Source organism: Notechis scutatus, chromosome Z (genome assembly GCF_049901735.1).
Source record: "Notechis scutatus isolate UNSWTSFEM ecotype Mainland chromosome Z, rNotScu1.2, whole genome shotgun sequence".
NCBI lineage: Eukaryota > Metazoa > Chordata > Lepidosauria > Squamata > Elapidae > Notechis > Notechis scutatus.
The window spans coordinates 12,271,655-12,343,743 of record NC_142025.1 but is presented as its reverse complement, the minus strand read 5'-3'; the positions used below and the strand labels follow the sequence as shown (position 1 = coordinate 12,343,743).

The 72,089-nt window shown below is 37.8% G+C and overlaps 1 protein-coding gene across 10 annotated transcripts; it reads right to left on the bottom strand.

The window, feature by feature from the left end:
- Window positions 1–18,057: 18,057 nt before the first annotated feature.
- On the bottom strand, window positions 18,058–69,431 carry WDR37 (WD repeat domain 37). Of its 10 annotated transcripts, none has more exons than XM_087946335.1 (16): window positions 69,160–69,419; window positions 60,794–60,870; window positions 57,802–57,979; window positions 55,927–56,023; window positions 54,367–54,462; window positions 54,155–54,219; window positions 53,160–53,243; window positions 47,825–47,960; window positions 47,459–47,530; window positions 46,602–46,646; window positions 46,179–46,255; window positions 45,142–45,379; window positions 41,575–41,716; window positions 27,571–27,705; window positions 26,371–26,485; window positions 18,058–23,661 (listed from the first exon to the last, which is right to left on the bottom strand). In XM_087946335.1, the coding sequence occupies exons 3-16, from the start codon at window positions 57,937–57,939 to the stop codon at window positions 23,530–23,532; spliced, it is 1,572 nt and encodes a 523-aa protein (XP_087802461.1). In that variant the 5' UTR covers window positions 57,940–57,979; window positions 60,794–60,870; window positions 69,160–69,419; the 3' UTR covers window positions 18,058–23,529. The 10 variants fall into 10 exon arrangements, 8 of the variants coding, with proteins under 8 accessions (XP_087802461.1, XP_087802460.1, XP_087802463.1 ...); XM_087946334.1 differs by lacking the exon at window positions 69,160–69,419 and adding an exon at window positions 64,925–65,048; XM_087946337.1 differs by lacking the exon at window positions 53,160–53,243 and adding an exon at window positions 64,925–65,057 and having other exon boundaries at window positions 18,488–23,661; window positions 69,160–69,431.
- Between the last annotated feature and the right edge of the window lie 2,658 nt (window positions 69,432–72,089).

The following is a 72,089-nucleotide window of genomic DNA, read 5'->3' as shown; positions in this document are numbered from 1 at the left end:
TGCAAAAATTATTTTAAGTCAAGATTCTACATCCCACACCTGGTGACCCCTGACCCATAGATTGCAATTGGATGTTTCTGGAACCACTATTCTGGAGACCTGACTGGGTTAGTGGTCGGTTAGGTTAATCATGCTGCAGAAACAGGATCTGAGAAGGCCGGCTCCACTGGTATGGACATGTCCTTAGAGCAGCATCTCCTACCATTGCCAAGACTGCCTATCAACTGGAATTCAATGGCCGACGACCTCATAGGTGCCCAAAATAGAGATGGCAAGACACCATCAACAATGATATGCAAGCCGCAGGCCTGAGCCCTGGAGATGCAGCTGAGTATGCAAAGTAGTGCTCAATGATCCAAAAAGCAGACCCTGCACTTATGGGAATATGCTAAGAAGAGGAGGAAGAAGACTAATCAACCAAGTGAAGTCAATTTAACTTGCAGCCTGCTTACCAGAGGTGGTATTCTGACCATTTTGAGTAGTTCGGAGAACCAGCAAATACCATCTCTGACTGGCCTCGCCCCCATCTATTCTTTGCCTCCCATGGCCCAGCTGATCGGCTGGGTCTTCTTTTGTTGTCCTGCACAGGAGAACAGAACTGGAAAGCAGGTTAGTGGGGTGGGGTGGGAATGGAGATTTTACAGTATCCTTCCCCTGCCACCTCCACCAAGCCATGCTCACAGAACCAGTAATAAAAAAAATTGAATCCCACCACTGCTGCTTACCCCTGCATGGCAGCCCTTTTTTTCCACATGTTCGGCTTCAGACATTTCTCACTATTCACACAAACCGAAGGCATCCTTTTAAGACCCACACGTCTTGCTTTTCCTACCTTTAGTTGAAATCAAGCCATTCCGCCATCTGATTTACTTCTGAGAACACTTCTAGGTTGGCATTGCTAAAGCGGTTTTGCAGCCTTTGTGTGTGTGTGTGTGCCTTAGATATACAGATGAAAGCCACTGGGTGAAAAAGTATAATTTCTAAAATCCTTTCACATCACATCATTGCCTCTTCAGGAGAATAGCCTGTTTGGGGTTTTTTTGTTTGTTTTTTTGTTTTAGCTTTTCTGTACATTTGCTCTTAATTGAAGCTTAGTGTTCTGAGACTTGGTCTTGTGTCATGGTCCAATTACTCACAGAAAGAATTAAACTGGAGGTGGCAGAAGATGGATGATAAAACTATTCCCTGGGAATCCTTAGGTTTTTATTAAAGCTTCCTTTATTGCTTGCATTATTGTGTTTGCCCAAACCACTCCTCAAGATGTCATTAACCCCAATTTACAAATGCTAGGCAATAAAATAGGATTAGAGGCCTGAGTTTAAAAAACACAATCTTCTTCCGAAATTTTCCAGATCATTTCTAGATGCAAATAGTTAGGGCTAAACATATAATCATTTGTCAAATGTCAGTTTGTTTTTCAAGCACAAATTTATGTAGAGGTTTCTTTGGGACAGCAGGCATTTAGCTGGTGAAAATCAACAATCATCGAATACAGAAAACGGTAGCTTAGATAAATAGAAAAGCAGTGGATATTTCTGCCTATGAAAGGGGCAACTCACTTGCACCCACATCTCCATCTTTATCCCCTAGATTTGGCAAACTTTACATTTTTTTAACACTTCAAAAGTGAATAGAAAGGTGGAATGAGTACTTCAAACCTGGCAAAGGTTTTAGAAATCCAATAGGCTGCTTAAAACTGTCAAGTCCTAATTGTTGTGGCCTGTCAGCCACTGGTCCCTCCAGCAACCAAATCAGAGGAGGAGGAGGAGGAGGTGAGGAAGTCAGGATCAGCATCAAGCAACTTGGGAGCTCCAAGGAGGAAGAATGAATGGAGCTGGCAGAGAGAGAGAGAGAGAGAGGTGGAGCCTGGGCCATCCTTCAGCCCTCAAACAGAGAGTCAAAAAGCCCCAGGTGGAGATGAATAGGTGGGGCAAACAACTATTTATCTTCCAGTCAGACGGACTTGTTAGCCTGTGAGGGAAACGTTTTGCCAGGATTCCTAATAAAGGAATCTATTGAGTTCATGTCAGAAGGTTTGTTGTGTTTAGGGATTTGGGCCAGAACAGAACTTTTTTTTTTTCACCAAAACACATGGTTAATGACCATGTCAGGGGACACGAAGTTGGGGACACTAAGTTAATGGCCATGTCAGGGGTATTCACACAAGTAGTCTTCAACTTACAACCATTCAAAATTACAACAGTGCTGGGAAAAAAATATTTGTGACCCATTCTTACACTTATGACCACTGCAGCATCCCCATAGTCACATGATTAAAATTCGGGCACTTGGCAACTGACCATTTACAATGGTCGCAGTGCCCCAGGATCATGTGATCCATCTTTGTGACCTTTCTAGCCAACTTCTGACCAGAAAAATCAATGGGAGAAGTTAAATTTCCTTAAGTGACTTAGGAATTGCAATGATTCACTTAACCACTGGGGCAAAAATAAAAAGTTTGTAAGATCAGACGCAACTTGCTTTACAACTGCCTTGCTTTGCAGTGAAAATTTTAGTCCCAACTGTGGTTTTAAATTGAGAACCACCTGTAAAAGGAATGCTAGTTTTGGTTAGTTATATGTTTGCCATTTTCAGCTTTGCCATTTGAACTTTGACTGTGTAGAAGTTTACTCCAACAATCGGATAAGCATTTCAGGGCCCTAGGCAATCTGGTTTTTTTTTTTTCCCCAGCTAATTTCATTTATTGTTCCACTTTTTCCCTTTTGGTAGGTCTTTAGACAATTTTGCTTGAATGAAATCTTACAAAAAATTCAGCTTCATTCCTCTTAAGATTTCATGAAGGCTTATTTTTATGTCAGCTATGTGCCCTGTGTCTTTTCTTCTAATGCCTGAAAGGTTAAAAAAAAAAAATCCCAAACTGGCTCATTTTATCCTATTAGTCAAATAATCTTGGTATTTAAAAAAAAATACACATACAGACATCCAAAGTTTTCTTTTTAATTTCCTTCTACATCCTGCCCTGCCCTCTAGTGGAAAGTAAAGCTATGAACGTATTTTACTGAGTTTTAGGAAAAAAATAGTGGAGGGAATTGACTCTAGGTTTTTGTTTCTGGTTTTGACACCAAAAAAATAAAGAAATAAACTGAGAGCAAAACGTACCTACAGTTCAAAACAAATGGTAACTCTTTGTCAACATTGGCTAATCCTGAAAAAAGCAAGCAAGTTCAGATCAAGTTAACACTTCAAAGGTAGACCCAAAGAAATCTGAGATATACAGAGACACAGAAGGGAACAATATCACTTCTTTCCATACAAAAACATTACATGAAGCTTGACTGATCCACCCAATTGAGTCAAGACCTCAACATAAGAGCCGTGGTGGTACAGTGGTTAGAATGCGGTATTATAAGCTAATTCTGCTGACTAAGCAACCCGTGGGCTGGATCCAGCCCACGGGCCTTGTGTTTGACACCCCTGACCCAGGAGAACAGGGCAGGTGGGAGCACCGGAGCCTTAAATAATAAAAGTTTGCCGTAAATCAATAAAAGTAGGGTGAGGTTCAAAAGCTGTTATTTCATACTTTATATTTTATTTATTTATTTATTTATTTTTATTTGTCAATTGCTTACAAGATAATAGGTATAAGTAAAAACATAGTTATAAATACATGGATACATATAAGAAAAATAAAAAAATATAAAAGAAACAATAGGACAGGGACGGTAGGCACATTGGTGCGCTTATGCACGCCCCCTACAGACCTCTTAGGAAAGGGGTAAGGTCAATAGTAGACAGTCTAAGGTTAAAGTTTTTGGGGTTTGGGGAAGAAACCACAGAGTCAGGTAGAGTATTCCAGACATTGACCACTCTGTTGCTGAAGTCGTATTTCCTGCAATCAAGTTTGGTGCGATTAACCTTGAGTTTGTGTCTATTGTTTGCTTTAGTGTTGTTATGGTTGAAGCTGAAGTATTCATTGACAGGTAGGACATTGCAATGTATGATTTTATATACTATATTTAGATCCGACCAAAGGCGGCGTAGTTCTAGGTTTTCTAGGTCTAGAATTTCAAATCTGGTGGCATTAGGTATTCTGCAACGAGTAGAGGAGTGGAGAACTCTTCTTGTGAAATATTTCTGGACTTTCTCAACTGTGTTAATATCAGATACGTAATGTGGGTTCCAGACTGATGAACTGTATTTGAGTATTAGTCTAGCAAATGTTTTGTATGCTCTAGTTATTAGTGTAATATTATCAGAGAAAAAGCTACGTAAGATTAGGTTAACAACTCTTAACGCCTTTTTGGCTATGTAGTTACAGTGGGCTCTAGCACTTAGGTCATTAGAGATGAGTACTCCAAGATCCTTGACAGAGTTTGGATCATCAACAAGGTCTTGACTATTCAGCCTGTATTTTATTGTCTGATTTTTTTTGCCAATATGTAGGACAAAGCATTTATTTGTTAAGATTCGAAGTTGCCATTTGTTTAACCTTTCTGATACATAGTCAAGGTCTTTTTGAAGGGTAGCAGTATCTTTTTGATATTTAGTGCAGGTAGTCCTTGACTGACAATTATTCATTTAGTGACCATTTGAAGCTCCAATTGAAGATTGCAAAAACTGACCTTCTAGTCATGGGATACTGAAACGGTCATAAATACAAACAGTTGCTAAGCAACCGAATTTTGATCATGTGACTGTTCAAAATTGACCTCAGGGTACTGCAACAATCATAAATACGAACTCTTTTTTCCTGAGAAAAGTGACCTGTGACTGTTTTCACACAACCATTGCAGCACCATCAGTCACATAATCAAAATTCGGATGCTTAGCAACTGTTCATATTTATGACTGTTTCAGTATGTGATGTATGAGGTCATGTATGAGGTATGTATGACATCAGAAGGTCAATTTTTGTGACCTTCTGACAAGAAAAGTCAAATGGGGAAGCCAGATTCACTTAACAACCATGTTTACTAACTCATCAATTGCAGTGATTCACATAACAACTATGACAAGAAAGGTCATTAAATGGGGCAAAACTCACTTAACAACTGTCTCACTTAGCAATGGGAGTTTTGAACTCAATTGTGGTCACAAGTTGAGGACTACCTGTAAATTTTAATTTTTTAAAAAAAATCTACACTAATCATATTCATTGATCCATTGCTCAGACTTAAAAAAACAAGACAACCTTGGTATATATATAGAGAGAGAGGGAGGGAGGGAGGGAGAGGGGGGGAGAGAGAAGAGGAAGTAATTTAGGTCACGTTTTTCTCCAAAAGTTTTTCACCAGAGCCATCTTATCCAATTTGGCATTCTCCAGAAGTTTGAAACAGCAACTCCCACAGTTCCTAATCAACATGGCATTAGGCAAAGGATTATGAAAGGTAAAATTCATATTCAGGAGACTGATGGGGGATACATGGTTCGAAATATAACAAGGAAGCCTGCAGAGAATGAGCAATAAAAAAGTCAAGATAGCAGCTATGATGGTGTGATTGAACTTTGTCTTGTTTTTATGTGTGTTGAACATGGACCCCACTGAGGTCTGGGTTTTATTTCCACCTTTAATTCAATCTCGGGCTGTAAGTCTATACATTATCAGCCTGTCAGTGCTGCTGGGTTTGTCGTAGAAATAGATGCTCTGGTAGTAATTTATAATGATATTATAAGGGACTTCATGGGCTCTATGATCAAACGTCTTGCAGGAAGAAAACATCCCTTAGAATTAATTGGAGGGAGGTGTCTGCTAGCAGGACAATCTCATTTTGGGGATAAGTTCAGTGGTGGGATTCAGCCAGTTCATACCACTTTGGGAGAACCAGTTGTTAAGTTTCTGAGCAGTTTGGTGAACTGGTTCTTGGAAGAAATCATTAGGGTAGAGAACCAGTTGTTAAATTATTTGAATCCCACCACTGGATAAAATCTATGAGGGGGTGAGGTTCCATCTCCAAAAATGCTGCTGATCTGGAGCCCAGGAGCAATATGTTCCAGAGGGGTTCAGTTACTCTTGTGATTGCATTTCCAAGGATGAATTTGTTGAAGAAAAACACAGGAAAGGGGGGGGGGGAAATACCCAGGACTGATGGTTGACTGATTCCATAGGCAGGCACAGCACAGACAGATGTTGTGTCAACTTTGCAGCATAGGCCTGCCAACAGATTTGTTATTCCAGAGGGGAGATGGCAGCCATGGTAGATTTCCCATGGTTTCATGATATGAACAGGTGGCATCAGCAAGAGATGGTTCTTCTAATTCATCCCACTGTGATGGAAATCAGGTTCAGAATTAGATGATGGGAGCAAAGACTCCTTTTAAATTCTTCCATGGCCTTATAATTGTTCTGTTTTCTGTTTAAGGTCAAAAAGTTAGTAATAAAAGCCAGGGTGTGTATGTAATGAACTTCTTAAAGTGTTGGGCTGTGAGCAGAGTTGCCCAAGTTAAAAAAAATAATCCAACTTACAACCTCTGGTGAATCACATAAACCAGAAGTTTCCAGCCTTTCTGGTCAGAGGAACCGGCAGAGCTAATGTTGGCGGCAGTGATAGAAGAGAGGGTGCGGTTTTGTGCAGGTGCGTACCTCTTTCACAAATGCAGTTTTGCACACACTGGTCTACTTCCCCAGTTCTCAACAGATACGGCACTGGGTTGAAACAATATTGGGCTGCGTTGCAAACATCTGTATGGCTGGGATTATGAATCATGTGAAGTCACGTGATCCAGGGAATCTGAAGAACTACTTTACCCAATGGGGGCCAATCCATCCTACTCATCCCAGTGGAAAGGGGCTATTTTGGATCTGGTTGGCTAAAGAATTTCAAATGGCAGAATTCAGGAGAAGAGCTTTTTCTGGTGTGACCACAACTCCTGAAATATTTTCCTGTCAGAGGTGAGATTCACCCAGGGGTGAACTGCTGAGGTTTCGCAAGGATTCGGGAGATCCCCTAGCTAAGATTCTGCACAGTTTGGGTGCAGAAATCCCATTCCTGGCTGGCTCCGCCCACCCCACCCCACCCAGGAGTCCCCACACGGCCCATTTTGGATGCAGGTAAGTGCAGGGCACATGCAGAAGCTTGGGGAGAATGAAAAACCGGCCTTCCAGAAGTTTGGGGAGGCCGGAAATGGGCCTGTTTCTGGCTTCCAGAGAGCCTCCGGAGCCCGGAGAGACCGTTTTCGCTTTCCCAGAGGCTCGAGAAAGCCTCTGGAGCCCAGGGAGGTAAAAAAAGGCCCCCTTGCAGAAGGCTGACTAGGCCACACTCATCATGGCCACGCCCACCCAGCAACCAGGCAGAGAACCCATTGTTAAAATTTTTGAAGCCCACTCCTGGATCTGCTCCCAAATTTCTGGCATTGTGGAAGATCCTAAAAACCTGGCTGGCCTCGGGCTCTGACAAGGGGCCACTACATTGGGAGTGGATGATGGGATAAAGACTGTATAAATAACAATCCAGTGATTGATGTGATGTAACTGAATGTTGTGTACAAACCTGAAATTAGTAAATCAGTGAATATGTGAATCTCCCCAAATCATGGTGAAGCAAGCAAGCACAGTATCATGTATTTGTCAGAAAGTGAGAGTAACCAACAATAGATAGAGAGGAAATGAGGCTATGAAAAAGGCTATACAGAGTCTAAGAACAGAATTAAGGATGGCCAGCTGTGAAGGAATTTGTCCTATGAAAGAAATGAAATTTGGGTGTCAGAAATGTATAAATGCAGTACACACACAGAGTGGGAAAAAGAAGATGAACAGGAAGGGCTTTGAAACAATTGGGGCTTTCTCTCTCTCCCTGAAACAAGAGGGGGAAAGAATTAATAAGGAAGGAAGAGATAAAAAGGGGGGGGGAAAGCAGAAGCTTTCCTTTCTACAACGTTCTGGTCAGCCCAGAAGTCCCGCTTGCAGCTAACCAGGACTAGGAGCAGTTGGGGTTGTGAGGCGATCAGGACTGCTCCCCACCCCGCCCTACTCCAGAGACGGAGACCAGCAGCTGATGTAGGATGGATGATGGGATGGCTCATCCAGGAATAACCAAAGAGGAGCAGTGAAAAAAAGGAAAAGTCTGGGACAGAAAGGTGGAATATCTCCCACTCTGTATTTTGGGACTCTGGCTTTGGGGCATTTTGCAAGGGGTGGGGAGCCAGGGGGGTTGTTTCATACATCCTGCATTTCTAAGACTGCCCATTCTTTTGGGGTATGTGAGAGAGGGAAAACTACTACATAAAATGCAGGATAGACGTGTCCTATTAGCTCAAGGAGCTGAGAATTATTCTTCTTGTACCTGGGGAATGCAATTTCCTTATCTCTGTGGTGGTTGTTTCTTTAATGACTATAGTAATTCATTGTTAACAATTAGGGTTTCTTACAAGCTGCCAAGGGAGAAAGATCATTTCCCTTAGAACGTTGCCCATGGAAATTGGGCCTGAGGTTCTGTTGAAAGTATCTTGCATATTCTAACCAAGGTCTAGCAAGATCCAGTGGATTCCTATCCTTTATTTACTTTTACCTAATGAGTAGAGCTTGTCGATCCTAAAGGTCGGCAGTTTGGTGGTTCAAATCCCTAGCACCGCGTAATGGAGTGAAGTCCCGTTACTTTTCCCAGTTTCTGCCAACCTGGCAGTTCAAAAGGATATACAAATGCAAGTAGAAAAATAGGGATCACTTTGTTGGGAAGGTAACAGCATTCCGTGAGCCTTCAGCATTTAATCATGCTGGCCACATGACCATGGAGATGTCTTCGGTCAATGCTGGCTCTTCGGCTTTGTAACAGAGATGAACACCGCCCCCTAGAGCCACAAACAACTAGCACACATGTGTGAGGGGAACCTTTACCTTTAATGAACAGAAACTTGCCAAGCTAAAGTTATAATTCTCTAAACTTTTCCCTGGGGCGGTGGGGGGGGGGGACAATATTATGGTTTTGTTTGGCACCTTCAGAAGCTCTACATCTCAATGGGAAACAACAGCATCATTTATCAAGATACAGGTTGTGATTGCATCAGTCGTTATTGGGAGAAGCATAATTTTGCACAGCTTTAGAATGGCAGATGAAGCAAAATCCGAGTGGATTAAAAACAAAGAATTCCACTTAATATAGTCAAATTAGTTTGGGCCAAGAAGGCAGTGGTGGGATGCTACCGGTGTAACAACCAGTTCGGTGATCACACACTTTGCTGCACGCACGTGAACTGCTTTCTGAAAAAGTTTACCTGTTACTACTGGGGAGTAACACTGCTGAGGAGCGGCAATCCATTTTGTCGCATGGATCAGCTGAACGGATACAGCGCAGGGGCAGGTGGGCAGGTGGGCTACGAGCAAACTGGTTTGCTGCCAGCTAATCTTCGGAGCTAGGGGTTCACCCGAACTAGTCCAAACCGGTAGAATCCCACCTCTGCAAGAAGGTCAGGATTTTGTAAAGAACAGGGATGGGGGTCCTGAAAACTTCAAAATGTATTTGAAGACATAGAAAAAAGTCACTAACCTGCAATGTATGAAGAGTAAACATTGAAAGATGCCAGGCAGCAAACCTTCTTATGCCATAAAACCATTACAAAAAGAATTATTGGGTAACACATTTAACCAGGCATAGCTCATATGCAAATATGGTTGACCCAATCCTGACATTTTCAATCTCTGTAGACCTTGCAACACCAATGGACTGAAATTCAGGAATTGCCTCTCCAAAACAGGTAAAGAAAGACAAAATGTTGGAAAAGTGAGATTGTGCTTATCTTCTATAGTATAGAACTGTACAAAGGCATGATTTGGAGAAATGAACCAATGCTCTGCTTAAATCTGATGCTCAGACCTAACAGGAAAAAGAAAGAAGGGAAATATTTGGGAGGGGGTGGGTTTCTTGGCATTTATGTAACTGGATTATACATAGAAGCAAGGGTGGGCTTCGAAAATTTTAGCAAGGGGTTTTCTGCCCAGTTGCTGGGTGGGCATGGCCACTGTGGGCACGGCCTAGTCGGCCTTCTGCACCATGGTGGGGAGGGCATTTTTGCCCTCCCTGGGCTCCAGAGGCTTTCCTCGAGCCTCTGGGAGGGTGAAAACAGTCTTCCTGGGCTCCGGAGGCTCTCCAGAAGCCAGAAACAGGGGCATTTCCAGCCTTCCCGAATTTCCAGGAGTCCCGCTTTTCGCCGTCCCCGAGCCTCTGTGCGCGCCCTGCACTTACCTGCATCCAAAACGGGCCACATGGGGACTCCTGGGAGGGATGGGTGGGACCAGCCAGGAGTGGGATTTTCACCAAACTGCACAGGATCTTAGCTAGGGGCTCTCCCGAACCCCTGTGAACCCCCAGCAGCCCACCCCTGCATAGAAGTTACATTAAGACCACTCTGCAATTATTGTATATGCAGAATATTTTGTGCATGGCAAGGTGTGATTCTCCCAGATCATTGTTGCTATGGGAGTCTTTCCCAACAGTCTCCAGATATATTTATATTAGAGATCCCATCACCCACAGCTGGCACGCCTAAAAGTCTCCTACCTCAGTTTGATTCCTTATATTTGCTGAAAAGAAGACCATCCTGAATTAAAATAGATACACTCATAAAGATGGAGAAAAAAAATCATATCTACTACTAGTTTAAGTACTCAACAAATCTAAAACAATACTGTTTTAAATAGTTGTTTTTAAAGTCTTTTTTCCTAGTAAAATAATAAATATAATACAGCCAACTTACCAAGACCACATGAGCCTTGAGCACCAAGTCTTACTTTCTGATCTTTGTGCTTCATTCAAGGAACAAAAATCAATTCTGCATGCCCTGATGAATGTTGATTTGGGACTGTCCTGACATATCTTTTATGCTCAGTACTCAGTTAACCTCTGTACTGAACACACAAAGAGAAACCAGACTATCACTGAGCTTCCTTGTGCAAATTTCTCCTCTTCCCTGCTGCTAAATTTCTTCAGGGTATCAACAGACCATAATATTCCCATCCATCAAAGAATCTTGCAGCTCCCTGAAAACAAATAGAATTCTAAATAAACCTTCGATCACCTTCTGGCTTTTCATCTTTGGGATTGTGAGTTTATTGGAGTTCATTTTCTCAAAACCCAGTTGAGCTACTATTAATTTCAGCATATTCCATAAATATAGTGTTTTGATTCTCCACCTGCAACAGATAAGTAAAGTATATTTTTCCAACAGGGATCTGGAGGAAACCCAACCCAACAAAGCCTACAATGTGTGCTTATATGCAAACAGAACCTAAGAGTCACCCTGCAATGTGTAAAACTTTCACAAGCCTTTTCTCTTGAGGAAAACAAATTCTTTGAGGAGTGATAGAATTTTAGCAAGATAGAAACATAGGAGTGTCTGCTAATTGGAACAATATTGAAAATTCTTGGTTCTCAATACACTTTGTCAAAACTTCTATGGAACTGATATGTTATCTTTATTAAGACAGTAACTCGTTCTTGAAGACATAAACAGTAGAAGGGCTGGGAAGTAATTATGAAATCTATGCATACACCCTCTGTTAATGTATATTCTTTTCTCTCCTCATTCCCTGAAATGTATAAATATAAATGCATCCTTTTGTCTATAAGAATACCTCCCATTGTTTTCTGAAAGGAATTTCTTCAATGTGAATGAATAAATATTGCATTGAGCCTTGAATATTTTTAGATCTTGCATTTGATTCCAATATTTGTTGGATTAAAAATTGTATAGTACTGGATTTCTGAGCTTAGAACCATGATAATTCTTTCCCTTTCTTGGGCTTGGATAAAGGGAAAACTGAAGGGGTGGGTAGCATGTGAATAAAACTTGTAAGATATTAGAATTTTTGTAGGATAAAACACATCATGTTATTGGGAACAGTACTTTTTTTTCATTGAAGGCCAAGCTATTGATTTCACATAGATAATTCCATATGCAAATAGCACCACTATGGATATTCCATATTAAAATGTAAATGTGTAGTTTTAAAATGTTGTTTTTAGCATCCGGTTAAAATATGCAAATAGTGTGCATCTGGATAAATTTATGCTGGTTTGGCCCCTCATGAAATACTATGTAGGAAGAAAACCGTGTTAGTCTACAGTTAACCAGAAACAGGAATCCAACAGCACTTTTTCCAACTAACACATTTTATTAGAAGGCATATGCTTTTTAAGCTGCAAAAAGTGATCCAAAGAGTGCTGCTTTCATATAAAAATGAAGAGTTAGGATTGCTATGGAAACCTACAGCATATGGCAAAGGAGCCTTAAAAACCTCCTGCCTTCTAATAAAATGTGTTAGTTAGAAAAGGTGCTACAAGATTTGTCCTAATTTTCATACTTCTCTAGAAATCATGGCAGCTAGTCCTGTATGCAAGTCTTTTCACTGTAACAAATTGAAGTCAATGTTTTTTCACAATTAAGTAGAAGTCTTAAATAGAAATGGAGAGGAACAATATGATATCATTTGTTCAGTTTCCAGCCCCATTTTTCTACTGGCAAGAAATCCACTGAAATGTTCCATTCAAGTAACTTGTTATGCCAGACCTCACTTGTGCTGCTTGAAAAACCCTAAGCATAAGGCCTCCAATATGTTACTGATGACAATTGTATCCCCTCCCTCAAAAAAAATCTCCACAAAAGGATGTTTAACTATGCAATATGTTTCCATAGCAATCCTAACATTTCATTTTTACATGAATGCGACAACTTTTGGATCAGTTGTCAGTCCTGGCTTCAGCTCATTGTAAGTGATATCCATAATTTAAGTGTTTTGTGATACTCTAAGGAATGTTGTATCAAAATAAATTGCACTGAATCTATGCTTTGACTCATTTCTTTACGTAAGAAAAATCAATTTCATGTAACACAGGGGAAACAAACCACATGGAAGATGTTCATAACCTGTGTAGCAAGATGCAATTAAAGATTTATTTGCACAGAATATAAGAGAGAAATGGAAGCATACAGAAGTACTTGTCAAAGGCAATTTTAACGTTTTACACTCCAGAGTATAAGAGTTTGGAACTCAAAGAGCACTTTCAACAGCTAGATTAGCCCTTTTCCCTGCTATCCATGGCTGAAGCTGTAATCAGATATTAAAAAGAACTAGGTTTCCAAAGACAGCATTCAATTACAAGTAGACCTTCCCTTGCAGCCATCACTTAGCATTACAACAGACTTCCCTGGGAGTAATTACAACCCAGATTCAAAGTTCGGATAGCTGCCATGACCACCATCCCATTGATCATGCGGTTGCACTTTGAGTGCTTGGCAACCAGGCAACATTTACAACTCACGGTTTATAGCATCCCACAGTTATTTGACTGCATTTTATGACAGTTTTGCCTAAACCAGGCATTTACTTCTGATTTTTTGGCAAAACAAGCTGTAATGAACCATTGGTTCACTTAATGTCCATCACATTTGCTTAATGATTGCTGGGGGGGGAGTCCTAAGATCATGTTGGTCATATGGGTGACCCAATTTACAATCATCACAAGTTACAGTCATAATGGAGATAGTCATACCTGAGGACTATCTATATTTCATTCTCCAATTCTTCTGTGTAATACCTAGATATGGAAATATGAGAGCTTCCAGGGAAGAAATGGTAGACTGAAGTGTTTTGTAGAGCTGATGATTGCAGCTAAATCACCATGAGCCACGGTGGTGCAGTGGTTAAAATGCAGTACTGCAGGTTACTTCTGCTGACTGCCGGCTGCCTGCAATCTGGCAGATCAAATCCCACCAGGCTCAGCCTTCCAGCCTTCCGAGGTGGATAAAATCAAGATCCAGACTGTTGGGGGCAATAGGCTGACTCTGAAAACCACTTAGAGAGGGCGTAAAGCATTGTAAAGCAGTATATAAGTCTAAGTGCTATTGCTATTGTAAAGAACAAGAAGCTGATAAGATCAGCTATTTTGACTTCTTCTGGAGAAAGAGGGGACAAGAGATTATTCGTGTTGCACTCCACATAGTTGCTTTTCACATGGTGACTGCAAGGCAGCAACTTCCAGAGGGTAGGAGAGTCCAGAGATGAGGGAGTTTGCTATTGTAGCTTCAGCAAATCAGAGTTTTCACTTGGTTCACACTTCTTTTGCTAACCACCTTTGGAAATTGTCTATTAATTGCTTTAGAGAACTTAAAAATGAAAACACTAGCTGAGTGTCATCAATCTTTAGCATAAACAAATGAAATTGTATCTTTGTAAACTTTAAGAATTCAAAATAAACAGCAAAAAGAAAAATGTTGGCTATAAAAAGTTTTAAGTGAATTAAGAGCTTAGAAAAAAATTGGAACATTTGATTTTAAATTAATTTGCAAAAATAAATTTTCAAGGAAAGATGGGGAAAGGATTTAATTTCCATATTGGTGACATTGCCAGATAAGCAACTAACAATATTCAGGGATATTGTTGAGGAATGGCAACAGGCCTCTGAACCAACAATGTCAGCTATGTTTTGTGCTTTTATGAACACCCTGTTTCCAGAGGCAGTAATTACACCAGAAGATGCTTTTACAAAAAAAAAAAAAAAACTAAACAAATTCCATCTGGCATGATTATGAAGAACATTAGAATAATTTATTTCTGGCTTTAGAAAAATATCAGATAAGGCTTTAAAAATTAAGAAGAAAATAAAAAATACCAATTCAAGAGAGTTATTGGAAAAATTTCCTCCTACTCGCCTTATAAAAAAGCTTGTTAATTCTGAAAACATTCAAGACAAGGATGATCATCCAAATGGAATTAAACAGCAAGATTGTTTAAAGTAAAAAGAAGGAACATAAAAGCTTATTTGATCAGTTAAAATGGGATGTGTTATTTGAGGGGCTTTCTGGACTTGTTGACAACTGAAAAACAATGTACCGTATATACTCGAGTATAAGTCGACCCGAATATAAGCCGAGGCACCTAATTTTACACAAAAAAACTGGGAAAACTTATTGACTCGAGTATAAGCCGAGGGTGGGAAATGCAGCAGCTACTGGTAAATTTCAAAAATAAAAATAATTAATTTGGGAAACGATCTCACTATCATGAAAGGTTTAATTGATTCACTAACCCAAAGAAGAAGATGATGATGACAGCGGAGGCAGGAGTCACTCTCTTCCCCTCCCTCAGAGGCCCCTGAGTCAGGAGTCGCTACCGCCCGGCCGCAGCCCCAGTCCCGGTCGCCTCGGGAAGGGAAAGGCAAAAGGAAGAGCCGGCAGCGCTTTGCAACAGCGGCAGCGGCACCGGAGAGCTCAGGCTCAGCGGCTCCTGGTTTTGCCCCACCTTCCCAAGGCAACGCTGGGACCGAGCCGCACTGGCGGCAGCAACTCCCGACAGCCCGATGTAGGGAGAAGGCAAAAGCGACGGAAGATCCTTCAGGGGAAACTGAGGGGAGACTCACCCTTGGTCCAGATGAGCCCCCTTCCCGCCCCTAAGGAAGCAGAGGCAGCCAGCAAGGGCAGGCAAGCCCGCTTCACAGACTCCGTCCGTTCGCTCCCACCCAAAGCCACGAAGTCCCCAAATCGCGCAGCCCAGAATCGCCCTCCCTCAGGGGGCAGCAATGACGCCCGGTTTTTCCCGAGACAAGAAGCTCCGCCGTGCAATGAAAGCGCCCTGGCTCTAGGCTCGCGGGCTCAGAAAACAACGCGAGCCGAGGTCGCCTGCTCCGCCGCTTCTCCAACATCCGGCACCGCCCTGTTCTATGTGCCGGGCCCGGCAAGTCCGAGCAGCCAGCGCGTGGAGCAGGGCGGCACCGGAGATCGTTGGCTGCCTCTTTCGCAGCACGGGAGGCCTCCCGGCTGGCCAGCTGCTCTCCTCCTTCTCTGCCTGTTTGTTCTGTGTGACCGAGGAGGAGGAGACCGGCCGGCTGGTTGGGGAGGCTTTCTGCGCCGAGGAGGCGGCTGTTGGTGTCCGGCTTTGCTCCGCTTCTCGGCGCGGCCTGTTCTTTACTTGTGCAGCCGGGCGCCCTGCAACGGGAAGGGAAAGGCAAAGCGCTTTCCCTTCCCGAGGCGACGGGAGGCCTCCCGGCTGGCCAGCTGCTCTCCTCCTTCTCTGCCTGTTTGTTCTGTGTGACCGAGGAGGAGGAGACCGGCCGGCTGGTTGGGGAGGCTTTCTGCGCCGAGGGAGGCGGCTGTTGGTGTCCGGCTTTGCTCCGCTTCTCGGCGCAGCCCTGTTCTTTACTTGGGCAGCCGGGCGCCGCAACGGGAAGGAAAGGCAAAAGCGCTTTCCCTTCCCGAGCGACGGAGGCCTCCCGGCTGGCCAGCTGCTCTCCTCCTTCTCCGCCTGTTTGTTCTGTGTGACCGAGGAGGAGGAGACCGCCGGCTGGTTGGGGAGGCTTTCTGCGCCGAGGAGGCGGCTGTTGGTGTCCGGCTTTGCTCCGCTTCTCCGGCGCGGCCCTGTTCTTTACTTGGGCAGCCGGGCGCCCGCAGGGAAGGGAAAGGCAAAAAGCGCTTTCCCTTCCCGAGGCGACGGGAGGCCTCCCCAGCTGGCCAGCTGCTCTCCTCCTTCTCTGCCTGTTTGTTCTGTGTGACCAAGGAGGAGGAGACCGGCCGGCTGGTTGGGGGAGGCTTTCTGCGCCGAGTGAGGTGGCTGTTGGTGTCCGGCTTTGCTCCGCTTCTCCGGCGTGGCCCTGTTCTTTACTTGGGCAGCCGGGCGTCCGCAACGGGAAGGGAAAGGCCTCCCCCAACCAGCCGGCCGGTCTCCTCCTCCTCGGTCACACAGAACAAAGCGCTTTTTGCCTTTCCCTTCCCGAGGCGACACGGGACTGGGGCCGCACCGGCGGCAGCAATTCCCGACAGCCCCAGCCGGAAACCTGAGTGGAGCCCGGGCGGAACTGCCTGTTTCCGCTGTGGGCGCCGTTGCGGCCGCCCGGCTGCCCAAGTAAAGAACAGGGCCGTGCCGGAGAAGCGGAGCAAAGCCGGCCACCAACAGCCGCCTCCTCGGCGCAGAAAGCCTCCCAGCCAGCCGGCCAGTCTCCTCCTCCTCGGTCACACAGAACAGGCAGAGAAGGAGGGAGAGCAGCTGGCCAGCCGGGTAGGCCTCCCGTGCTGCGAAAGAGGCAGCCAACGATCTCCGTGCCGCCCTGCTCCATGCGCTGGCTGCTCGGACTTGCCGGGCCCGGCACATAGAACAGGGCGGTGCCGGATGTTGGAGAAGCCGAGGCGGAGCCGGCGACCTCGGCTCGCGTTGTTTTCTGAGCCCGCGAGCCCAGAGCCAGGGCGCTTTCATTGCACGGCGGAGCTTCTTGTCTCGGGAAAAAACCGGGCGTCGTTGCTGCCCCTGAGGGAGGGCGATTCTGGGCTGCGCGATTGGGGACTTCGTGGCTTTGGGTGGGAGTGAGGAAGGACGGAGTCTGTGAAGCGGGGCTTGCCTGCCCTTGCTGGCTGCCTCTGCTTCCTTAGGGGCTGGGAAGGGGGCTCATCTGGACCAAGGGTGAGTCTCCCCCTCAGTTTCCCCTGAAGGATCTTCCGTCGCTTTTGCCTTCTCCCTACATCTTCCCTCTGTTAAAATTCCTCCCACACACACACACACACTTATTTTCGGGCGGATAGATTTCGTGTCTGAGCATTCTCACATGACGGTGGGTCTTCCCCCCCCCTAAAAACAGTTAAAAAAAGAGAAAACAATATATCCTCATGCAAGAACTTTTCTGCTTCCGATTACCCCCATGCTTAAAAGTTGCAAAGGAAACACAGAAGCAGGGAAGCGCCTGCCCAGCTCCGGAGCTCCACACCATTTTTTTTCAGAGGGAATCTGACTCGAGTATAAGCCGAGGGGGGGGTTTTTCAGCACAAAAAATGGGCTGAAAAACTCGGCTTATACTCGAGTATATACGGTATATTGGATTTACTTAAGAGTTAAGAGTCAAGATATGGAACAGTTAATTTTTTATTTGTTAAAAGAATGTATTATATTAGGGATCTGTTTGGATTTTTTGTTGACCCTGGATTGAAAAACATGTTATTTATTGGACTTGCCTGTACTTAAGAGTTGAGTTATGGGATGATGAGTTTTAAATTTGATAATTAAGAGAAGGTAAAGAGATAGTGAAACTGTTTAGTCTTGTGATGAAATAGGAATTGTTTTCTTAAGGGGCTTCTGTATTTTTTCTTTCTGTTTTTCTTTTTTATACCTTTTATTCCCTCTTTCAATTTTTCTTTTTTGTTTGACTTTTTAGTTTTAGTTGGTATTATCTTTTATTTTTGTAGTTAAACATTTTAATAAAAAATACTATTTTAAAATACATATAGAAATACGAGTGGCATGACACTGTTGTTTTTCCAGTCTTGAGCCAAAAGCCAATTAGTGAAGCCAATTAGTCAATTAGTCAAAATCAGGTTGATGACACCATACATTTCGTAGATACAGGTATTATAACATAGAAGGGATAATGATACCCATGGCTATTGCTTTCTGTAATATTCCTGTGACTCTCTATAATCTAGTTTTTCTTTTTAATAGCAGAAGAAAATCTAGTAAGATTGAAATAGAGAAAAGTCTTTTAAGGCAGAATATTAGGAGACCAAAACAGAACTTTTGTAAATCATGTCATTTGAAGCTAATTAAAAATGCAAATTCAGAAACTGCTGAATATTTTAATGGCATTTCAGATTGCAACAAGGACAAACACTGAACATCTGAAAAACACAATCACTAAATATCAGTAAACAAATATAAACAAAAACACACACAAATAAGTGGTTCTACATTGAGATACATACAGTTTTCCTTCGAGAAACTGGTTTTCAAAATCTTAAGCATCAAAATAAGATTCTTTAGATTCTGAAAATTACATTTTTTTATTTTCAAAAAAATAATGTGCACTCTTTAAAGAACATGTATACATAGAGAAAAAGACAGACAAACATTGCATTTTGTGATTTGCCCAGTATACAGCCATCTTCTCTAAAATGAGGTCTCCAATTTGAAAATATGCAACAATTACTTTCCCTCCTAGTAAAATATATGACATAATTAAAATACCCTCACACAATAGTTGCTAAAAACATTCGAGATGGAGATCATAAAATGTGAAATGTATGACCATTAACCACGTTTTTCAGTAATGCTTCAGCTCTTTGTGGCTCTTTTACCTCCATTAAAACCTTGAGATATTGCAGCAGCTGAGCAACTAACTTGCTCCTCAAAAACTAGCCATGTTGTGGCTTAGGAAAGAACAAGCTTTCTCCACTGTGAAAAGTCGGTCCTTTAGCCAATAGCAGCTAGTGATAATCTCATGCACCTCTATTTTATTTTAAAGTCTTATAAATCAGTGCCTAGTCCATGTCAATAAAAATCCATTCTTACCTTCCCAAACCAACTCTCAAATTAAATAAAACCATACATTAGCTAAGGACTGTAAGGAGTATGAGTACATATCATTTTTAAATGGAGTTATCACGTAGAACAGCAATCCTCAACCTTTATAGCTTGGCGGACTAGCGGAGGGGGTGAGGGAATGGTTCTATATGAGTGGCGGGCGTGCCCGCCGCTCACACAAATGGAGTTCTGAGCACCAGTGCCAGCGCCCACTACTTGCACAAATGGGGCTTCATATGCCACCGCTAGCACTTACTGCTCAGACAAATGGAAGCTTCACACACCATATGTAGGTTTTTAGAAAACTACATCATTGGGAATATTGATGTGAACTAAGCTCCAAATAATAAAAATGTAAGGAAGATTTCCTTATTCACCCAATTATCAATAAGTTCTATGTACTCTAACAATTCTGAGACAGGACAACTATTCGTTTGTGCTTCTTCAAGTTGTTGATCAGTTGTTTGCTGAATGTTCAATGCTGAATTTCACAAATTTCACAAAGCCAGGGAAATGAGCCATCCATAAACAAACTTGGTGGAGGAATGAAGAAGTGCAAATAGCTGTGAAGAAGCTATTAAAAATGTTGTTCCAGTCCCACATCAATAAAAATCTCCAGCATGACAAGGTGCAAAAATCGGTTGCCAGAGAGCTGTAGCAACAGCCAAGGTTGTTTATTACGACTACATATATGATAAGTTGGACATGCCCAAAATGAAAAAAGAAAATCTGCCTCTTGGCCAAGGCATGTCATCAAGCCATTTAAGATATTGGCCAAATCAAGTACATATGAGGACCATCGACTCCTTCAAGTCATCCTCCACCAATGGAGTGATTACTTCTCCATTACTGCAAACCAATGTGGCTTTGTGAAAGGGAACAATGGATCCCATTCTCACTGCTTGGTTCCTTTTAGAGCACTGTGAGAACTCCAAGTCCATCCACATGACATTCCTTGACCTGGAAAAGGCCTTTGATCGCATCCCACAGTATTCATCCTTTGCATGGGCACTGTGATGTTTGACCTCCAATCGTCCCATCCATGGTCGTTCTTCTATACCAATGATGTCTTCTTGGTGAATGAAAAGGAAGACTCCGAAGAGCAAACGTAGCAATTTTAAAGAACAGCTCAGCAAATTTGGATTTCAACTGAACATCAAGAAAATGGAATATATAGCAGTTGCTCCCAAACTGATGGAACCATCAGCATTGGTGGTGAAGACCTGAAGAATTTAAAGCTATTCCTTGGCTCCCTCATATGCAGTGACAGCAATAGCTTTCTGGATACCTGCACTCATGTCAATGCCGGATGGAGGAAGTGGCGCCAAGCAACTAGAATACTGTGTGATCATTGGATGCCCCTACACCTCAAGTCAAAAATTTACAGAACAGTAAATCAAAACACGGGACAAAAGCGTCATTGTCAACAGCTAACAATCAACAACCCCCCTTCTATCAATTACAGACCAAACAAAAGCATTTCTGGGTCAGGCAATAAGATGTTACAGCATTTCTGGAGGAAATGCAGATGTGACATCACTGAGTGGGCAGGATTATAACTCCATTAAAAATGATATGTACTCATACTATAGTGCTCTGTGACATCATGCTGGCCACGACTGCGGAAATGTCTTTGGACAGTGCTGGCTCAATAGCCTTGAAACAGAGATGAGGCCCATCCTCTCTAGTCAACAATGGCTAGCAGAGTAAAATCTGCAGGGACTCCTTTCCTTTTTTTTTTTTTTAAAGCTTTACTGTTTTACTCATACTACTGCCATAAAATGAAATCAGATTCCCCTGATGGGATTTCACAAGGCCAAGTAACTAAGGAAACTTGCTCTCAGAGTATATACGAGTTCAAGAAGCCATTGTCAACATACACCCATATGTATGCTTTGTTGTGGTGGTTTGTCCTAACATCAGTGCAAAAGCCAAAAACAGTCAGGAGGATGAAATGATATGGTTGCTCTCTCACTGCAGGTTTCCACTCCAGACACTCCATCTGGCAAAGCCGAGATTGCATTGCAAACACTGTAAAATAGTATTGTTATTACTACTACTACTAACAAAATGCACAACAAAGCTATTCATAGCTCATACAAGTTCTTGCTTTTGTAGATCATTATTTGGTTAACAATCTACATTTGATAACCATCATAAACCTCAATTATTAGCTCCTTACCTACAACGTTAAGATTCTATACACTTCATAATTAAAACCTCTTCTGAGATAGCCATTACCACATAGATATCCTATCATTTTATCTCATATGTTTCTAGGATTTCAGTTCCCTTATAAATAGTGTCCTTGTCTCTCATCCTATTTACTCTGTTCTCTAGGAACATTTGCCTCTGAAATTCATACTTTGCAGAACTACTGGAAGACAACTTTAGCTAAAGAAAAATGGGGTAATTGAAGCAATGATTATTCACAATACCCTACTGCAGGAATTGAAATGGAGAGCCACATATAGGTTAATATAGCACATCAAAGCCAACTTTTTAAAAATGGGTGGGGCCTGTAGCTTGAATGGGAGGTAGTTACAAAGCTTGGAGAGAGGGAATAAGTATTTTCACCATCTGAAGGATTAGATACCATTTTCTGCTTCAAACACTATTAAATGTGCATATTTGTTACCATTTACTTAAAAAAGAGCTCTGCTGGGCACAAAGCAGATCTTAGCAAGCTATATTAAGTCCCACAAGCCATACTTTCTACATCTCTGATTTATGGAAATTAATTTTAAACTCTTTGTTAAGTAATTTGCATGCCACTCTATATAATAATGGACAGTAAAGAGAATCGTTTTCTGCGTTCATCTGTGAAACTTCAAGTACAACTTTCAGACTTTTCTTCCAACTAGTGGCTACCAAATGCTCTTGCAAATATATGTAGGATAATGCTCACTTAGCATGTGCTGGTGTGAATTTAAGGAAGGCCTAGAGAATTGGATTGAACAGGGACTATATATATTTCTTAAGCTGATTTTTTTTAGCATGGTAAAATTTTATTAAACTTGTTCCAATTTTAGCTTAAAATGTGGTAATCTTTGGTAATTTAGCTTAAAATTTAGTTTAAAATTGGTAATGCAAGCAACCTATCCCATTAAAATTCTTCTTTTCAAGAATGGTCATTAAGTGAGAGAGAGGGAAGGGAGAGAAGCAACGCCCATTGTCCGGCAGAATGCTTGGACATGGCCTTGTGTTGTCCCTGGCTCAAAGAGAATTATGTCAATTTACATTAAAACATCGGTGTATTTTTAAAAAAATAAAAACAAGTATAATAACAAGATTTACTCACCAGCTTTAAAATATTCACAAAAACCTAGTAAGAAAAATCCTTCTTAGATACAAGTCTCACATTCTCCAGGAAATGTAACTGGATATTTGGGGTTTATATCTAAACTAAAGTGCTTTAAGAACTTATTCAGATTTGCATGATTGTAAAATATTGTCATTTGCCTTATGTGAGAATCTGACACAGAGAGTGGTTCCTCAGACCAGGAGTGTAATAATTTAAATAGATCTTGAAACCTACAGGAGTATTCCCAATATGGCAATCCAACATTTTATATCTGATGCATATATTTATAGTTTTCTTCCCTGACCCTTGTTTTTAATTCAGTAACTAAGCTATACTAGGAGTTGAAATTAATACTATATTTAAATCTTCAGATCATACTGTATATAGATGCAAGAAAAGCTCAGCTACCCATTATAGCAAACTGCTCCCTCCTTCATCTTAAAGAGTAACTTTATATTCTCTTTTTATCCACAGGGCAAATGTGTAATGTGATGTGGGAAAGGTGAACTATATATTTTTCATGAGAAGTACATAGAATTCATATTTAAGCTGCTTAATGCCCTAACATTCAACTAGAATGAGTAACCTGCGAACATATATGCTCCATAGTAAAGCTAAGTGTCCTTCTAGACACCGGTGGATATCAAGATAAAAAAAAGTTCATACACAAGAACCTAATTCAACGTCTCTTAACCTTGGCTACTTTAAAATGTGTGGACTTCAATTCCCAGAATTTCCCAGCTAGCTATGGTGGTTGGGGAATTCTAGTTGAAATTCACACGCCTTAATGTCGCTACGGTTCAGAAACATTGGCCTAACTTCTTTGAAAAGGTCACATTTTTTTCTGTACATTTCATGCAACTGTGCACAATGCAGTAACAATATTTGCAATTCCACCCACCGCCCTTTTCAAAGTGCGCCTTTTATACTGACTGCAGCTCACAAGAAAGTCTGCACAAAGTCTGTGGCAATAAAACTAGGGAAACATGAGGAGAACTTCTCATTTTTCCTGAAGCAAAGCAGGGATGTTGATGTTCCATCCAATAGCCTGACGATCAAATCCACAAGTGAAGAGGTTGCATATTGGATGATCTTCACTCCATGCTGAGCAGCAGACCATTCTTCTATGACCCTGGGGAAACAAAAAGGACAGTATTAGACTTTGCTTGGTTCTTTTTTCTGCCTTTCTTATTAGGCTATACAGATAGTTCTTTAGCAACAATTTGAAGCACTGAAAAAAGTGACCTGCAACTGGTACTCTACAGTCACAAAATAACAAAATTTGAGCATTTGGCAACTGGCATGCATTTACAATGGCAGGATCATGGAGTCTCGGTTTGTGACCTCTGCACCTGGCTTTCCAAAAGAAAGTTAATAGGGGAAGCTGGATTTGCTTAACAGCCATACGATTCACTTAATAACTGCACTGATTCACTCAACAACTGTGGTAAATAAGGTCATAATATTAGACACAATTCACTTAACAACCGCCTTGCTTAGGAATGGAAATTCTGGTCCCAACTGTGATTGTAAGTTGAGGATTGCTTGTTTACACTGCCAAAATCTGCTACTTTCCAAACATGTATCCCAAGACAGAATATTGACCATACAAAAAGGAATCAGTAAGCAAGCAAAATTATATTTTATTTTTTAGATAACTATCACCAAAACTATGGCTGAAATGAAATCAGGTACATAGATGTTTGGGAATCTGAGGAACAGAGATAGTCCCTCAGAAATTTTGAAAACATAGAAGTTGTTCAGTTTTTCTTTTTTAAAAAAATATAGCATTAAAACAAAGAAAAATAGAAAACACATTTTCTATTCAGTGAAAGTTAAGCTCTTTGAATATTTTTTTAAGTTCCAGTTATTTACTAAGTGAATCAAGACAATACAAGTAGCCCTCCATTTACAACAGTTCATTTAATGACCGTTTGAAGTTACAATGGGACTGTAAAAAATGATGGTGACCATTTTTCACCCTTTATGATGGTTGCAGCATCCCCATGGTCATGTGGTCAAAATTCAGAAGCATGGCAACTGATTCATGTGACATTTATGACAGTTGAAGTGTCCCAGGGTCATATGATCACTTTTCGAGACCTGACAAGCAAAGTCAATGGGGAAGCCAGATTCACCTAACAATCATGTCACTAATTTAACTGCAGCGATTTGCTCAACAACTATGGCAAGAAAGGTCACAAAATGGGGCAAAATTCATTTAACAACTGTCTTGCTTAGCAACACAGATGGTTGTAAGTCGAGGATTACCTGTATGTTGAAATAAATTTTTTATAGATCTTGTTTAAAAATTGGTTTGGGCTGAATTCTATGCATAGAGAACAGCATAATTAAAAATGTACAGCAGATTTAACAGATAATCAGAGTTGGAAGGGACCTGGTAGGTCATCTAGTCCAACCCCCCACTCAAGCAGGAGACCCTACACCATTTCTGACAAATGGCAGTCCAATCTCTTCTTGAAAGTCTCAAGTGATGGCGCTTCCACAACTTCCGAGGGCAACTTCTGTTCCATTGGTTGATTGTTCTCACTGTCAGAAAATTTCGCCTTATTTCCAGGTTAAATCTCTCCTTGTTCAGTTTCCATCCATTATTCCTTGTCTGGGCTACAGGCGCTTTAGAAAATAGCTTGACCCCTTCTTCTCTGTGGCAGCCCCTCAAATATTGGAAGACTGCTATCATGTCTCCCCTGGTCCTTCTCTTCACTAGACTCACCAAGCTCAGTTCCGTTCGTTGTATGTTTTAGCCTCCAGTCCCCTAATCATCCTGGTTGCTCTTCTCTGTACTTTTTCTAGAGCCTCAACATCTTTTTTATAATGTGGTGACCAAAACTGGATGCAGTACTCTAGGTGTGGTCTTACTAAGGCTTTATAGAGTGGTATTAGTACTTCCCTTGATCCTTCATCAATCTAGTGTAATGTAACCGCAGTTCTCAAAAGGAACAGTGTCTTATACACTGTGCTATTTAGATGTAAAAGCACATAAAGTAGTGATACATTCAAAAATCTATATATCGAGTTAAGTTTTTTGTTTTTTGCAAACCATTAAGTTAAATGTAGTATGTTAAAGAGCCTTGAAAAAAATACTTTTGTGAGAGAGAGTTTGGCTGTTACAATGACTTCACTCAATTGACCAACTTAGTCCTAATTCAATGTTTTAACAGTTTTATACAATCGCAAGCAGCTGAAATGTTAGACTAAGACTAGATTAATATATGCTATTAGTCCTTGACATATAACCAGTTGCCTAAAACCCATTTTAAGAGATGATGCCCGCCCACCCCTGCTGAGAACTACTTATGACCCATTTTTGAAGTTACAACTGCCACATGTACACTTGGGCGGTCACATGATCAAGATCACATTTTGGGCACCTAGCAACCAGCTCATCTTTACGACTGTTTGCAGTGTCTTGTGGTTATGTGACTGCACAATTGCAATTATTATTATTTTTTGCGTGTTCTCAGTGTTTACTTCCAGTTTCTGGCAAAATTGCCCACTGGGGAAAATGGATTCACTTAAATGCAGTATTTGCATAATGATTGTAGCATTCACTTAATGACCATTGTAAAAAAATGGTTGTAACTGATGCCTCAACTTATGACGGCAATAACTTCAACAACAATTCTGGGCTCAATTAGGGTTGTAAGTCAAGGTCTATCTGTACAGGAAAGGAGGATAAGTGTTTTTAGTTTAATGACAACTGGTTTTCTGCAACAACATGCTATGCTTCAACTAAATAATATATATTTTGTAACATGCAGAAAAACAACTTAAGGGGAGAATGAGAGAGATGTTAAAGAAATAGCTAAAGTTCTGCTACCTGTCTGTTGCTGCGAGGAAGACGTGCTAATCGCACTCCAGACATGTCAAATAATCTAACCTGTCGGTTGTCATGTGGAAGGGCAATGATTTTTTGCCCAACACAAACATTAATCCTGTGCAGAGGAGATAAAAAAATAAATTAGACAGCCTGCCAGGAATTGACAGTAGTTCAAGGCCACTGAAAGTGATTTAATTGGAATTTCATGCTACACACAGTTCCCACAAATATAATTTTATTTTCTACCAAAAAAAAATGGTTGGTTTCTGGCACTGATGGTATCATAGACATTCACAAAGACATCACCAGATGCACCCACATAGTCTTTTGCTAAAGACAGAAAAACCCCTCTGAAGCTCACACTTATAGAGACAAGGTCCATTCTGATTCCCTTCAGAAAGAAAACCTGCTCTGGAGGTAGGACTTAATGAGCACTGGAGGCCGCTACTAAAACCAGCTGAATAGAAAAATTGCATCAATTCATTTGAAGTACTTTAGCTGCGTAGACCAGGGTTTCTCAACCTTGGCAACTTTAAGATGAGTGGATTTCAACTTCTGGAGTCCATCCATCTTAAAATTGCCGAGATTGAGAAAACGCTAGTATAAATAGATCCTTTGCATTTAAATTTTTCAAATCATCACAATATGGCAATGAACATGCAGATCATAAACATTCCACACCCTCAAATACTAAAAAAATATAATCAATTTGCATTAATTTAAGAGCCTGATATGCTTTTACTGCAAAAATGGTCCAAAAGGCTATAAAACCTTTTGCCTTAATGAACAAAGCTTTGTTGCCATATTTTTTTCAGGCAATTTTGAAGAAAGATGGGATATCAATCCAAAAACCGCCTTTCAAACCACAAACCCATATTACCTTCCCTTCTCAATTAAACAGTATTCATACTCTTCATAATTCATAATTCCCTTATACAGAAGAGGCTAGAGCAGCAACCATAGTTACAAAATACCACAACTGATTAGATGAAGTCAGTCCTTAGCTGCCACACTAGAATGCTATTTTTCAAACAATGATGCCAAAGACATGTAACCTCAACAATGCATTTCAGGAAGAATTAAGAAAAACAGGCATTTCAAAGCAGTAGCTGTTTTCTACTAAATCTTAAATTATGTTGTGATTGGAGTACCACTTTTTATTAAACAAATGCCTACCAGATTAAATGAAGTATGGCTTACCTGTTTACTGCAGAGTCTGTGCGAATAGTAGCAATGGGTGATCTCATATTTTTCAAGTCCCAAACTTTCACAGTACGATCATCACTACCTGAAACCACATTGTCTCCCACAGTGAAAACAGCTGAAGTCACAGTGCTTGAAGGAAAGAAGTTAGAGCCACAGTTAACCATGTTACTGAGAATTCTGTGATAATTTTAAATCTACAGTATCCTCCTCACTATTTTGAGAAACCACAAGGAAGACTATCGACACGGAGGCACAGAGCTGCTCGACTCTGGGTTCAATTATGAACCTTTACCAGGCATGTATTTTAACATAGTAAGACATGCCGAAGTAATAGCTTCTTTCACACAAAAGAAGATATATAATTTTGTAACTGCATGCCAAATCACATACACATATTATATGTAGTCTTTCTTAAACAGAAAAGCTACAGGACATTCAATTTTTGTTATGATACTGATCTATTTGAAATTAAAACATCTGTCATATTTGAATTACAGGAAATAAAAATTGTTTAATTTCATTAACCAGAAATCTATTAACCATTGCATCTGAAAAGATAATAACAGGGGTTTTAAGTTATTTCTTTCATCCTTTTGCCCTAATGGGCAAAACTTGGTTGCCATGATTTTTCAGACTGTTTTGAAGAAGCATGGGAAACATCCATTCATCAAGTTATTTCTTTCATTGCAATGCTTCTTGCTTGCTCCACCTACACAGCCTGCTAACAAAGCACTTTGGTTTCCTTCCCTGATTCATTACAGTCTGCTTCTCAGCTCAATTTCTATGGATCGCATTTAATGACCTATCCTGTTATAGCTTGGGGTCACACACATCAATTGCTTGGAATTTAGTAATTTTAATTTAAAGTGTCAAGTTGCTCCTGTCACTTCTATTGTACTGTGAGAATCTGACTTCATGTTGTATTCAGCCTACTGATTGAGATTAGTATTACCCAAGTCACAATGGGCTAGTATGTGCAAGGCCTCTTAATTTAAATTGACATCAAATTAAAGTCTAATTAGATCCAAATACCATTGTGTCAGTGGTATGAAGTTTTTAAATGCTGCATCAGACTGCCCCTGAGCTGGTCAGGGTAATTATGTGGCATGAACTAGAGGCCTTCAGAGCCCAATTATATAAGCCTTTGTGTCTGAACTGGTGTGGGGGCATAAGCAATTACAAATGGCCCCTGGTACCAAGGAAGATCTCCAGAATTACCATACATTCATAGCAAGGAGAATACTGGATCTCCCAAAATATATGCATTAGGTACTGATATATTCATGCTAGCAGCGGGTGCCGCTCTTTGGCAACACGACAATTGATTTGATCCCTTCATCATGCATTAAAATTATTCATCTAGTTAAGTTCTTAAAAGCTTGTTACTTTCAAGCAACCATTCAAATGTCTTTTGAACTTCTGCCCTAAAATGCGAATGATTTTATTCTTTTCACTTTTCTGAATTTACAGATACAGATACAGATAATCAGAATTGGAAGGGACCTGGTAGGTCATCTAGTCCAACCCCCCACTCAAGCAGGAGACCCTACACCATTTCTGACAAATGGCAGTCCAATCTCTTCTTGAAAGTCTCAAGTGATGGCGGTCCCACAACTTCCGAGGGCAACTTCTGTTCCATTGGTTGATTGTTCTCACTGTCAGAAAATTTCTCCTTTTTTCCAGGTTAAATCTCTCCTTGTTCAGTTTCCATCCATTATTCCTTACCTGGGCTACAGGCACTTTAGAAAATAGATTGACCCCTTCCTCTCTGTGGCAGCCCCTCAAATATTGGAAGACTGCTATCATGTCTCCCCTGGTCCTTCTCTTTACTAGACTAGCCAAGCCCAGTTCCTGCAACCGTTCGTTGTATGTTTTAGCCTCCAGTCTCCTAATCATCCTGGTTGCATCCTAATCTACACCCCAAAGTTGCACTATATATGAAATCAACTTTTTACAAAACTGAGCTCCTCTAAGTGTTCACTGGAGCACAAAAAAATCAATAAAAGAGAATACTTGCAGCTCAGAGTTTAACTGTGGGGTCCTTGGGGGTCTCCAAACATAGTTGCTTTCTTGCAGACATTTCATTACCCAATAATAGTAAACAATACCTCAATCAAGAAACTAACATCTCAGACAACCAATCAAACAGTCTAATCAAGGAACCACCAAGATCACTTCACCAAAAATGACAGGACAGGCCACTTGTATATTGCACTGCATCATCAAGCACTGATGAGACTAAGTATTTGGGTAATGAATTGTCAAACCCTGAAGTTCTGGAGTGGATCAATCCTTCCCCCCAAGGAAGAAAACAACCAAGTTCTGAAAACACCAAGGGCCTCACAGAGAACAGAAGATCCAACACACCATATTGAAAATACCTGTGCTGCCAAAGCAGGGCTGTGATCATATAAAAGGGTCTTGTTTTATGGGCTTTCATTGTCTGGGATAATCTCCAAGCAGATTTCCCAGCACTGCTTTGAAAGATTCTGAAGACTTCTGGTGTTGGGGACTGACCAAAGATTGTACACAGATGTACCTTCTCTGTAAGTGACCATCTCACTTCCACCACTTACTGGGGATTCTTAAAAGGTTTGGAGAGCAATATCACTATTTGTGTACAATAACTCATGGTTGAAAAGCCACCTAATTCTAAGGAATTAAACCCAACCATGTCTTTGTTCTTTTAAATCTTCTCTTCCAATCTGTGGCTGCAATCCTCTAATTGGTCTTCCCCTCAATCCCAACGTGGCCCTTTTGATACTGGGCAAACACACAATCTCTCCTAGACTTGCCCCCCACCCACCAAGTTTATGTTGATGTCACAATGCAATGATTATAGCAATAAAATATTGTGTTCCTTTTTGGAAAGGTGGCCATAAAAAGACCTGGGACTATGTGTACCATATTTTATTTGATTTTTACATTATTTATTTATTTATTTAGTAAGCAATTTATATGGCTGACTATTTAAAAGCAATGATATTAAGTTTCTATACATTACATTACACACAACAGTTTTTGCATTCTTACTGCAGGACATTTAAATTTTCCATACATCCTTATGGAAGTCCTTTATAAAACTGATAAAATTCTGTCAATAAGGACTTTGCATTTTGTGTTTTAAGGACTTTGCATTTTGTGTTGTGTTGGTGGATGTTATCGGAGACTTCTCAAGCAGGGCAAAAGAATAAACCTTATCCATTTTTCTCAAGCAAGATTATCCAGATATTTCCAATGGTAAGCAGTCAGAGCCTTTGCTGCTAAAAACAGGAAAATAATATGGTTCTTGTTTTGAAACCTTTTGTACCTTCCATTAAGCACAAATAATATGGATAAATTTGGTGTGAACTCAACTATTTGTTTGGTTATTGCTCTCATTTTATTAAAGGAAGTTACCATTCTATTCCACAAAATGTGAATTCCATCTCATGCTGTTTATTTAACATAGAATGAAATTGTTCTTCAAGCTTTGGAATGAAATGCATGTATTTAATGGCATTTCAAGGCCACTCCAAACACCAAAGGACTCTGGGTAGCTGACAAACAATAATGCAACTAAAGTAAGCAACTAATCCAAGAAAATTTATATTAAAAACCCCAAAACATTAATATGTGTATTAGATTTGGCTCACATCTGGGGATCCAAGAGAGGCAGTAAACTTTACAAATTAGGAACAAATCAGGGGAAATAAACTGAAATTCAATCGAAGTAAATGATTTTAAGAGACAATTTGAAGGTGGCCCTGGATCTACCAATTTCCTCAGATGCTAAGATACCTTATGATTACCAATTATGGCCTTTCCCAGAGATGCAATCTAAGTTATCTCTGGATTCATGGAATTTTAGCAATTGTACAGCTTTGGGAGTATATTTGGAAAAGTTAAATGAACAAAATATGGATTATTTTCTTCCAGTCATGTTCAGCAGGTGTACAATCAGCCAATTAATATTTTGGCTCAGTTTAAAATTCTGAGTTCGGCCTTTGAAACCCTAAATGGGTTGAGCCCAAACTTTAAAAAACAGAGAAGGAACAGGAAACCTGAAGGATAATGTAAAGGGAAAAAATGCATATTGGAAATGGAAATTAGATCAGATGGCAGAAATGGCAAACAGAAATATGAAAATTTTATCAAAACTAAGGAACACTAAAATAGGAAGTAATAATCAAACTACTTCAATATTTCTTGAAAGAAAATGCAAACAGTGGCAAAAGAAGAAAGCACCCATCATTCCCTATATAGGAAAAGAAACTGACATGGGGCAGATGATAGAGAGGCTGTGCAAGGGAAAATTAACCACTAAGCCCTCCGACTGAGATCAATACAAAGCATTAAACCAACCAAAACTGCAATTAGATAGCATTTAATTTAACAGCATGTGGCACTGAATAGCCTTTATTTTTTATTATACACATACACACATGCTCCCACACAGAGGCTATTCCATTCTCCATCATGAACAATCCAGCATTGAGAATTACAGACTAATCTATCATGAGGTCCAGGGCAGGTTGGTAGACCATTATTCCCCCTCCCCGTTGAGAGAGGAACTAACCCAAAGTCATCTAACTGACCTCGTACCCAAGTGAGAACTAGGAGCTGGGTCCCTCATCCCTAATCTAGCACCTTAACTACTACTTTACACTAGCTATAATAAGCAGTTAATTATAAGCCCAGGCCCTGATCAAAAATACAGATAGAAAAATAAAAAAACAGAAAAATAAAAATTCATTCATACAAGACGAACTCTGAAAAATACTGGCAGAATATAGAGCAGGGATGAATTTTATTTTTCAGAGAGTGGTGCTTTTTCTGAAGGGCTGAATCCAAGGTAGTTTAAAGATAAAGCATGTTGGAAGAAAGAAAGAAAAGGAAACTGCAAGGGGACCATCAACTATGATAACAAAATAGGAGATCAAACTAAGTGACATGCATCGTATCTCCATTTAAACCAATTATGTTGAAATATGCAGAAATACATGGAAACCTGCTTATGCCAATGCTATGCAAATAAAATAAAATTTTATTGCAGAATGCTCTTTGTCTTTTGCAAAAAAAATTAAATATTTTATTTTTGTTCTGCCCTTATTATTTTTATAAATAACTAAAGGTAGCAAACACACCTAATAATTAGGAGATCATGCATTCCATTATTATTTTTTCTGCAGTCTACGAAAGCATGTGGCAACCCCAAAACTATTTCTAAAAAACTGAAATTAACACTCATATTTGATGCCTATCATAAAATATTGGCTCAAAATGGTCTTATTTTAAATGTTGGTGAATTGTCATTTACAAATATTTCAGCTGGGGAGGGAGAGATTAAAACCTAAGGTCATTACCAACTTTCCAAATATTTTTCATAAAAAAATTCATTAACATCCCCAGCTAGCAAGCTCTTGGAACAAAGGTCTTTAAAAAAACAAATAAAATAATAGTTTATTAATATATTACAAGAAACCAAGGCTCTTGTGACATTTTAAAGATTACTTCCAATCTAATAAACAGAAGTGACACAAGTTCTTATGACAGGAATTGAGACCAAAATTGATTTATTAACAGTATTATTATTATTATGTATAATTTAGTATTATACATAAACTTATGTGTCATATAAAATGCTCAGGAATAGGCTTGTTGATTCTTTCATACTGCCCACAATTGAGATGTTTTAAAAATATTGTTGATAACTAAAACTTCATTTTATTTCAAATGTGCAAATGGCATATAATACTATTTCACTAATATCTTCAATATTCTCCAATTTATACATCAGATGAAGTAGGCATCTGCCTTCGGAAGGTTTCCCTAAAACATACTTGCTTATTTTTAAAGTACTGCTATCTTCCCACTTTGATAGATAGATAGATAAACAGATAAAGGGGATCATACAATTTTATCAATAAGTACATTTATTTCACAAAGCATGAAAAATTCTCATGGATCATTTACCAACTACATAAACGCATCTGAAACAATCCCTTAATGACCTCATTTAATTAAGCAAAGCCTGCGAATTTAAATCCTCCAGAAATGATACTTCACAGCACAGCATTAAGAGAGCCTGGTATTAATTTTTTTAATTAAAATTAAATGTATTGTGGGTTTTTTGTTCCAATTTAATGCAACTTTCAACTACTATAATTTGCGGCTTTGACATGAGGCTATTACATATTTGCTCCAGTGACAAACAATACAGGAGTGAGGCCACCACTTTTAACTTATTCACCAAATTGAGGTGTAAATACAAAGTTAATGGAAAGGAGGTTGTTAAATAAAGTGTTCAGTTAATGCATTTGCCACTTCTTTAGAGCTTTAATGATCAACAATACTGTTCAAAGTGCACTTGATTCTGAAAAGTTTAACGAACTATGGAAGTGAAGGTCATTCAATGCCCCCCCCCCGCCCCCCGCATTTTTCTCTCAATAGATGCTGGATTCTTATGCAGCTGTAGCCAACTTAAAACTGTGGTTAACATCTCTTCAACTAAATTAATGAAAAATGTCAACAAGAGATCATTAGGCGCTATGTTAATGGAACGCTAAAAGGCATTAGGCTTTTAATAACTCAACAATGGATGACAGGTATCTTTGGGTATTAAAAAAAAAGTTGGCAAAGAGATATTATTCATAAGACACCCTGATATGGTAGGTTCCCCAAAGGGAGTTTGGTGTGCTACTACCATTCTCCAGAAAAACTTCAGACTCTGCCAAACCTCAGCAAAACTCATTTATCTTGTCGTAGGAAGCACCAGAGCATGTACTTCCAGCTGACAGAGTGGCATTCTCTCACCACACACCACTGCCTGAACTGGAATATCCTGCTCCCTCTGTGGGTCTCAATCAACAGAAAGACTGTAATGCTAGCACTCCTCATTAGGACTAACAGCTGTCTCCCCAGTCACACAGAGACACAAAACTGTTTTGCATAACAATCTGCTGAAATTTCACACTGGGGCTGGGTAGGAGGAGGTGGGGGCAGAAAATATGAGGCAGAAAATGCTGGACCATGAAATGGTGATGCAGAGTGCGGTTTGGAACAGCTTTGGAAAAAAATTAACACTGTGGTGTCCATTTCACTCACATAGCACGACATTTAGACAGAGTTAAGAGCTTTTTTTAAACACACACAGATACCTTTTTTTTTTTTTTTTTAATAAAAGGGCCAACTTCCAGGAAGAAGTGTGTTTATTACCTTTAAAAATAGAGGTTCTAACTTATTTATCCAATTTGGAGCCTGTCCATCTCCCTTTAGGTGGTGTACAATTAAAACATAAAAACCATATAAATATTATATTCCAATATTTGAAGTTAAAAGGGGGGAGATTCATTTAATCATTAATTCCAATACATACATGTATAGTATCAGAAGCTATGAATGCTTGTATTTTCCAATCAACAATATAATTCCCTTTAAAATATTATGGCCTTTTCACATGGTGCAACATGTGCAGATGACTAGAAAATGTGTTACTCTGATACATGTAATATTTATTTTTAAGAACTATATTATGCAGCAATAGTACTACTGTTTTCAACACTCTCAAGGTTCATTAGGAATATTTATAACATGTACATATCACCAGTGTTCTGCATGCAAAGTTAACCATTAGTGTAGCTTTAAGAGGGGATTAAAAAGCAAAATTACCACCAACAAAACTGAAGCCTTCTTCTTTATACTACTAATTCAAGATGGTAGAACGTAAAAGTCAATATTTTTAAACATTTTTTTTATAAAATCAGAATGGATATCAATACTCATACTGAGATATTTAGAAAACTGGGAGCTTGCTAACATATCACAATATTCAGTGTAGGAAAGGTTTACCATGTTTTCAGCAATATATTTTAATTCCAATTATCCCTTCATTTTTCTATTATTATCGATCATTTTAAAGTAGCTGTTTCTTTCTCTCATCTGGAAGTCTTCATTAATTTGAGGTTACATAATATAGACCTTTTTCAGACAGAAGTGATTGAAGCCAGTCAAGTCATTATTTTTGCAAATTTAATTTCAGTTACTTAAAAGTTACAGTTCAGTTGTCTGATATAAAAATAGAAAATGAGGACACCAGTTTCAAATCTTTGGATTAGAAATGAGTTTGGGAATATTTCCTTCCATTTACATATGAAATCCCCTGTTCACAAGCATCAAGATCTGATTTCTACAAGTCCTGCCTCAGAATACTTAAGGTCCTTTTCTGAAATTATTATGATATGCCACCTTTAATATATAATGATCCGCAATCTAACAAACACTGAATTATCCTGAGGTCCATTGATAATGGCCACAATGCACTCAAGCCATTTTAAATAAAAAACAGCCATAAAAGGAGAAATAAAATCCTGACAAATAAAATGAAACTGAAAAAAGAAAGAAATAGTCAGTGCCTGAATTTAATCCTTCAGACATTCAAAGTAATATTATAAACAATTATAATATTAAAATGGATATTGGATAGGTTAGTGGAAAATAGGACTACTTGTAGCTACCAGTTGTTATAACCATAAATTCCACAATATCAGTTACTAGAAACCATCAGTGAGGCAGCATTACTCAACCCATGTCCTAATATAGGTACAATCTCTACCTATTAGCTTCGAAGAAAAAAGGAACTGAGGTGAATAGATCTTTGGTCTCTTCCCGCATAGTTCTTCTGTTTTTACATATAATTGTCCTTAATCTTCATTCTGTGACCTATCCAAGTCTCACCCTTCTGCCCCTCTGACCAGATGCCTTACTCTTCTATAAAATGCTTGCTGAAAATAACAACTGAATAATTGATACTGAATTACAGATAGTCCTCAACTTACAATCATTCTGTGATGACCTGGGGCAAAGTATGGAAGCAATACAGCCAGCTGATAGTTCAGACTCTCCTTTATTGCTCCAGTTTTCCCCCAAATGCTCCCATGTTTATGGCAAGTTCCGGAGCAAAGCACTCACACACACCACCAGCAGCCTCTGGTTGCGAGTAGTCCACCAAAACGCTGTTAACAACAGCTTCAAGGCAAGAAGTCCAGCAAGACAAAGAAACAAAGCAGCAATAAGACAAGAAGTTCAGCAAAATCCAAATGTTGGCAATGGCACACAAAACTCCATGAATTCAGCGCTTGTTCCGATAAATGCCCCTCCCTATAGCATCTCCTTAACTTTGTCCCCAGGTATGCCTTGTGAAGGGGGGGGGAGTCTCCTCCTGAGTCGTCAGGTTGGCCTACGCTGCTCCCACCTGCTCCCTAGCCTCCGTGCTCGGGGATCAGAAAGGGGCAGTCCTTGCTCGTTGCCTGAGCTCCGTCACTCCTTATCTCCACTGCCTGGCCTCTCTTCCCTGCTCTCTCAATCATCCTGTCTCCGTTCTTCTTTGCTGGCTATCTGTCCCAGGCCCGAGGGACCTGGGGCTGCCTCGTTCTGCTCCTCCCCATGTTCCTCTGGAGCCAACAACACCGCCCCCCTCAACCTCCGTCGGCCCCAGCTCTGGCTCGCCTTCCTCTGCAGACTCAGGCTCCGACCGGGCCATGATACATTCATTTAGTGACCATTTCAAGTTCCAACAGCATTTTTAAAAAAATGACTTACGACCAATCTCTGCATTTACAACCACCTTGGTATCCCCAGGGTCATGTGATCAAAAATCGGGCATTTGGCACCCAGCATGTATTTATGACAGTTGCAGTGTCCCAGGGTCATGTGATCACCATTTGTGACCTTCCTAACTGGCTTCTAACAAGCAAAGTCAATGCGGGTGTGTGTCTGTCTCGATTTGCTTAACTACCTCATGATTCATTTAACAATTGCAGTATGATTCACTTTACAACCGTGGCAAAAAAGATTACGACAATGGGCATATGACTCACTTAACAATCATCTTTTTTCGCAACAGAAACTCTGGCCAAATTGTAGTTGTAAGTCGAGGACTATCTCTAGGCCCAGGGTCCATCCAGCAGAACCCTGATTGTAATCATTGGCAGTGCTGCACTTTTTCCAATCTCCCTAGTGATGCTACAATTGAAGCTGACACCTCTGGTTGCAAAGCAACACTGTATCAGTAAGCCTACACAACAGCTTTATTAGAGCAAATTAATTCTGAGCACTATGTATATTCAATTAATACCACATGAAAGTTCATTACCATCACCATCTGATATAAAGTCACCACATCCCACAGAAAAAAATGTGCTTATTTCTCCGTCCTGTTTTATTTCTTAGAAGACATAACTCGAAATCAACACACTTGGAAACTCCAATTGAAATATGCTTCTAAAATTAAAAAAAAAAAAACCTCAACAAATCCTATGATTAAACATGGCATTCCTCACAGAAACTATAAATGGCTGAACATGGAAAGAAATATTTCTCATTTTGAGTTTCAAAACAGGATAAAGGCGCCATCTGCTGGAGAGAAAAAAGGCAATGCCCACAAAATAATTTGTGGGTTTTACTACATTTCAGCTATAAATTTACAAGTTGTGATTTTAAAATGTGCTGTCTGCGTTCATTAATATAATCTCAGCGTCTTGGCAACTGACCACTTGTCCAAGAAAAGAACATGCAATTCTTTTTTCTTTTTTTTTTACAGAACAGCAGCATTCAAAAAACATCTAGAATGGTTTGGTTGTTCCCTTTTCATGAGAATAATAGAGAACTAGCTGTACCATGTCTTCCACATATATGAAAGGGTACATCTTAATCCAATCTTTCTAGATACACATTCTCTACAAATAAGACCAGTAGATTAATAGGATCTCTTCTAGGTCTTTCAAATCAATAAGCATTCTTTGTCATTTAAAATTTAAGCTCCAGGATTTTAAAAGAAATTATTTCATAAAATCAATGCAACAAACTATAATCAGCAAACGCAGATTTCAATGCAGTGCTAGGGACATTAAAAAAGAAAATCTATGTTCTTTGTCATATTTGAATGCCAATAATCAAGTTATTACTTGACCTTGAATTTTTTCCATAAAGAAACTGAGAATATTCCCCCAGACTTCCTATGAGAAAAAAATTAATAACTAAATAAGAGCTTCTGTATTTGTTTCAAGACAAGAACTCCTTGAACAAGACACATGTTATTAGAAAAAAGTTTCATGGTAACCATTCATATATTCAGCTTCATGGCACTGCCAAAGGTAACAGAACTGACATCAACTCTTCACAATTTCTGTCAATAGAAAGCAACATACAAATTGGACCCTTCCGGTTTGCTAGCTTTCGGCGGCGGCAGGGATTTGCCACTGTGCGATCCCTGCTGCGTTCACTGCCAAGGTTCCCCCGATCCATTTGGATCTGGGGGATACAGCTGCCCTGTAGAGGCAGCGGAAGATAGGGGGGATCCGGCAAGGGGTTTGGGGGTACCGCAAACCCCCTCCCCAGCCGGCTAAACTCCCTTTTCCCGAGGCGGAGGAACGGCGGTCAGCAATGGCCACCACGAAGAAAGCTGCAGCCGGGTAAGCAAGAGCAGGAGGGAGAGAGCTGAAAGAGAAGTGAAAGTTGCTTCTGGCTGGGACAAGACGGGAGAAAGTTATTTGGAACCTTGAAAGCTGTTAAGTATCTATTGTTCCTTGCGAGAGTTACAAGCTGCGAATACCCTAAAGGGAAAAGTTTTTTTTTCTTTATTCGACTCTCCTTCCTAAAGTGACACCGGAAAAAAAATCTTTTTGGCTGTGAGTGGGAAGGGAGAGTGAAAAAAATCTGAGCAAAATTTGAAATAAGGAGAAGATTGCCTAGAATTGCAAAGAGTTTAAAAACTTCCAAAAAATATATTTGAAAAGGATTTGTGATTACTTTAACCCCAGAAAGAGAAAGTCAAGAAGAAGAAGGTATCTAAAAGAAACAGTCTGTTTGGATTGTTTGGTGATTTTGGAACCTTTGGAAATTATTTCTGATTAAATCATCTGGGTGGTTGTTTGGAAAAACTTTTTCTCTACACAATGGCATCATCTATGGGTGAATTGGAACTTATATATCAAAAATTTGAAAGAGAAAAACAAGGAGGTGAAGATGGACTTGGCACTATTTTCCAATACTTAGAAATGGCGATTTATATTTATGTGAAGCAGAATGAGGATGATGGGGATAAAGAAGAAGGAGAAGCCATCTTTGATGAGAAAAGGACTTTGATTGGAGAAGGGAAAAAGCGGAGGTCTTTAAGATCTGGAAAAACAGCCCAAAAAGAGAAGAATAAGGTGGAAAAGGGACATTATGTTAAGAAACAACAGAAAGGGGGGAAAGCAGAATAAAAGGGAGGTGGGGAGACAAGGGGTTAAAGAGGACAAGGAGAAGAAGAAGCAAGGGAGAAAGGATGGTGGGGAGCAAGATATTAAGAAGCAAAAGTTTTTCAGAGATAATGGATAAGTCTTATTGTTAATGGGATTCTAGAAGGTACATAAGATTGCATTTTTATATCTGTATTTAGAAGTAATTATAGAAAATTAGAAATAATATGTAGTTTAAAAGGTGATAAAATATTTAACATAAACAAGTGAAATTTTTGTTAAGAAAAAGGGAGTATTGTAATGAAATATGATCCAAGATTATGATGTGGGGGTAATAATCGTGGAAAGCATAAGTGTTCCCACAAAGGCATGACATTCAATTGAAATGGATAAAATGTTTAAGATATAAATGATTGTTAATATTAATAATTAGAAGATGGTATATTAGCAAACCTTTTGTGAAATGAGATTTGAAGTAGAAGAAGGAGGAACATTTCAATGAAATATTGAGCTATAATATGTGATGTGGGGGGAATAATTTTGAAAAATAGGGCTCTCATAAAAGCATGTGATTTAATTGAAAAGTAATGAGTTAAATATCTAAGATATGAATGAATATCAATATTAATGAATAGATTTGTATTATTTTTGATAATATAGTATAATTTTAGAATGTACCAGACAGAATACCAATGTAGGTTATGTATTTTATATTAAGTACTATAAATATAGAGGAAAAAGACAAAGGCATCATACTCCATATAGTGTATAGGAGAAGTACTTCTTCTTTTTTTTAAAAGAAGAAAAATAAATGATTGGCTGGAATAGAACAGACAAAGAATAATAAATATTACGATATGAATTGAGAGGAGATAAAAAAATAAAAATGAAATAAAATTGAGAAAATTTAAAGGAGAGGAGAAGTTATATAGAAAATTGAAAATGTTAAGAAGATATGAAATGGTATGTAAAATGAATATGAAATTGAACTTGTGTCTGTACCAAGAGTTTTAACCCGGGACTAAGCAACTTTCAGAAAAGAGATTTTTTATACTTTTATGTTTTGTGTTTATGTGTATTTATGTATTGTTTGTCTTGAAAAATAAAACTTGTTTAAAAAAAAAAGAAAGAAAGCAACATACAAATTGATCTTTCCAGTAAAAAAAGAACACATACAATACATTTTTATCATTTTGACATAACATTTATTTAAGTATTGAAGTATTAATTATATTAATTAGTATAATTCGTATCAAGTATTTTATCTATAAAAGTATATTGCTAAGCTATACAGAGGCAAACTGGAAAACAAACCAATGACCATGAATACAGAATGATGAAGAAAAATGAATCAAAATATACAATACAAAGATTACTGAATAACTAAAAGGAGCTCCACATGCAGGAAAGAATGCTGAAACAGTCATAAGTGGCATATTACATGATAAAACACAAAACATTTAATTTGGATTCCTGTTTATTTAATTCCATCCCCATTTCTCTCTGTTTTATTTGCTGATGAAAGTCTAATAAAATTTATCTATACATGATATTTTAGGAGAAAATAACTGAAAATGTATGCAATCTTTCACGATTGAATTGGATGTATCTTACTTGTCCTCAGCATTTATTAAAGCTTTAAATTAGGCCATAAAACATAAAAAAGGAAACTCAAATTTCATTTAGCATGAAAAATTCAGATAGAAAACTTTTCCTATATCAGTAGCTAAATACAATTCCCATGTTAAAAAAAACATTATAGGACAAAGTGGTCACTTACTCTGTATGGCCCTGAAAGACGTTCACAGAGTGAATAGAAGGGTCTCTGAAATCCCATAGACGGAAAGTTGTGTCACGCGATGAAGTTACCACAAGGCGCTGGGTGGGGTGAGTGCAACAGTGTGTAAGTTCTTGATCATGTCCTAAAACCACAAAGCAAAATATTATGAACTTTGAAAAGGCCTGACCTACTCACAAAAATTTGGGATGAAGAACATCAGAGAAACAATTATGTTCCGAAGGTTACCAAAATGGTCTTGGCAAAACAAGTTTGCCCAAACCAGATTAAAATTCTGTTCCAATATTACTTGTTCCCTATTGGAATATTGTGGATTAAATTCCACATTTCATCAATACAGACATTTTTAAAATGTAAGGGAACAAACTTCTGTCACTTTTGTATTGATGTGACTTATGAACATGATGGATATTATGTAAAGCAAATTTTGAGTATCTACCGTATTTATCGGCGTATAACACGCACAGGCGTATAACACGCATCTTCATTTTAAGAGGGAAATTTCAGGAAAAAAATTAAATTTCTAAATAAAAACTTTGAAGCAAAATAAGGGTAGCTCAGAACTTTTTTTTATTAATATTATTACCACTTATAAGGTAAATCAGTGGTCCCCAACCTTTTTTGTACCAGGGACCGGTTTCAAGCAGAAAATTTTTGCAAGGACCGGGGGAGGGGAAGAGAAGAGAAAGGAGGCTTCGCTCTCTCGCTGCTCCACCATCCAAGGAAGAAACTGCTTCAAAGAAGCGGGGGGCTTTTCCTGTCGCCGCAGCTATTCCGAAGCGCCCGTTTCACCCCCACTCCCACCCGCGCGCGCGCTTCAATCCACAGTGTCCCATTCTGCCTGCTGCCTGCCTGCCTTAGTTTCTGGTTGTTTGGGAGCAGCTTCGGCTGAGAATAATAACTATTCGCCTCTTTTACTCAGCCAAGCTGTTCCGATTCAACCATTAACGAAGGCAGGCAGGCAGGCAGAACGGAGCACTGCGGGCGGGCGGGTGGGCGGACGGGGTGGGGGAGAAACGGGCGCTTCAGGAAGCTGCGGCGACAGGAAAGCCCCCCGCTTCTTTGAAGCAGTTTCTTCCTGTGCTGGTGGAGGAGCGAGAGAGCGACTGAGAGAGCTGACCCAGAGAGAAGGACAGGCTTCGTTGCTTCCTCCCTCCCCTTCTTTCATTTGTGTCCTTGATCCCCGATCCCAGCAGCATTCACCGAAGGCTTCTTAACATTATATCGGCGTATAACACGCATACATCATTTGCCCCCTATTTTCAGGGGGGAAAAAGTACGTGTTATACGCCGATAAATACGGTATATGAAAATGGTATCCATGATTAAATAAAGCAGGGGCCATCGCTTCTTGCATGCTTTCAGAAACACATAATGCAGCCTGCTATCTGTAGATATTTATGTATCTGTGACAATCACAGAAGTATTTTTTATATTAGACCAGCTACTACGTTTTCCTCTATAATAAGAAATGTTCAGACACTAATATTAAACAAGTTTCCAGTTCTATGCAGTTTAATTTGGGGCTGCTAAAATTACTGCTTATAAAGGTAGCGAGTCTACTATAAAGCACAGCAATTAATCCTTGTTTTATTTTAGGATTACAGAGTCATAATGTTGCAACGTCTGTATGTCAGCTAATCCATTTTTCTTTCAGTTGCAATCATATGATCTACCAATAAACTATTAAAAAATGGTAAACTTGTTACCAGCAGAAACACACTAGCGCTATCTACAATGTCAAGGCCTGAAAACAAGGACTAGTTTAGGATTAGAGCTATGGCTATGAAACCTTCAAATATCTTAATGTGCATTTACACCTTTTTCTCCTGGTCTCTGGATTTTTCCAATTATGCTAACTCATTTTTATGGCATAGAAATTGGTAGTACACTATCGTTTTGAGGCAAGGTGCTGGAAAAAAAGGAATATTTGGCTCTAGAAAAGATTCTTTTTCCCCGAAAAGGAAATTACACTTCCTGATCCTGAAATGAAAAAAAAATCTGTTCTGCAAGTTGCATTAATATCTTATCTATCATATACCTCAACATTAAGTGTCATTGGTAGACCGAAAGGTCGCCAATCTCTGTTCTAGATGAACAGAGATTGTTCCAGCAACTGAGAAAGCAAAGTTAACAGTAAAAGATGCTGGAAATTGTAATTTAGCCACATCATTTTTTTCCATCTCTGGTTTAGGAAAGCTAGAAGAAACCATATAATCTGAACAAGAAAACTACCTAGATAATTCTACACTTCAAGGACCAAAAGCAACCCTAACAACTCAATCCCATCACCAATCCTCAGAAAACCAATTGCTAAAATAGATATTGCTAAAACTTGCTAAAACCATTTTGGAAACTGCATGAATCGAAAACATTCAACCTCTCTAGGAACAAAAATGTTGGCATCACCTATTCAAGTAGTTACTTTGTTAATCCTAAAGCAAAATATAAAGTGAGCTGAAATTTCACTGTACTCTTTTATTGAGCCAAATTTTAGCAAGGACAATTACCCATAATCTTTTTTTAATCAGGCAGATGGGCAGATTTTTTGCACTTTTACATCTAGTCAAAAAACTTAAGATTGCTCCCTGTAATGATAAAGTCAGAGTGCACTAAGATTATGTAGCAACTATAGAGGATAACTATATAACTATAAGGATTGGAAATAAAAACACTGCACCAAAATAATGACAATTTTTATTCCTGCTTTGTAAGAAAAATCTGTTCAAAAATGTAAATAAATTTACAATACAGTGGAATCTCAGGTCGCGACTGTAATCTGTTCTAGGACTACGATCGCAACCTGATTTGGTCGTGACCGGAAGCATGACCGACTGCGCATGCGCAGACAAAAAAATGTGTGGGCTGCGCATGCATAGAAGGGAAAATCGGAGCGGAAATGTAATCTGCCACGACCATGTTTGTTCAACACCCGATTTTGGAATCATGACCCGATTCAAAAATCAGGTGGATTTTGGGTCGGAACTTGATTTGGTCACAAACAGAAGTGCTTGCGATCCGACGTTCCACTGTTCGTGTAAATAAAACAGTAAAGTTAGCATTGCTATTTCATGTAGCCTCATATAAATAATACATAGATACACACACACCGAGAGGTCTCCTGCTGGTGGTTCATTCAAATGACAACCAGATCTGACCCTGCTTAGCTTTCTATCTGCAAAAAAAGGCAGCCCAATGCTACCATCTGCTGAGACTGCACAAGAGAAGTTAATAAAAGTTGCAGAAAAGAAATACCTAATGAATATGTAAAGCCTTGAAACTATAGTATTTTTCTCTTTGAAGTTTTCTTGTTCAGATTATATGGTTTCCCAAGTATTCAAGATAAGGAGCATGACTGACTTCAAAGAAGCAGCAAAATGACATATAACATCTTGGAATTTCACAACTGTCATAAATGGTGGGATTCAGTCTTCCTTGCCCTCAAAAGAAAAGTTTGCATTACAGAAAACTAAACTCAACATCCAACAACCAGCCAATAAGTGTATGTGGGAGGGTGGAAATAAAACTCCGCCACCCCAAAAAAGATACCTGTCAGAGAGTGCACAAGTTCAGATGTCTCTACATCATACAAGTTGGCTGTCCTGTCCCATGAAGCGGTCACTGCTTGCTTCCCTCCAACCAGCCAATCAGCTGCTATGACAACACCCTGATGGCTTTTTAGGGAAGTCAAAGGAACTCGGATGGTGGGACAATCACTAGAGCCATCTCCATCTCCGTCAGCCTCATCTTTATCAGAGAACTCAACTTCATCTTCACCGGACATTTGCTGTTAATTTTGAAAATATTTAATTTGCATGAAATTTTCCACATTAAATGGGTTGATCCAATTAATTCCTGACATCAAAAATATCTCTGGAAAACACAAAGGTCTCTAAAGAGAAAAGGAAGAGCTTAAAGTGCTTGGGATAATATGACACACGGAAACTGTTGAAGACTCTAAAAAGACATGAATTTAATAGAGAAGTGTGTATAAGTACTTGGGGAACAGAAAACACAATAAGGAATGTTTATGATTAGATGAATTTTGCAAACAAAATGCTATATCATTTACCTATTATTTGCTATAGGGATGCTATTCTTCAGATTCTAAACTATTTTGGGGACATCTGAAGTACATTGATAAAAACACTATTTTTCTAAATAATCCCAAGGAGATTTCCTTTAAAGCATTTATAAAGTTTTGATTGATTATTCAACAAGCCACTCTATAGTCATGCTCTACATTTGAATGGCAACTGGAAAATCCAACAGTGTTTCAAGGAAATTGATGGGGTCAGCTCTCCCAAGAAACGATATAATTGCTGTAAATACTAAAAATGTGGTTTCATAAATTTATGAAGTGTCACATATTAGTTGGTTTCCACTGATACTAAGCTAGTCATGATTTCAGAACTTTATGGCCCGTATGTTGCCAGACCACTATTTGTTAAATAAGGCATTCAACAATACACCAATGATATAAATGAATTTGGGGGGGGGGGATGCATTTTCTCCAATACTAATTTCCATCTGCATAGAGTTAAACACTAAGAATCCCAAAAATCATACTAGAAATCATAACTTACATTACAGTCTGTGGTAGGTTGAGGGGTGGGCAATTGCACTATGTATCTCCAAATATGAGCTGTCTGATCCCCTGAAGCTGTAGAACAAAATTAACACTCTGTAAACAGCTATTTTGATTTTAATTCTCCAAAGAAGGAGAGGAGTGGGAAAAGCAAGATATGTAAGTGATCTTTACTCTTTCCTAATTACTTTCTTTTCTAATATATAAGCCCTCTTTTTCAATCTGGAAATATAAATATTGAGTAGAAAGAACTAACTTCTCCTCTCATTCACTGAAAGAACCTGAATGGATTTTCCACAATACCAAAATCCTAGATGCACTATAAACCTATTCCAACTTAATCTGAAATAAATTAGGAGGTACACTTTTTTCTCAAGTATTGAGTAAATATAATTTGGCAGGATAAACACCATTTACATACCTGTAAGAGACACCTGTTCTGTTGGATGAAACTTTATGGAATTTACTGCATTAAAGAAAAAACAAACATGTTAGAAGAACAAATTTAGAAGAATACCTAATTTTCCATTTTGAACTTGATCTCTCTACTCATCCTGTTATACAGGAAAATATAGGTTTAAAGAAAATAGAGAATAAAGCCATTTTTGAAGAGGGAATTTCAAGTATCAAAATAAAAAACATAATTACTAAGAGAAAAACAGACTTCATATAGTACTGCTGAACAAAATCTCTTAACAGAAGGAATAGTTTAGCCGATCCATGAAGAACTAGTCCATAAATACTGTAATATAGGTTCCTGGGTAAATGATTCCATGCATAAGAAAATTGGACAAAAACTAGATATGGGATTGAGTGCATTAGGGATCATTATTGTACTTGATCTCTATCCAAAAACTTTTTACATATATTCTAAAAACTATTATTTGCCCTTCTGTTTGGAACGAGATTTTTACATGAATACCAGTATTTTAAAAACAGGTATTCCCCCTTCTGTCAGAAATAATACATAGCAGAATTCTACCATCTAGTTTTTTTAATGTGATTATGAAGATTTTTTTAAAGACAGATCTTATCTTCTTAATAACTCTCACATCTGAAAGGTAGAAAACTTATTTTTCATGCTTACTAAAATGGCACACCTAAAGGGCGTAAAGAATGGATAAGGTCATGTGGGCTCCTACAAAGAGGTTCTTAGATTTTCTACCCTAACTCCTATAGATTCTGAGAAGAGCCAACTTCATTTACTCAATACATATGCCATTATAACAGATAATTTTCCCTCATGATTCTTATTCACCAATATTTATTTATTCTTACCTGATCCAGCATGTCCAACATATTTGACAAGACACTTTCCTGTCTCTATGCACCACAGCAAAGCAGTATGATCTGTGAGAATTAAAAAACAAAGAATTGAGGAATTAAAATGATGGATGGATAGATAGATGTGGGTGAATAGGTAGATGGACATCTATCAAGATGATAAATAAGGTAGGTGGGTAGGTGGGTAGGTGGGTGGGTAGGTGGGTAGATAGATAGATAGATAGATAGATAGATAGATAGATAGATAGATAGATAGATAGATAGATAGATAGATAGAAACCTAGCCCATAATCTGTTCTTATCTAATCATTAGAAATGCAAAATACAATCTGTGGCTGAAACAATAGATAAGATTATTACCAGCTGATGCTGTCCCAAGGACCACAGGTTGAGTTTTTGTGACACTGACATCCCAAATGCCATCTCGATGACCAATATACTCTTTCACTAGCTGACATATTGCTCTGGATGTTGTTGTTTTGAAACTGGAGACTATCTAAGGAGACAAAAGGCAGGTATCTGATAGGTAGAGAAATTACCCCCAGACTCTTGCAACACACAACATAAGACCCATTGAAGCACTGCACTGTAGCAAATCAATGGATGCATAAGCTTTAGCATATTCTCTGGTACCAAATTTGTCCTAGGATGCTGTTCTATGTAGATACAACAGACGAATTTGGCCAGATTGAATCTTTTTAGGATATCATAAAAGCATACAACTCTTCTGATATTTTTTCATATCTTATGATAATACAAGTGGGTATAATCTGCAGAGCTCTTTTTCTTCTATATGTTGTATGCACCATACAAGCCATCTTATTAAACAGAGCTAGCTCAAAGGGATTAGGAGGGAAGAATGAAAAAGATGCATAAAAATTCAAAGCTCAGAGCCATATGAAGTAGTATTCATATTAACTTGGAAGTTCAGACCAATTCCTTTTGTATGACAATGAAATGTTCTTTTCAAGAAGTACCAAAATAATATAATCAAAATTTTAAAATCATAAGAGAAACATGAAAGCAAGAATGACTTATTTTACTGTCTCTAGAGGAATAACTGTATTGGGTGGACAGAAGAAAACTTTCTCAAGTTGGAACTGCTATATATTTTTAAAAAATCAGCATGGATAAGCAAGCAGTAGTTCACACTTTAAGTGACACAGCCTGTGTGCAAGGATTAGCAGTGCAGGACTATCAGTTTACTGGATTAGGTAAGTGCTGGGTCACTGAACTGGAAGAAGTAAATCAGTAATATTTGCTGGCTGGAGCAAACTAAGCTAATATGAGCTATACTAATGTGGCCACCTGAAGTATTTTTTATGCAATAATTGGGTTCTCTTTAATGGGTAGAAAGCGGGATCCATGAGTGATGCAGTAGCATAATGAGCAGGAATGAAGAACCATCAGTTAGTAGGGCCTCAAACAAGGTCTCACCCTCAGGTTCCACACTATTCTCTAGATTCTTACTCTATCCTACCAAGAGCTGCCAAAATGGTTTGAGAAAGAACAAGAGACTCAGGTACGGCCAGCATTGTAGTCAATCCCTCTGGAGGATGTGGAAGAATGTCTCATTTTAGCCACTCAACTTCCCTCATCAGAAAAAGGTACAAAGTGGTCAAAGTCTTTTTTCATCCACAACAGAGTGGAGAAAACTACTAGTAGTTCTGTACTTGGTCTTTCAACGGCTGTCTTTGTCTTTGCATGTTAACAAGCAGCACCATCGATTTTTATCCCATACAAAATGCTTTTTCCCCCTTTTTGACCCTGATGTTTAATATTATCCAATCCAGATAAACAGATTGGGACTAGAGCTAACCTTTATATCAGATATACATCTTCATCATTTAGTGTTTGGACAGAAATCATGTAAGAACTTTGCTATGTCGTTTATATAATTTACGCTAATATCTGCAGCCTTTCAACCACATTTACTCAAGCTGCTGGATCAAATTCTAGATCTACCTGCCACCCAGTACTGTACTATCAGTAGATACTCTATATATAGAACAATACCACCTATTTGGACCTATTGTGTAGGCATCAAGAAATCACTGTGGAAATTGTTGTTTATGGTATGCTATAGTTGGGAAGTTGGCTAGATTGTGGTAGTTAGTGAAGACTTGCTAGACAGGGACAGAGAGCACAGATTGCTGTTCCAGGACTGCAAAAAGCTGAGTTAGTTATGAAATATGAAATAGTGTGCCCTCTGAAAATCCGTGCTGAACTGCATCACTATCCCCATTGTATTTATCTTGGCATATCCATTCAGAGTTCCGAAAGATGAATGTATTTCTATTCATTCAGAATTTATGACAAATTTTGCTACCATACAATATTATAGTTAATATAAAAATAGGGGGGAGGGATCCAATTGATTTCTTCAACACTAAACTGTCCTACCTTCTCAAGGCCATTGTCAAACTTTCATACTAGCTTTATGCCATCTGAGCATGAGTATCTATATTCTGAAATAAAGGTAAAACTTCCTGAGGCTTTTCGCCAAGCATTGGAGTAAGGGAATGATATAAAAACCAATGGGTTGTAACCTATTTTCATTGTACTGATTTTAATGACTCTACGTTAAGTATCACTAAGCTGGATCTAGCAGATTTCATGGTAAACTGAGGTATGCGACTGTCTAATATGACAAAATATTCATGTAATTGTGAAGTATAGAATTCCAAGAGTATTTCAATAGCAGTGAAAGATTATAGTTGGATACCTTTGCCACAGTAAATGACTAGGTATATACTGTACGCAATTTTTATTTTAAAATGATGTAAATTCTAAAATCACCCTAGAAATGAGAATCAACTACATAGTGTTTTTTTAAAAAGCCTAATTAAATCAAAATGAGATTAAATTAATAATTAAATTTTAAAAGGTATTATCTGATCATCAAACATAGCAAAACATCTATCAAATATTGTTATTGAAAATATTCTTAGGAATGTTTGGTGATTAAAAAAAATAAGGCATCTTATATTTGTTCAATTAAAATTTCAGGAGGAAAAAAATAAATTTAAGGACTAGAAAAAAGCTGCAACAATATGGTTTTCAGCTTTTACTTCTTTATTTATCTTTACAATAATGAAATGAGACTTATATGGAACTATAATTTAGTTATTAATGAGAAGAATTGTTTCCAAGCCAGTATAAGCAATAATTACTACAGATGCACTGCAAAAGGAACAGGTTAATTCTTGCAGAACTAGGAAAGGATTAGTATTGGAACCATAGTGTAGCATTAAGCATAAAACTGTCAAGGCAGTATTAAAATTCAATTGAAATTTAATACACATCTTCAAACAAAATGGAGTTATGTAAGAGTAGTGGAACAGTAGAATATATTATCACAACAGGTCTCCCATACCTTATCAGTCTTAATAAGACATAGTGAGGAATAAAATGTTTTAGTTTCCTCATAAAATCTTCTGCACCCCTGTAATTGACTAGTTTAATTTTCAGGGGCTACAGTGTTTTCCCCCTCTTTCTTTAAAATATTATCTTTAATGCTACTTCATATTTTGAGTTTCCTTTTACTTTTAAAACAATAATGGAAGTGTCCTTTCATATATCACAAACAGCAATGGGACAACATCAAAACTTTCTATTCTACTTCAAAACGTGAATAAAGGGGCCAGCCACTGTCCCAGTGCAATAGTCACCAAGTTATGTTCAGCAAGCAGAGCCAGGGAATCATACTAATATGCACACTAAACCACTACTATTAAAATTTCCATTTCAATTCTTAGCGTATATACATAGACAAGAGTTTAGAAATGCCCCATCTTACACTACAAAATGGGAGTTTTTTACACTACAAAATGGGTATGTTCCTTTCAAAAAGGTGACTTATAAATATGGGTGTTCCTAAGGAAGTCTAATCATGTGATAATAAAGTCAAGGCGATGTTGTTTAACTAGTTGCACATTCTGTTGACTAATCTGAAGCAAGTAAACACATTCTAAGAGCAGTACATGATACTGTGCACAGCAGAAGACAAAACTAGACTGTTTCCTGTCTAGCAAATGAGATAGTTCCCTCTTCAAATGCTCAAAGTTTTCAAATGCAAATTCACCATACTTTCTTATAATAATCATCCTGCTCACCATTTCAGTCTGGCAAGTTAATGCAAGAGGAATTTGTACTGTAGACTCCTGTAACAACTCCTTGGGCTTTCATTTAATGATTCGTGTGTGTTTTGATCACAACCATAAGGCACAGTTCTTAAAGGAAGACAAATTTACAGTCCCAAAATGTCAAAAATCTCATTCAAGGAACTTGCAAGAAGGGCAGGCAACATCTTGGTAATTTAAGGTTGACTTTTTCATTATTTATTTTGAGATAGTGAAATCCCCAAGAGCATAACTCAGCATGATTAAATCCAATGTTCTCAGGTTTTCTTATTAATTTTCAAACATATTTTTCTTTTCATTTTTTTAGTTTAAAGAAAGATACACATTTATGAGACATTCACCTCTGGGATTCAGCAGGAAGATTTGGGAACCACAGAAAATAGTGTGTTCAAAAATTACACTTAACCAACCTTTACAGATGCCAATCAGTTTTAAATACAATTTGCCATGCTGTGTTCCAGGAAACGAATTATTGTTCCTGAAAACCTCACAAAGCACCTCAAATTAGTTATGCAATTCTTAGATTCGCAGCCCACACATTTTATTCTTATATTTTGTGAATTTGGTTAATGTGGATGATTTTATTATTATTCTTACAGCAATCAATAAATGCTACTATTACTACAAAGCATTATTTTAAACATTTTCACCATACTACAACAAAAGATTGTTGAAATATTCCTATTTCTGAAACCTTAAAGGAAATTCATTCTCTTTTATGAACAGTTCAGACAATTTATAGATTTATATTATGATTTGTTAAAGAAATAGACCTAGAGAGGACCCACAAAGTTCATAATAAAGGCTCTTTGCCACCATCAAAGCTTGTTACATGGATCAGGCATTGGTGGCAAACAAATGTGAACATTTCTTCACCAAATGACTATGATATGTACAGACACTACATTATCTTTAAGAGCTACTTAAGCACTCAGATAGCAAGATATATAATGTGTATATTTAAAATAAATATGCTTATTTATTGAACTCCTCCCTAATAAGTGCTCTGTCTTCCAAGATTTGGGAATCTGCTCAAGACATTACTGTTTAACTTAGCTTCTGGTTAATTTTTGTCTTTCGATAGTACTGCTATTCTGCCTGCAGGCAGTTCTAGGTAGGATTATCAATTTATTTATGTTTTCAGAAGTCAGATTAAATTGTTCACTAACATTTTTTGTAAATCAAGTGTTTTTAACGAAGTACTTTTAAAATCAAAACTGAATTGACATTATAGCAACAAAAAAGGCAGACATAATGTGCAAACACTGTGCCAAGGAAGAGACTAAGCCTGCCGTAATAAAAACTATAGCCTACCCAATCTCAGGGATTCATAACCATAAAAACAGTAAACAGGAAACATTTCTTCTGTTAACAATTGATATCTATACGCAATACTTAAACATGAGCAGTAGAAAGTCCTCTAGGTAAAGCACCAATTGAGAAATATAATATCCATGAAGAAAAATTGATTGAAGTGAAATTCTGTATGTTCCACCACTCACTACTGTTTAGCTGGGCATGCAAATTGGCACACTGGGAAGCAAAGCAGTTACCCAAGAGTCGCCACCCCATATTTCCCAGCTTCCCACATGGAATTTGCGAGGTCCACCTGATCTCCCTGGGAAAGAATTTGAGCGCTACATAGCAAGTAAGAAAAGATAGGCATTCAGCACTTGCTTTCAAAGAACAGCAAATTTACAATACAGAATATACATACTTATATGTGATCTAAAAACTGAAGACTCTACTTTTTAATAGATTAAAGAAAACATTAATAGAGAACAAAATGCATTTTCATCCTTGAAGTGCATAATGACAGCAATACTGCAGAAAGACAAAGGATAAAGATGTTTTCTATTAAAAAATAACCCTGGCATGTAAACAACTGATGGTCAGATAGAAACTATTAAGTGGATATGACTTTGGATTGGTTTATGCAGTTTGGATAATTTCCAAGTATGAAAGAGATAATACTATTACATAACCTTCTCTCCTGCATAAGTGTAAATTACTTGCAGGTAGATAAATAATTTAGTAAACATTTTACAGTTGGTCCATGTTTGATAATTCTAAATATAAGTCGAATTAATGAGTTCAAATAGATGCAACCCAATTTTTGGAAAAGGACCTAATAAAAATGACTTTGAAGTAATGAGCAAAATGGATTTAACAATTTCTGTCTCCCGTGTTATAATTAACTGCTAAAAAATTTCTCACAATAAAAATAACTTTGTTTTCTTTGTATCTTATGAAAAAGCTTTTGACATTTACTATAAATTCATTTCATCGCTCTATTTTCTATTTTCTTTTCTTAATTATTTATTTACTGAATTATAACTAAAGGACAAGACCAAATGGCAATTCTATGATTAATCTTGATCAGCCTCCCAAAACATCTCCTATCAATCTCTGCAATGAGATGGGACTACACCCGGATGGCATCAACTTCAAAAGTTCAACCTCATGAAGACAGGCAGTAATAAAAAGTAAGTAAAACTAAACTGACAAGTACACTGTAGTTCAATAAAAGGCTTGACATGTTTCATACCTTGCTTGTTGATGCCTTGTAAGTAGTCTTTAATTTCTGAGACAGCTGACTGGTACTATGGCTGGCTGTTGAAACAAATACATTTAAAGAAAGTTTGTTTTGAAACACATTGGATTACCTTACTTGATTGTTAACATCCTTCTAACTGGTTGTCATCCTAAATTATGAAAAACCAACTAAGAGAGAAATATTTTTCTCAACTCTCTTCTTACCTTTTGTTTTCAGCTGCCCCTTGCTCAATTCTGCTCCATCAATGGCTTGGCCTTCAGCTGCTAAGCGTTCATTAAGTGTATCAATCTCTCTGCGTACTATCAGTAGCACAAAAATTAATGTCAATGCAAAGAAGAATCATTAATCACGATTTTTAAATTACCACATAACCCTTATCTCAAAGGCAATTATGTGCAGGATCATAATTTCAATATCTTTTGTGTTTCTTTGCATGCCACAATTATAAAAATAATCCAAAGGTAATTTAACTCGCCCATATCTAGAATAAAACTCTGACAATGGGTCTTAATTCTAAAGTACTGCTTCTAAGAGATTCATGTTTATGCAAAATATCCATCAGTAAAACTAAATGAAAATTGAGGAAGGAAAAGTTTGGTATCTCCCTTCCGGATTCAGGAAGCCACTGCTTGCCAAATAACTTGTTTCTGTATGTAATTCCACTCCAAACTGGAAACAATAAACACAACATATCCAGCATCCAGTCTGGATATCTGCAAACAGAAAGTTACATAAATGAACACAAGTAATCAACAAGAGCCTCTGTAGCTCTTCAGCTAGAGGATTTACAAATGTACCAGGATGTTTGTAGGCATATTTTCAGTTTTTATATCACACACATACAAAAGATAGTATGATTCCCTAGGCATTCTAAGACCAAGGGAAGGCTATACACACTGGCTCCAAGAGCCTTGATCTCTGATCTTCATTCCCAAGTCAACAGAATACCGGAAGGGGGAAATCAATGTCTGGATGAATATTGACAGGGTCTTCCCCAAGGCTGGAAATCAAATCACCCAGTGTTCCTGAGTAAGTTAAAACGTGGAAACAAGCTTCCCCTCCAAACTTTCTACCAATGGACAATAGTCTTAGTGTGCAATTCATAAGATAATGCAGAGTAGAACATTCCCTTTTCCATACATTCCTAAAGGCAAAATGAGAATAACTTTCATAGATGACTTATTTGAGAAATAAAACATTCCTTGTTTCTTACTACCTTTTCTATGCTATCTCTTAACCATACGTTACAAAAGCAAAATATAATTACTATTTAAAACAACGACTCATAATCATTGCTCATTGGAATCCAAAAGTCAGGGTACAATATATATATATTTTGCAAAAAATGAATTAGCATTACAGTGCAAACATAAAAGCTAACATATCTGAATGATTTTCCCAGTAATCTTTAAAATAAAAAGAATAAAATGTATATGCAATTAAATATTATGTTATGGACATCAATTACAACTAAAATATTCAATGAACAGGATTATGGGAATTTTAGGCTAAATGTGGCAATGTGCACCAAACTATCTTTCCTGGGATTAATCAGCACTAGTATTAGAGATCTCAAATAAGTATGTAGGCTTTTATTTCAGGTAACCTGGACATTTTAACTGACCGTTCAGAGTTCACATGAGATTTATTGTATAATTTATGGGAACAGAGATCCAGAATTACAGTCTTGCATCTAGCATCTTTCATCAGCATCTTACTCCAATTTAAGATTTTTGCCCAAAATTGTACAAACATAAACTCACATTCAAGATTCTCAATGTAGAGGTTCTCAAATTCTCTTTCTATTTGACCAAAAAGTTCCAGAAGTGTATTTCTAATGGATGATGGTAGCTTTGAATCCTAGGGTAAACAAAAATATCACAGTTAATGCAGAATTTTCCAAGAGTTTGTTCTTTTTGTGTAACTGGCCCTTTATGCAAAGCTTCCTATTTCCATTATTCCACAGTACAGGTTTCAAAGCATACTTCTATCCACTTTTTCTCAAATCATACTTTTTCCACACAATGGACTTATACAAAGCTATGCTTGAAGAAAGGACAATTACAGGAATAATGGATCTGTAAACAAAGCCTTATTAAGGACACACACACAAAGATTTCAGTAAATCTACAAAGAAGCAGAAATAAATTTTATACCTTAATGAAATAGCTTTATTTCAGACAAAAGAGAACAATCCATATGACTCAAACGTGGCAAATTTCTATTACAATAGTAGGCTCTGCCTTTAATATCACATAATGATTAAGTTACTATTGGTGAGCAACCGTCCTACTTGGGAGAAGGGCTCAAGCGAGAAATTAGTCCAGCTGTTACATAAGCACAAGAGGGCAAGGTCTGACCTCCCTGCCTTGAATGTCTTTAAGCCTTATCTAGTCTTTCTCAGGTGAAAGCTGCCAATCTGAGGAGATTCCTATCAAATAGGCATAGAACAATGAAGTTGCTAGTTTATATGTGAGGGTGTGGATGTTCACACCTGATAGTTAACTTGTTTTAAAACTTTGAAATTTTAAATCAATAATGGTGTACAAAGGCAGTCTAACAATAATTTACCCTTGGCAGGGCCTTCTCCTTCAGTTCAATAATCCATAACATATCAGATATAACAAGCAAAGATATAACAAGCAAATCGGTATCCCTTAGTTCAATCCTACAGCAAAGACGAGATTTTACAAAGAGTTTGGTTGCAGATTTTGCTGTTGATTCAAAATTGTGAAAGATAATGACTTAGTTTTTAAAATTATGTTTGAAATGTAAATGTTCAAATAAACTTCCCTAGAGTAAACTTGCAGGAAAATGCTATGTTTGTTGAAGCATTATATATACTGAAGGGCAAAAAAATAAAAGACTAAGATAATAGAACTCAAGCCATCTCCCAAACAAAGCAGCTCACATCTACAGAACTGAACTGAATCATATTTCAGGAAGTGTTATCTGCTACAGATTGAATTCATACTACTGCCAGAAAATGAATTACATACAGGTAGTCCTCGACATACAACAGTTCATTTAGTTTCTGTATGTAATTCCACATTGAAGTACAACAGCACTGAAAAAAGGGAATTTTGATATTTTTTTTCCACACTTATAACGGTTGCAGCATCCCCATGGTCACATGATCAAAATTCAAACACTTGCAAACAGACCCATATTTATGACCGTTGCACTGTCCCGGGGTGATGTGACTCCCTTTTGACAAGCAAAATCAGTGGGGAAGCCAGATTCACTTAACAACCATCTGTCTAATTTAACAACTGCAGTGATTCACTGAACAACTGAGGGAAGAAAGGTCCTAAAATGGGGCAAAATTCACTAAACAAATGTCTCACTTAGCAACAAAAATTTTGGGCTCAATTGTGGTCAGAAGTCGAGGCCCACCTGTATACTCAAAGACTTTTGGACATTGTCATGATAGTAAGTGAAGAAACCCAGAGATATATCCAAGTATAAGACGTATTTTCCCTACATTTGAACAGGAAATTTCAACCTTGCTTTGATATTGGATTTTAGGTTTGTTTTAGGACCTTGTAGAGAAGACAAAATTGGGGTATTAAGTGATTTTATCAGGATATTAATCTATTTTTATCAGAAATCAAGCTCTCTCTTTCCATCCAATTTACCTGGCCTTCCAGCATCTCTCTCTGCAATCCTGACCTCTCTTGTTCAGAACTGTTGGTTCTTCGTATAGAAAGACTGTGAGATTTTCTTTTCTGCTTGGCTTGGCGAGCAGTGGCACAGCTTCCACTTTCTGTGGGCATTACTTCAAAACAATCACTTTCCAATAGCTGTAAAGATAAACTAAAGCCAAGTATTAAATATTATAATTTGATCTATGTAAGAAATTATTTTCTAAGTAGTAAATGTAAGGGAAACATTTAATCCTACTAAAATATATCATTGTGGTAAGATGTTACGGTAATGAGTAATGAAACAGTGAAAAACCTTACTACACACATTTTAATATTATTTGCCAAGTATTAAGCCATTCCATAAATACAAAAATCCCTTTGAATTATAACTATTTTCCAAATGCAAACCCTACAAAAAATCAAAAGTGCTTCTAAGAAACCCACATCTATATTCACTTCCACAACACAAATTTGAAGTCAGGAGCCTAAGAGAATGATGTCTGAATGGCAATGACAAGCAAATTATTTAGATTCAAAAACTGCATTAGTGCCTTATTCTAAACTGTAACAATTTATAAATACAATCATTAATCAAATCTGTTCTATATCAAATTTCATGACCATAAACTCTACTGCAGAGATAAACTTCCCCAAAAGTTTTCAGCAATTAATCCTACTGGTACTATGAAATAGATTTATTAATGCTGTAATACTTTCCTCTATTAAGCCACCGTTATGCATCTTAAATTTTAATTCCATAAATGAATTTCGATTAAACTATCTAAATTACCTGACAGAACATTCAACCTCTCTCACTCATGCATGAACAATTTGGTTCCCTTAAACCATCAAACTATGTGACATTTTTGCAGTGTCAAGTGAACTGCACCCTATTTGAATCCAACACCATAGATGACCCCATTAAGCAAGGACCATTTTCCATCTCTTTACCTATCTCAAATTCAATTAGTTTTGGCTGCAATAATTAACAACTCTTTCTTAGAAACCTGAAAAGTAACTAGCATTTATGCAGCAACTTTCCTTGATAGCTAAATTAACTAGAAGAAAAAATGCACTTACGATATATTATTTTCATGATTAGAAAAAATGAATAGAAAAAAAGTGAGGATTGTTGTAATCATAATAAAATATAATGTTGCGATATTAATATTTGCTGCAGAAGAAATTGGAAGTTTCTTTCTATTCTTTCTCATATAATTTTTTTTCTTTTTTATTAGCTTGTAGTTAGTTTGTGTCAGTTTTTACACTGCTTTTAAAACTTTGAATAAAATTTATTTTTTTTAAAAACCAGCAACAATTCTTTCTTTTTATAGGTAGGCCTTGCTTAATTATCTTAATCAAAACAGGAAGTTCCATCGCTAAATGAAGTGTTCATTAGGGAAAACATCGTGTGATTGCATCACTTAGTGACAGCGGTTATAGTTGTATCGTTAGACTGGGATTATACTGTCAGAGATTTGCATTTCCTTCTTTCTGTATTAACTCTGTACATACAAACCTCTAGCCTTGAGGTATGTAGTCAGTTCCTATCTTACAACATTAAAACTTCCTGTTTTCTTTTAATACTTTTCAATTCCACCTCAAAGAAAAAGAAACACCAGAAACCACAAGTAATATATAATAAACCTGGAATCTATTGTTTGTTACTTATGTATTACTTAAAAACAGTCTGTGCTATATAGATGATCCTCAACTTACAACAATGATAAAACCTGAAATTTATGTTTGTAACTTGTGCCAGTTGTTAAGTGAGTCACCACGTAACTATAACTGATTTTACCTTTTTTTGCACTGGACATTAAGCAAAAATCATGGTCATAAAGCATTGCCCACAAAGAAGGTATTTTCCTGGAAACCAAAAGTAAATATCTGTTTCCGGCAAGTGGTCACGTGACTATGGGATGCTACAAATGACCATAAATGTGAGCCACTTGCCAAGAGCCATAACGTCATAATGCAACTAGGGGAGAGAGTGAACACAGCTGTTGGAACTTTGAATTGAGCTCCTAAGTGTTTCTGAATGGTCACTAAGCAATTGGTTGTAAATTGAGGACTACCAATAATCTTATAGTCAGATTTAGACAGACAGCTTAAACATTAAAAGAGAAACAGACCAGGCATAAGACTAAAAAAAAAAATCCATTTTGGGAACCAGATAAAAATTATTTACTCACAAAGTGCTAACAGCTTAGACAGCTAGACATTATCACTGTGTTTTACAATACCAACATCCTATCACCCATGATCATGCATCAGATGCATAAATATCAGTAATATATACAAAAATTAAGGACATCACTGGATGCAGCAATGTAGATTATTTCACAACCAGTATAGATTATTCCACAAATTAATACATCACAAAGACAAAGCAGAAAAAGCTTCATGTATAAATAGCTCTAGATATAGTTTATACTCTTTTTCAGGCTGCCATCCTATATTCACTTATATTAATGTCAATAGTTATTTTTCATTCAATACTAATGGTTAAAAGTTTGTGAATCCTTTTGAATTTTCAGTATTTCTGCATATATGCAGGTAGTCTTCGACTTACAACAGTTCGTTTAATGACTGTTCAAACTTACAACAGCACTGGAAAAAGTGACTTACGACCCCTTTCCACACTTACTACTGTTGTGGCATTCCCACGATCATGTGATCAAAATTCAGACTCTAGGCAACTGACTCATATTTATGACAGTTGCAGTGTGCCAGGGTCATGTGATCTACTTTTGTGACCTTCTGATAAGCAAAGTCAATGAGGATATTATAAGCACATTACTATCTTACTGTAATGATTCACTTAACAACTGTGGCAAGAAAGGTCATAAAATTGGGCAAAATTCACTTAACAATTGTCTCACTTCGCAATAGAAATTTTAGGCTCAATCGCAGTCATCAGTTGAGGACTACCTATTTAAGGTCTATCTATCTTTTGATGGATTGAAAGCTTGCAACTTACCAGTTTGTAAGTCTCAAAATTAAGCCTCTTTCACAGGCAGCTTACTCAGCTTGCTCAGGCCACCTCAACATTGATGCCTGCCAAAAGACATCTGTAAGACTATACAATTCTGTTTAACGGCAACCAGTTGCATGGTTAAATCAAAGTGCCACATGAAATCATTACATATGAAAGATCTAAACTCACTATATTTTGACATGAGTTTAGGGTAGGAAATTCTAGCAGGCAGAGAAGTAATACTTAGTAATAGCCCAAGTGTCACAACCAGGTCGTAAGGCATAGGAGATATTAACTGCAACCCTACCTAATAGCATTTTCATGACACTGCTGCAGGCAAAGAGTGCTACTATGGCTTTTGATGGAATTTACCAAAGGCATATTTTGGTTTTTATGATGATTGAGCAAATGGATATGGGAAGGGAAAGGTGGCAAGACTATTCCTGCTAAGGCGGCTTCTCTGTTTCAGCAAACTTCCCAGGATGTTGTTTTCTTTTTAAAGACCTCTCACCTTTTCCTCAAAGGCAGCATACTCTCCACTCTTTTCCTCCAATTTACCACCCACCCACCCACAAAAATTATCCTGTGAGGTAAATTGGCCTGAGGAAGTAAGTACCTATTCCAAAGGGAGTTTATGTGGCTGAAGATGAAGTAAAACCTTAATTTATGAAAAATTTCTATTGCTCTGCCCTACTGACTCTACTAGATGCAGTTGTATAAAACACTTTACTGTGAAGCTTTAACCAGATTTCTATCTTCATTCCACTATTGCTCCCTCAAAATATACACCATGTCTGATATGGCAAGAGAGATTAAAATATTTATGTTCATCTGAATGACACTGACTCACACAAACAAGGGTGTTTTTTTCTAATTAACTAATAGTACATTGGAACTACAATTCTTCTTTCAAGAACCCAAACTATGTTTCTTTTTGTTGCCTGGAACTATTTTCCCAAAATATTTAAGTATATATAGGCAACTTTTGGATGTATGTGAACCACATCTAGAGACCTGCTCCACCAATAAGCAGATAATCATTTTGTGTGGAGTAATGTCTCTAGATGCCTTAATAGACGTCAACTTACTCTCTCCCGGGACTATGGCTGGTGCCAGATCTGGACCAAACAGATGACATGCTAACCCAGTACCTAGAAACTGCTAGCTCTGGATAAGAAGAAAACATTGGCTTTGAGTTTATAAATGAAATAAATCCAATACCATATTTGATTCTGAATCTAGTTGTACTAATCTGCTCAAAGGTAATCAACAAACATGGGAGTCCTCTTGAATGTACAATACACTAGGAAGCCCTGTTCAGAGTAATTAATGTTCTAGGTACCTCTCATTTGGATTGCAGTAATGCACTTCTCAGAGTGCTATCCTTAATTTTGGCATTCAGAATGGCTATGGCTGTTTCCCATTATATTCAGGTGACAAACAACCCCCCCTTCCCACTGTATTGGAAGCTGTATTGGTTGCCAGTTGGGTTTCGGGTAAAATTCAATATGGTTTTGTCATTTTTAAGACTATGCCTTGGACCTGGTTATATACAGGACGTTTTCCCTTCTTCATCTGGCCATCAAATCAGATTAAATAGACTCAATACCTTCCAGGTCTAGTCTTCATAAAAATGTCATCTAATAGGATGTAAGAAATGGGCCTCTTTTAGGGCAGTGGCCCTATGTTTTGCAAACGCCTTCTCTACGGAGATCTGATCTGATTTCCAGATGGGTTTCAGAAGAGCCATTAAGAGCGTTATTTTCCATTTATCTCACATATGGAAATAATGGATAGTGACATTTATTAGCAGATACCTGACAGATTTATTTTTGTCCCTGGTGGTATTGAATGAGGGTTTTTTTCAATTCTTCTTCTTGGGTGGGTTTATTAAATTTTTTTTGTTGGGAGGTTCCTTCTTTAGATGTTTTGTGAACTGCTCAGAGCCCTTAAGAATGGCAGAATACAAATCAAGTAACTTTTTAGCATTATCAGATGAGAATCCAGCAACTCTCCACCCAAAATGACACAGACACTCTGATTTAGCATTATATTTTCTTGAATAATATGTCAGCATATGATTCCTTAAATACTGTTAAGGTAGGCCACGTCAAGAAATAGACATGATAGGATTTAGGAGTATTTTTTAATTGTACTAAAGTAGAATTATCTTGAAGTTTCTTTGTCCCATCTTACGGAAGTAACATTAAGAGTTTATCTTAGCTCTGGTGTAAGAACTGTATATTTTTTCTTTTGCAAGTCACTTTTAATGGCTTGTTCATCTTTTCCCTATCCCCATGGTCAGCTCTAAATTCCTTTTCAAACACTCACAAGTGCAATTCATTTATATAAAAATAGATCAAGTGCACGATAGAAAATCACTCACTTTAAATAATTCACATATTGATACATTTTACACATGAACTAGAAAAGTATTCTGCACAATAACAAAATAAACAATTGATAATTATATATCATTTCTTGATGAATGCTTTCTATATTCAAGTATAATCAATTTGCTTTAAATGTTCCATGAATAACAAGAAAGATCAAGCTCAAAACTCTAGCAATGGTGCTCTAAGGTTTCCCTCTTAAATTACCTAACGCAGAAATAGCTGGTATTCTCATAATCTTGCTTATCAGAGGTTGACAGTGAGAATGTGTTATGTAATGAAAAGAGGGAGGGGGAATTCCACTGGCATATCTGATCTGAAAGCTAACAGACTATCTTTGGTTGCCAGAAGTGTCAGAACACGGAAAGGATGACTAAAGCAGCCAGCTTCCTTTCTTGTTCCTTGAAAATTACATAAAAATAGGAAAAGTAGTAGAATGAATATGCAAACTGAGACAAAATTTCTATTCTTTTCTGTTTCAGACTGTGATTTTGGACCTAAATTTCAAATAGAATTATTATAAAATTACACTTTCAAAAGACATGCTGGAATAAAAGGATGCAATTTGCTTTTTAAAATGTTGCATCCTTAATGCAATATGAAAGATAACAAGATTTTCAGAGGGAAGCTGAGCTACACTCTGCAGTAAAAGCAGAAGACCTTTGGAGAGTCTTCTGGACCTTAAAAAAATCAACTCCTTTTATGGTCTAAGCCAGTATTTCTCAACTTCAGAAACTTTAAGCTATGTAGACTTTAACTGCCAGAATTCCTCAGCCGCCTGGTCCTAACAGTGAAAAATGTTATATACAATTGCATACTCTGAAAAAGAATGAGGCTTTGCAAATCGATCTAGATAAACTAGTTCTTCAACAATTTGCTAGAATTTCTACAATAAAATTGATTCTGCTAATCAAATAATCAGTTGTTCAGCAATATTTTTCTCTCACCTGAATGCATTGAAAGTTATAGAGCTTCCTTTTCCAGTTTGGTACCTAAAAGATTGTTGAATCCCTGAATTCCTAGCCAACATCCCATTTTGGTTGGCATTTGAGAAGTAAAGATATTTATGGGAGCCTTAGTGGGAAAGGATCACTTTAAAAAGGGTGAGCACAGTTAGCCTTTCTCAACAAAGACAACAGCAAATCATTTTCCAAAGTATTTCTCAAGGAAACTGCATGGACTTTTCATTAAAAGTTAGTCTTGATTTAAAGGTACTATAAAAAGAAGTGGGAAGGGTATGAGATCAAGATATACTAATAGAACTCAAAATGATTTTGCATGAAAAATGAAAGGTATGAACAGTAGCTTTTTTCTATCTAGCAATAGTAAGCAATAGGACCCCCTCCTGGCATCTGAAATATTGCAGTCCAGATACAGTTGTACCATTTCATGAAAATTTGGCTCTAATTTTCACTGTAAACTATTTCCAAGTAAAGTATTTCAAAGCTACTGCCACTTTAGGCAAAACAAATATAGCACTGTAGTCAATGACACAACACTAATTCAGTTACAACCATATGACTTGACACCAGTTGTAAAATGCCAATCAGCACACTGAAGTGCGGCAACAGTTTACTAAACATTTCGGATTAGTTAAGCAGTGGACTTTTGTTTGTTTGTAGAAATTCTATTTGCTGTCTAATAAATTGACCATGACTATAACTGACATTAAGTAAATGCTCAAGGAATTTTTTTAATCATTTAAATAAACAATCACTAAGAAATTAGACCTTCCACATACCGTAGTTAAATTTCTGTAACAAATGAGCCACCAACTTTTACAGTAATCACAAAATGGGGGTTCAATTACAATCTGGAGTGCTAGGTGCAGAGTTCCAACTTAATTCCTCTCTTCTAGAAATCTGCATTCCTATCTTTCTAGGCAGAAAAAAAAAAGCAAACAGTGAATTACCACAACTTTTTTACAATACTTTTTAACATTGACTCTATTGCCAATTTAATAATATTGGTTTAGCAGCTTTATCTCATGGAAAGGCAATTCAAGCACATTTGAAGAATGTTAATGTTTATTTTACAAATGTTTATATGACATTTCATCTATGTGTAGTTAGCAAAGTCCTCATGTGTTTAAATAGATTTGTCATAATATAGATAAAAGATAACATTTCAAAACACTGTGCCAAAAGTGATCTCACAAAGGAGCTGGCACTATACTTAATTCACTGACAGATATGATCTACAAGTTTATATTAAGTAAAGAAAAAATACTGGAAATAGCACTGAACATATGTTATCCATGATGCCTACTCAAGTAAGTTCTCTCTCTTCCATTTCACACATGGCTAAAAGACAAGATTGAGCCAGGTACACTTGAGTTGAAGAGAGTGACAACCAATGCAAAAGTGAAAGAAAAGCAAGATATATTTTAAATGTGTTTAATGGCAAAATAGTATTTGCAGTAAGGACAGCAATTGATTACCAGTCTAATTTATTTTATCCTGTGCTGTTAATGCTGGCCATAATTTCTGAGCCACTATAAAATCTGACAAAATAGAACACTTTACAGGAGTGAAATGTCAGCACCAAAACAAAAACATCATCACAACAACAAAAGGATGAAATAGCTTCATAATAAAGAACTTTAATCTAGAATAAGACCCAGTTGGCAAAGTCAAAGAAGTGTTACAGAAAACCCAGGTCACACACTGCTGAAATATTAATATAGAGCATTGAAAGTAAGCACTGTGCATATTGTAGGACCACAGTCTCCCATAGAAACTAATATGAGCTTTTGATAAGCACTATAAATAAAATGCCACTAGAACAGTATGGACACAAGTTACACAAAATAAAGTTGTACAGTATAACATAAATCAGAAGTACTTTGTGATGGATCTCAGCATCAAACAAATCATCTTCCTTGGAGGCTTTAGAGAAACCACATCTTTTACAAGGCTCATGGAGTTACTTGGAAGCTTTCTTCAGCTGTTTGTGTCTCCATGGTCATACAAACTGGTTCTGCTAAGACTGTCAAGGGCTTTGGACAGCCTTAATGAAAGGTATTTACATGTGGAGCACTAGATGTTTGCTGTCTATGAAACCAAAAAACAAGCACACTGAAATATTTATTTTATGTATTTAATGTCAACTTGTAAAACATTCCTATGCCTGTTTCCAAGTTGCCATAAGAAAGAGGGGATAAAAACCCTAAAGGAGCATACAGCAAATGAACTCAGAAGCATATTCCAAGCTTATCTCACAAAATTGTAACTGAGGCAACCAGGTATTCTGGGTTCGAAAATCCTCTATTGGACAGCATGATTGATGACACCCAGCCCATGGACGTGTTTGGTTGGACAATCTGAATTATGATATACCCAGAGGGGTGGAGGGAAACAGGGTCATAGGTGATTGTAAATTACGTATCTCAGAGTCGGCTTCATACAGGTCATGCCAGTATGTCACTCCTAATAAATCCTTTGAAGTTTTTTGAAGTTTGGCTCGAGGCTTATGATTTAATCAGGGCGATCGCTGGAATCCTGACATTTAATTTGTATGCCACTCGTCTCACTGTCCAAAATATAATAAATACAACAGTGAGGAAATAATTAGAAGCAGATCGCTCTTACTTCAGGATGAAAGATCTTAATCTTCACAAGCTTGAGCAATCAGTACAGATAGTTCTCAACTTACAATCACAACTGACCCCAAAATTTCTGTTACTAAGTTGCTAAGTGAGTTTTGTTCCATTTTACCTTTCTTGCCACCATTGTTAAGTGAATCACTGCAGTTGTTAAATTAGTAACATGGTTGTTATAAGTGAATCTAGCTTCCCCATTGATGTTATTTGTCGGAAGGTCACAAAATAAGACCCCGGAGACACTATTATCACCTTTTGCAACCTTCTGATAAGCAAAATCAATGTGGAAGCCAGATTCATTTAACAACGGTGTTACTAATTTAGCAACTCCAGTGATTCACTTAATAACTTTGGCAAGAAAGGTCATAAAATGGGGCAAAATAACTTAACAACTGACTCGCTTAGCAATAAAAGTGTGGGGCTCAATTGTGGTCGTAAGTCAAGGATTGATGTATTGTAAATTCTGTGTCAACTATTAAGTCATTTTCACTGCAGTTCAAATGCATTTAATAAATAGTACTTCAAATTACTTATAACTGTAGTTATTTATCTTGACAGTTTGTTTATTGTTACATTTATTAGTCCACAAGGAGGTTCTTCATTAATTTTAATGTTTTCAATATTCTGACCATCACTGTAGTTCAAAATAAAACTCTTATCTGGAGAAATAAACATAATGAGAATAGCATGTAGATAATGTTAACAGGCATTTATTTAACAATTACTATGCTAAATATTTAATATTATGAAGTAATTACTAATTTCAATAAAGTTAAAAGATACCTCTCATATTATCCATTATCCATTTTTATATGAAAGACAAGAAAATTTTCTATATTTCTCATTATTCCTTATTTTATGAGGATGCCAAACATACATATTGAAAGTAAATAACACAATCAAATAATAAAGCACTGAACTTACAGCATCCCTAATTCAGAAAAGAAGTGCAAGAATCTGAACCAAACATTTCATTGAGCAATCATAGCACTCATTTTTTAAAATTAAATGTGTACCATAACTTGGCATTTTAACATTTTTAAATCTTATCAGGAAATGCAGAAACAAAATCTGAGGCATCTGCACACCGAGCATATATTCTATCACTGACCAAAAATTTTATAGTACTATAATGTTTTTTTAAGCATTATTTGAGCTGCAGTTTTTTTAAAGCTGGGTCTACCTAAAATTCAGATATTGAATTTTAACAAATCCTCAAATTATGAAAAGATATAATCTTATTACAGAGATTATATATTTGGTAATTTTATCAGCTCATTAAAATACCACAGGTCAGCTAAAATGAATTGGCTGTGTACCCAATACTAATTTCCTAACTTGCCTCAATTGTTCATAAAGGATATGCCTTGGAGCAAGCATTTGAGTTAACACCCTTTTTCAAATAACAGTGAGTACTTTTAAAATATTTTTCAGAAGAATGGAAGGAAGGAGACTTTCATTTAACTTTGAATAGCTAATCTGACTATATATGTATGTGTGTTTGTAGTATATGTGTATATATATATACATATATATGTATACATATACATATGTATGTATACGTATACATATATATGTATATATACATATATATAAGTGTATGTGTGTGTATATATGTGTGTGTAACTTTGAACAGCTAATATATTTATATATATATACTTACATACATGCATACTTAGACATATACATACATACATATACATACTATATATATGCACATACTATATATACATATACGTATACATACATAAACACACACATATTCGGGTCGATTACCTTTTCCTTTTTCATTCTCTCTAAAGTTACATTACATTCATATATGGCAAAAATCCCTAAGTACTTCTTTATAAAACTAATCTCTTCTCACAGGCAAGGAAAAGACTGAAACATGGATAGTAAGAGAGAAAGAAAATTCCAAATGAAGAATCGTTGTAACCTTAGTACCAAATCATCAGGAAAGCGAACAATTGCTCCTGAAAACCACAAATATTTGTTCTCCCAAATCTCCCCCTCACCAGCTAAAAGGCCATATGGTAAAAGCTATGGGTCCAATCATCCCCAGCTCAAGAAATATAAACTCCACCATCTCTAGCCAAATTGGGCGGGGGTGCTCACTGGATGGGAGAGACGGAGGGCTATAATCCAATGCCCTTACAAAGGCATGAGGGCAAAGAAGTTGAGACCCATGGGAGTTGTAGTCCAACGGCTCTCCAAAGGTGCGGGAGCACCGTCACCGCCTCAGGTTGCCTCCTTTCCCCATCCCAAAATAGACCCGGCAGCCTCGCCTGTCAGTCTTCCCCACGCCGCGCAAAAGGGGAGGGGAAGGGAAGGTAAAAATCCGGAGGGGTCCCCCCTCCCGCCCCCCGAAGGCTCACCTGAAGCCCAGCTGAGAAACGGAGGGGGCGGCTCCCGAACCCGGAGCGGGGAGAGGTCACCAAAAGGCGGAGGCAGGAATACGGTACGAAAGCGGTGAAGAATGGACGCCCCGCAAAAGAAGATCGATAAGGAGGGAAATTACGAGGAGGACGCCGCCGGCGGGCGAGCTGCAGATCTGGTTGTGGGTATATTTTTTATTATTATTATCTTTAACCCCTGAGGCGAGCTGCATCAAAACCGCTCCCTCCAGAACTCCCCTGACGTCACTTCCTGCTTCTCCGGAAGAGCCCGATAATCCGCCATTCACCATAGAGATGAGCGCCGTAGTAGAGAACGAGACCGAGAGCGCGAAGGCGAAGCGTAACCATGTGATTTGAGCGGTGAGAGCCTAGACGGGGCATGGAAGACAGTGGGATTGTGGGACGGACCCGCTTGCATTGCGGAAAGGCTGGCGGGTCCTCCAGCCTCTCATGGTTATTGCTCGTGTTGGGGGCCTTTGCTGGGAAAGGGAGGCGGCCGCAGAGCCTCACTGAGTTCGTGCAAAGCAGGCTTTATCTGAATCTATCAGAATAGAGTTGGGAGGGACCTTGGAGGTCTTCTAGTCCAGCCCCCTGCTCAAGCAGGAGACTATACCATTTCAGATAAGGGACTCTTCTTAAAAACCTCTAGTGATAAAGCATCTACAACCTCTGACAGCAAGCTGTTCCACTTGTTAATTGTCCTCACTCTTAGGAAGTTTCTTCTTAATTCCAGGTTGCTTCTCTCCTAGGTTAGTTTCCATCCACTGCTTCTTATCTTGCCTTCTGGTGCCTTGGAAAATAAGTTGACCACCTCTTCTTTGTGACAGTTCCTCAAATACTGGAATACTGCTAACATGTCCACCCTAGTCCTTCTTTTCTCTAGACTAGCCAAACCCAAATCCTGCAACATTTTTTAGTCTTAGTTGCTGTATCTGTATCAAATGGTGCTTTATTCAGTAAACTATGGTTTAAAACAACCCATAATTAAACACAAAGCATATACTCAGCCCATTACATTACCTCTCCTGTTCCATTAACTTTTGTTCCTGATTTTTTAATCATAGAGCTTAAGAATTCCTGAAAATTCTGAAGTTTGCACCCAATTTTTCAACAAAGTGCTATTGACCAAATAAAAACATTTTTAAAAGGTTTTCCAATAGCCTATCACTGTATTCTTTATTCATTATCCTGTTGAGCATGCTTCTAAAAACTGTTATTCTACGTATATTTTATTAATTTTTATCCTGCCTTTATTCTTTTTATAAACTCAATTTGACAAACATACCTGTTAGTGTAGGAAGAATGCTCAACTAGTTTTAATTTTATTTACTCTTATAATAAAGTTAAATGTAATTAATACAATTAATCATCAGTCATGTATTTAATTTCTCATGTTAAAACTTACAATTGGACAACAGTTCTTGGAAGTTTCTAAGTATAGCAGACATGGGATCTCAGTCTAAATACTGTACATCTGCCTCAGTATAATGAGTAAATATAGTCATTCCCAAACAGTTAATTCCAAAATGGTTCAAAGGATCAAATTTTCAATGTCAACTTATTATCACCAACAATGTTGAAGTGAAAATACCAGCTTCAGTATGGAAACAGATTTTCTCAGTTCAAGTTTCAGCAGTTATGTTTAGTTCTGTTTCCCTTCAAATATTTTTTACAAAGGTTAAGTGGACATTGTTCTGTTAGTACAGAGAAACTACTGTTGACATGATCAATATCTTGGGGAACAATAAACACTAGATCTTTGTAAAAGTTGCTCATCCAGATAAAGTTAGTAATTGACAGGATATGATATTGCAGTCAGTATTAGCTTCCTTTTAAAACATTTTCTTTTTTTTTTTAAAGCCAGATGCATATATATTATAGGTATCCTCGACATACAATAGTTTGCCTAGTGACGGTTTACAGTTTCAATGGCACTGAAAAAAATGACTTATGAACATTTTTCATACTTACGATCATTAACAACATCCCCATGGTCATGTGATTTACATTCAGGTACCTGGCGACTGACTCATATTTATGACACTTGCAGTGTCCCAGGGTCATGTGATCGCCTTTGCAACCTTCTGACAAGCAAAGTCAATGGGGAAGCCACATTCACTTAACTGTGTTACTAATTTAACAACAGTAGTGATTCACTTTATAAATACGGCAAGAAAAGTCGTAAAATGGGGCAAAACTCACTTAACAAATTTCTCACTTAGCAACATAAATTTTTGGCTCAATTGTGATCTTACATTGAGGATTCCCTGTATTGTTCTAATCTTCAGCAATGCTCAGTCCGGCATCAGGATGATAAATTTTAGGAACTCCTCTAAAAAAGGCCAATTTGCTTCGAATGACTGTTACATTCTACAGGTAGTCCTCGACTTACAACCTCAATTGAAACCAGAATTTCCATTGCTAAGCAAGGCAGCTTTAAACTGAGTTGCTTCCAATTTTACAACCTTTTCTGCCATGGTTGTTAAGCATATCACTGCGATTGTTAAGTGAATCATGTCATTAAATGAATCCAGCTTCCCCCCATTGACTTTGCTTGTGATAAACTGGCTGGGAAGATCTGGCAATCACACAACTCTGGGACACTGCAATCATCATAAATACATTCTAATTACCAAGACCCCCTGATTATGATTAAGTGACCATGGGGATGTTGTGATGGTCATTAGATACAAGCACCTGTTATAACTCACTTTTTTCAGTGCCGTTGTAACATTGGTCACTTAACAACTGATTATAAGTCAAGATCTGCCTGTATTTTTGTAAAACAAAGGGGAAAGAAGACAATTGTTTTTAATTCACTGAATAACACATATATACCTACGATAATAATACTTCTTTATTGTCATAGTATACTGTCACAGTATACACATACAATGAAATTCACATAA

Bases quoted from the DNA above. Each gene is read 5' to 3' on its own strand.
- WDR37 (XM_087946333.1), bottom strand. From the start codon at position 57,939: ATGCCCACAGAAAGTGGAAGCTGTGCCACTGCTCGCCAAGCCAAGCAG. The intron at 56,024-57,801 runs GTAAATTGGATG...TGTTTACCCTAG, and splicing joins GAGAGATGCTGGAAGGCCAG to GATTCAAAGCTACCATCATC. The intron at 41,717-45,141 runs GTATCTTTTTTG...TTGTGGTTTTAG, and splicing joins ACTTGTGCACTCTCTGACAG to GACATGATCAAGAACTTACA.